The following is a 72,089-nucleotide window of genomic DNA, read 5'->3' as shown; positions in this document are numbered from 1 at the left end:
GTGGGAACGACACACTGTAACTTTGTTTTTACAACTTCCAAAACACTGGAAAAACGGATTGATCAAACCAAATTAAACTCTACCCCAATTTGGGAAAAGGAGATGTTATGAGGAAAAAGTTGGCCAAGCATCAATCGCTTGAAAATCTAATACGAAAAATGTTTATCTCATGGAATACTAATTTTATAAGCAAGTATTGGAAGGTAGAGGTATACTTCAAATCTACTAAGAAATAACACTTGTTTCCAGGACAAGTGCATGGCCTTGTCATGGAGCTAGCGAAAGAAAATCATGCTTTTCTTGTTAAATTTGGTCAAGCCATGGTTAAAGAACAATTGGAGTTCTCACTGATAAGGTAGGAGAGATTAGAAGGTCTTGTCGCATTTTCAATAAAAAAAGTTAGAAGATCTATTGACATTGTGAATTGTATGCATGGACACATGGTCTTCAATTACTTGGTTCATATAAGATTAAGCTTACCAGATTTTGATATGAGCGATCAATTAAAATCTACGTGCATGTTTGAAATCACAAAATCACTATGCAACATTTTATTTTTTCACTATACAGTAATGTAACTATTTTTAGGGAAAATTGTAACAATCTAACATCTAGCTACAAAAAAGTGGACTTGACCTAAATGAGACAAATTCCAAGACCTAATAAAAACAAATGTAGAGTTAACTTAAAATGTGCATTATGACAAGTTGATCCATGTTGGTTGTTTCTAGTCCTACTTGCGGCATTTTCCGTTGCTCGTGCATATGGCAACCTTCCTCCCTTTCCGCGGCCGTATCCTTTTCCACCATGCCCTCGCCCGTCACTGCTGGCGTAATATCCTCCTACTGCTCTTCCTCCTTTACCACCATGTCCACCAAGACCACCTCGCTTATTTATTGTTGTTAGCAATCGATGATTGTCTGTTAATTTCACATTATAATTTATAAATTCCTGCATTTCTGTTACCCACAATGTTAAGTAATTAATATGGTTCACATATTTTGACTATGAAATTTTATAGGAAATAAATTAGGATCTAATGTTCACTAGTGAGTAGTAAACGGATTAATATTTTGCATGTGATCTACTTTTAATGTGATTGATACCATGCAACACTAAGCAATAATATTATACAACTATAAATCTATGAATATGATCAATCAATTTTATTGCTCTAGTTCTGCAACATGGTTCGTTTTGCATCGCGGTACATGACAATTTGCGATGTCGTTGTCTCACACGACATCCGTAACACGTGTACAAAGGCTGGAATGCACGGTAGTTAATATAGTCGGGATATCGAATGTGTTATAATGCAATAGTTTGTTGTTTGTAACATACTCCGTATTACTACATAGGTGATTTGGACATGATCAATTGCATATGTTATCACAATACTAATGATGCCTTGACATACCGACTAAGATTGATGGTTTGTATACAATATGTCACAGGTTCGAATCCCCCTTCCTCCATTCATAATTTATATTATCTTTTTGGCTCATGGAATAAAAAAAACATATGTACATTATCATAATATTTTTCAAAACCGAGAAAATAAAATAATTAAAGATAAATAGAAAATATGAACAGAAGGAACAATCTATACCTAAACTGAAGCACTTGGGAGCAATGAAAGAAAACTGAAGTTGTAGAAGAATCACCAAAAGAATCACCAACAAACGCATTCTTCTTCCTTTTTTATTTTAGATTAAATAAGTGGTAACTTGATCCGATCTCGCCTTCTTCCATTTTTTCATTCTTTTCTCCAATTACTCTATATATTAGGCCTAATTACCCTTACACATAGAAAATTTGTTGGTGCAATTTCCTTGAAATTTCCTTTCTCATTTGAATCAAAAATAAAAAAATAAAAATTTTTGTCGGTGCAATTTCCTTGAAGCTTCCTTTCTCATTTGAGTAAATATCAAATAAATATTTTTGTTGGTGTTATTAAATTTATACACATACTATCTTAGGACTCGAATAACGTATGGATTGTATTAAATTTATTTATGCATGGAGATTATTAATTACTCGTAAACAGTCATTATAACTAAGAAATATTTTTAATGAAATAAAATTTATTTTGATTTGTTATGTTATGTATTAATTTGTGATTGAGAAAATATGAAATATAAATTAAAAGTATCGACGTAGTAAAATTTTAAATTATGTAAAACTTAATTACTTCAAATTGGCCGATTAAGAATCATATATGTTAGATTATGCACGTACAATAAAAATTTTGACTTTGTTATTTTAAATGTTTTTTCACTTTTTTCGGTGAAAAATTAAAGAGAAAATATGTTTAAGAAAAATTGTATGTTCCTTAGAAACGTAAGAGCGACCAGATATCTCTAAATTTAAACAATTTATTCGTAAAATATTATTCATACTTTAGGGATATAAACTTTCAGGCGGAGTCAGAAACATTGATGTAGCTTTAGAGCTTATATTGTATTTAAATATGATTTGTGTAACACCCTAATAATTCCTTCCTATAATAAAACCATTTTCCAACTCCAAATAAGAAATTACTAAAGTATTACAGCCACCGTGATAACGGCTAAGGCTATTACCAGAATTACGCAGCGGAATTACTTAACTTTTAAAACAATAAATAATACTTCCTCCATTTCTATATAGTTGTATCACTTCCCTAAAATGGAAATGTCACAATAGTTGCAGCACACCTAAAATGGAAACATTTTTTTAACCAAAAGTTACAATTTGCCTGATCTCCCCACTCTTAGGTCAGGCCCAAGATTGTCTAGAACTGCAGCTCTATCTCTTTGTGTTCCAGTTACCACTGATGAGATTGACTTGGCTCTCAAGTCTATTGATGACAGTAAAGCTCCAGGGTTGGATGGATACAATGCTGTGTTTTTTAAGAAAGCATGGCCTTGGATTAAAGAAGATGTGTATGAAGCTGTCAAGTTCTTCTTCCAGAAAGGGGAAATGTATCCTGGTATGAACTGCACATCTGTTACTTTAGTACCTAAGGTGCCTAATGCATCCTGTGTTAAAGATTTTCGTCCTATTGCATGCTGTTCCACTCTTTACAAAATCATCTCTAAGATTCTTACTGCAAGGTTGCAAAAAGTTATTACTGAAGTGGTTAGTGAATGCCAACCAGGGTTTATTCCTGGGAGGTTCATTGCTGACAACATTTTGATGGCAACTGAATTAATCAAGGGTTATGGCAGGGCTCATATATCCCCTAGATGTGTTCTAAAGGTTGACCTAAAAAAAGCTTATGAGTCAGTTGACTGGAGCTTTCTTCAGACTGTTCTGCAAGAGCTAGGGTTCCCTCAAGTGTTTGTGAAATGGATCATGACTTGTCTTACAACTGTTTCCTACTCTATTCTCATCAATGGCTTTCCTAGCAAACCATTTCAAGCAAAAAAGGGCTGAGACAGGGGGATCCCCTTTCCCCTTTCCTGTTTGCTATTGGAATGGAATACTTGACAAGATGTATGAACCAGCTGAAGCTAAATCCTGATTTTAACTTCCACCCTAGGTGTGAGAAGCTCAATATTACTCATCTGATGTTTGCAGATGAACTATTATTGTTTGCAAGAGCTGACAAGGTCTCTGTACAGTTACTTCTTGAAGCTTTTTCCAAGTTCTCTTCTGCTTCAGGCCTTGAAGCTAATATGGATAAAAGTAATATTTACTTTGCTGGTGTTTCAATGTGTGACAAAACAGATATTTTATCTCATCAGAAAATCTCAGAAGCTTGCCTTCCTTTCAGATATCTAGGGGTGCCACTTTCCTCCAAGAAATTATCCTATCCACAATGCAAGCCTTTAGTGGACAAGATTCTGGCTAGAACTAAGGTGTGGTCAGCTAAGTTTTTGTCTTATGCTGGCAGGTTGTTACTTATCAAAACCATCTTGTTTGGCATGCAGACCTTCTGGTGCCAAATCTTCATTTTACCTAAAAGAATCATTAAGGAGGTAGAAGCTTATTGCAGATGTTTCCTATGGACTGGTGACACTGCAGCATCAAAGAAAGCTTTAGTAGCATGGGATAAACTGTATCAACCTAGAAACTCTGGTGGTTGGAATGTGAAGAACATTGCTGCTTGGAACAAAGTAGCCATTGGGAAATTGCTGTGGGCTTTGGCTTTTAAAAAAGATAAACTGTGGGTGCAGTGGGTTGATAGCTTCTATATGAAAGGCCAAAATCCTCTTCATATGTCCACCCCTGGGTCTTGTTCTTGGGCTCTTAAAAAGATTTTTAATAGTAGAGAGGTTATTCTGCAAATTGATGGTTGGGACAAAGCTACTGCAAATGGAAAATATTGTATTAGCAAGGTATATAAATGCTTGCAGGGTGTTGCTCCTAAGGTTACTTGGTGGAGAGTAATGTGCTATAACAAAGCTAGTCCAAAAAGCTTGTTTATCACTTGGTTGGCTATCCTTAATAGGCTTTATACTACTGATAGACTTCAAGCTTGGGGGATTCAGTGTTCTGATCAATGTGTGTTGTGCACAGATGGGAAAGAGACAGTTGAACATCTGTTTTTTGAGTGCAAGTTTTCCTCTGCAGTCTGGTCTAAACTGTTGTTGCAGATTGGTGTTCATAGAGGAGCTACTGGTTTTGCTTCTGAGCTGCAGCAAGCTATGAAGAGAAGCAGGAAAGTTGGTGTGGCTGATCAGTTGTATGTTATGTGCTTCACTGAAGCCATTTATAGTGTGTGGCTTGCTAGAAATGTTGTAATCTTTAAAAGGCCTACTAAGAGCATAGACAATATTGTTAGGGAAATTTTGTTTAAAGTTTGTTGTAGAGGTTCTGAGGAACTTAGGAATAGATTACTACACATTTTATTTTGTGTAGAGTAGTTTTGGTGGCCTGGTTTCCCTGTTCCCTTGGGTGTTTTGCTCAAGGCTTTGGTTATTAATACAATTATTAATTGCCAAAAAAAAATAAAAAAATAAAAAATGGGAATAAAGTGGTTGTGGCCCCACTCAAGTACCACTTTCTTAAATACTGTATAGAGTGGTATGTTGCACCAATAAAGAATCGGAGGAAGTATTTAACGACCTCCATACAAGTTGGAACCATAACGACCCAAACCACATACTTTAAAACATAATCCATTAACTAATTGAAAACATTATAGTCTAGACTAAATAGTTAAATAGAGTTTAAAACCATGCAAGTGAAAATAAACTCGCTCAACTAATCCAATGTTAGATAATTTCTCTTGCAAGTCATCTCTACAAACATGTTATGAAGATTCTACTCCCCAACAATGCAAATGCAATTGATGTATCATCATAGGTCAATAAGACGAAAGCCATGACCAAAACACGAAGAAGGTAATCAGCGAAAGCTGAGTACAATCAAGCTAGAATGAAATCCTATATCTATTATGCTTCATTCCGATAATGAGTTAAATCACATGCAAAAGACAATTAGGTAAATAATTAATCATGAAGACAAGACTCGAATCTCGAAGCAACTCTTGACTCATAGATTAATCAGAATAAGCTCCGAACGGGCCTAAAAGAAATCTCCAACATTACGGAAGAGTGTTGGGAGCCCACCAAACACTACAATAATAATAATAACCCAGTTGCCAGACCATACAGACGGAATTCCAACGCATAAAAGAAATGAAATAACGTCTTGTATCATTCATAGGAGTACAAACCCCTTGGCAAGGACTCCCTCCATTGTTAATACTCAAGGTATATACGTTACAAGAGTTTTGAAGCTTGTTCTGGTTGCACTATACGTTCATTAATATTTTATTCACGAAGCTGACTCGAGACATAACCAAGCAAGGCAATTATTAAACGAACAACCTAACAATGCTCCTTTTTAAATATTTAGGACTTGTGATCAAATATTCAAGATTCAGTGGAATTACTCACATTGTTCCTTCTCAACATACCGTTGAGTCCACGACATGCCTGTTAACATGCGGGTTGTGCACCAGGCACGAATAATCCTTAGTTCTATTCACCTTCACTCATTCTACATATGCGGTGGATTACGTGAGCATACCCTTCATATGTACTTAATAAACATGACTCGAAAGTCTACCCTACATATGTTGTGGCTTACATGAGAATACCCTTCATATGTGGTAAATAAGAATAGTGCAAATAGGCACGATATACTTGGCTCATAACATGCTAGACATTACGTACAATAGCATAAATCATTTCTTGCATGCGAATAAACCATACATGTATAACCATACTTGGACAACATGATTGTTATTTAATTTCAACAAATATAACCAATCATAACATGCTTGTTCACTTCAATTCAATAAACATAAACCATATCCATAACGTGCTTGTTCACTTCAAACATAAACCATATCCATAACATGTTTTCTCACACGCTTAAACATGAATCCATAAATATTTCAATACATGAATCAAAATATAAAATCACCACATGAATTCCCATAAAAATAAGGTGGTCACCCTAGACTTGTACGTACCTTGAGTTCCTAAGTATGGGAGCCACTTTGTAATAAAATCCTCTAAATTAGAGATCTCCTCCTATCATTAAAATAATGAAACTTAATTATTATCCATGTTCCTTAAATTTCCAGCAACTTTATTTAGTTTCAAAACTCTTGAATTAATTAGAAATTAATCGTTAATCGTTAAAATAATAATTCCAATTAATCGCTTAAAACCCTAGCATGAATTTCAACTATTTTCATGCTAAAACCATTAAAAATTAACACTTCAGGTATTGAAACAAATCTCAAAATTATAATTGATTACCATAATTAAAATTGTCATCTAATTGTGTTTATCAATTAGCCATAAGGTTTAAGCCAAAACCCTAACCCTAAATCATCATTTAAATAATTAAAACCCTCAAAAATTGAAACTTTATTCAATAAACCAAATCTGAAAATTAATGTCCTTCAACCAACAATATTCCTCAACATTCTAATCATCAAAATCCTCAACTTTGGTGGTCATAACCAATCCCAAGTACAATAATAAATCAAAATCCAACATCAAACATAATAAAAATCCAAACTTTAAAATAGAGAAGGTTAGGAAGAAGAGAAATTATACCAAGCCGATCTATAGCACGACACTGTTACTTAGTTGATGTAACCGGGTGCAAAAATGGACACATTGGGGTGAGATGGTGCGCGGACAACAACGATGAGCAAGGTTGGGCGCCTGCTTTTGCGGGCAGAAGCATGCGCGAGGAGGGAAGGGTGATGGGCGTGATAACTAAAACTTGAAGCTCAAAACTTGAGACTTTATTGCTCATCTAATAAAATTTTAAGTTGTTGTACTCTTTAAATGATTAAAGATGATAAACTTGGAGTGAAAATTTAATATATCATTAAATTAAGCATAAAATAAGGGAAATAAGGTAAAAAACGCGAAATTCTACCGCACTCTACCCCCCTTAAAAGACAAGAGTTACGACCCCATAACTCAACTAACCTCGGGAAAAAGCTCAGGATATTTCTTTCTCATTTCGTCCTCGGCTTCCTATGTTTCTTCTTCTGATTCTTGATTAGACCATAACACTTTAATAATCTTAACATCCTTGGTTCGTGTACTACGCACTTTACTATCCAGGATTTTAACTGGTTTTTCCTCGAAAGATAAACTTTGGTCTAATTCAATGATTTCCGGTTGGAACACATGCGACTTATCCGGAACTTACTCTCTCAATTGAGAGATATGGAACACATTATGCACTATATGCAAGTCCATAGGTAAGGCTAGTCTATAAGCTACCTTTCGTATCCGTTCTAGGATCTCATAAGGACCTAAATACTTTGGGATTGACTTTCGCTTCTTGCCAAATCATATCACACCTTTCATTGGTGAAACTTTGAGTAATCCCCCTTTTCACCCACTTGGAATTCATCATCCCTACGATTCAAGTCCGAATAGATCTTTTGGGGATCTTAAGCTGCTTGAATTTTGGACTGAATAGTTATAATCTAGTTCATTGTGTCCTCTATCATTTGAGGTCCTAGCACAACTGCCTCACTAATGTCATTCCAACATAGTGGACTTCTACATTTCATTCCATACAAGGCCTCAAATGGTGTCATTCCTATACTGGCATGATAACTATTGTTATAGGAAAATTCAATCAAAACTAAGCTATCTTCCCAACTTCATTGGAAATCAATCACACACGCAGGAAGCATATCCTCAAGTGTCTGAATGGTTCTCTCAGTTTGTCCATCTATGGTTGGATGGAACGCAATACTCATTTTCAATGTCATACCAAAGTTCTTCTGCACACTTTTCCAGAAGTTTGAAAGAAACCTTGAATCCCTATCTGATACGATATCCTTAGGAACTCCACGTAGTCTCACAACATACTTAATGTAAACCTTAGCAAGTTGCTCCATCTTCCAGCTCTCCTTCATTGGTATACACACTGCTGACTTGGTCAGTCTATCTACCATAACCCATATGGTATCATTTCAATCCTTCGACTTGGGAAAATAAGTGACAAAGTCCATTGAAATGTAGTCCCACTTCCAGCTTGGAATTTCTAATGGTTGAACCTTTCCTTGAGGTCTCCTATGATGTATTTTGACTTTCTGACAAGTCAGGCATTTTGCTACAAACTCAACTACTTCATTCTTCATTCTTGGCCACCAATAGTCCTTCTTCAGATCCTTATACAACTTGTCACCACCTAGGTTAACAAAATATGGTGTATTGTGACCTTCTTTCATAAGATTTTCCTTTAACTCTTCACACTTTTGAGGCACACACCACCTTCCTTGGTACCTTAAAATTCCATCATCATAGATCTTAAAATCCGTATCCTTTCCTTGCGAAATCTTTTCCTTGATTTGCTCCAATCCAACTTTATGTCTTCGGCTAGATTTTCCTTAATCTCATCAAATATTGATGGTTGAATAGTTAACGCATTCATAATTCCCTCCAGACGTTGCATATCCTTGCACAACTCGTTAGAACTACTAACGCAATCACATTATTGCTTGATTTCATACTCAAGGCATCTGCAATTACATTAACCTTTTCCCTCGTGATACTGGATGTCTAGATCATAGTCTTTAATCAATTCCAACCATCTCCTTTGATGCATATTCAAATCCTTCTGTGTGAAAATGTACTTCAAACTCTTATGACCCGTGAATATCTTACATTTCACACCATATAGGTAATGTCTCCATATTTTCAATGCAAACACTTTGGCTGCTAGCTCTAAGTCATGGGTAGGGTAATTAGCTTCATACGGTTTCAACTGCCTTGATGCATACGCAATAACCTTTCCGTTCTGCATCAATACACACCCTAAACCCTTCTTCGATGCATCATTATACACATCATAGGTATCACCTCCATTTGGTAAAGTTAACACTGGCGCGGTTGTCAATCGCGTCTTCAGAGCTTGGAATGCTTCCTCACACGCTCATTCCACTCAAACTTTGCTTCCCTTTTCATCAAATTAGTCATTGGCTTGGCTATTCTAGATAAATCCTGAACAAAGCTCCTATAATATCCAGCTAAACCAAGAAAACTTCGAATATCGGTGACACTCTTAGGTGTAGGACATTCACTAACATCTCTAATCTTTCCAGGGTCCACTTCAACTCCTTCTTTTGACACAAAATGTCCTAAAATGCAACCTTCTCTAACCAAAATCCACACTTCGAGAATTTGGCATACAATTGGTTGTGTCTAAATGTATTCAACACAGACCTTAAGTGTTCATCATGATCTTCTTCGTTCCTCGAATATACTAAGATGTCATCTATGAAAACCACTACAAACTTGTCCAAAAATGCATAGAATACACGGTTCATCAAGTCCATAAATATCGCAGGTGCATTGGGCAACCCAAAAGGCATAAATGTGAACTCGTAATGACCGTATCTTTTCCTACATGCAGTCTTTGGTATATCGTTATCCGCGATTCTTAATTGATGATAACCCGAACGTAGATCGATTTTCGAGAAGATTCCTACTCCTTTCAACTAGTCAAACATGTCAACTATCCTAGGCAAAGTATATTTTTTTCTTCATTGTGATTTTACGGAGCTCCCTGTAGTCTACAGAGTCTCATACTTCCATCATTCTTCTTCACAAACAGAACTGGTGCTCCCCATGGAGATGCACTTGGTCTAACATAACCCTTTTCTCGCAATTCCTCCAATTGACCCTTCAACTCACTCATTTCTGCTGGAGCCATTCGATATGGAGCTTTCGAAATAGGTGCAGTTCTAGGTACTAAATTTATAGTAAAGTCAATAGGTCGACTGGTAGGCATTCTTGGGATCTCTTCCAGAAACACATATAAAAATTCATTCCCAACTGCAATGTCCTCAGGTTTATCCTTAATTCCACTAGGTCTCTCACATTGCATAAGAAAACTGGATTCCCTTTATTGACTAGCTTCACGAGTTCCATTGCCGTGATTATTCCTATGTTTCTAGGCTTACCAAAACGACGATAAGACACTACTTTACCTAAGCTAGATCTCAAATGAACCTTCTGCTTCTCAGTAGATAAAATTAACCTGGGTGTTCACTTTTAACTCTCACACACCAATTTGCTGGAATCATCTAAGCTAACAAACGGCTCTACTTCCAGGATGATGAAGTGACCTTTGAAAAGGTCAAGGAAATGCTCACGTCCACCCATTTTTTTTTGCTGGAAATTGGTCCGACCGCTGGCCTTTCAATGAACGACATTCTTGAATGGTGCTTGAAATCAGTTGCTTGGAACTGGAGGATGCCCTAGAAGAGAATTCTTAGGATGTAAGTGCTATGAGCAGGCTGAATAGGGACCGATTGCTAGATAGCTGCCTGCACAAGCAACAGTTACTAGACGGCAGCTTGAACAGGAAGTGCAACCTACACAGATAGTGTTTCCTAGAAAGAATCCTGAGCAGCCAGTGATAGCTGGACAGAAGTCTGAGCAGGGAATAATTGCTGGATAGAAGCCTAAGTAAGGAGTGATTGTTGGACATAAGCCTGATTAGGGAGTGATAGCTGGACTGCATGTTGAACAGGGAAACATTGCATGACAAGAAAATACAGAAGAGGATGAATCCTCTATTCAGTAATTCGAGTGAATAATTCCTCCTTCCTTTTGCTTAGGATGAAGAGGATGACTCCTCTGGTCAGTAATTCAAGTAAATCATTCATCCACCCTTTTGCTTAGCTAAACTTAATCGCTTGTAAAATAGTTAGTATTGTGGTTAGTCTACCTTGGGAACTTGTAAGATATAGGTAACCTTTTTCTTAACCTAGATCAAACCTCTTAGTATATTCACTTAATATGTTGATGGCCCCTACACTTTTTGCCAACAGAAATAGTTTCTGTTTCGACAATATAGAAGGTGGGAATGTAGGCTCATTACCTAGAGATTTTTGAAGGGCACAAGCACGTAGTACGGTGTTCATTACAAATACTCTTTAAATATTTTGTAACCTGAACATAACTACTCCTGTACATATTATGACTCGAGTACTATGCCGAGCTCCTTATTTTGTTGTAATTCGCACCAATTATTAAGGAATTGTAGTTATAGAGCAATCATATCATGTTGGCACACAGTTTGCTAAGAAGACATATAAACAGAAACATATCAGAATAGGACATTGACATTCCTATATCATGTGTAGGCAAAAACCATTAGCCCATTAGGAATTATCCATCAAATCCAAGTACAGTTTACAAGGAAGGAAGGAAAGATTGCATGCCATGACTCTTAAGGGGGGTATCCATCGCTTCTTGGATAACCGAACACTTCACTATTCTGCTGTAGAATTTCAGTTGGCACAAAAGATGTCAAGTTCTACTGGCCTCCTACGTAGCACATCTGTTGAAATGCATTTGTTGCGTCGTTCCTAGATGAGTTGAACTACAGGCTGCAGGAACTGATGACCCTTTGTACTCTTTGCAGATGTACGCAATGAAGTTTTGGTAGTCATGCAAACCCTGTAAAACAGGGTGTAGCAGCTCAATAAAGAAGAAAGAGAGCGAGTGACTTGTGGCACATTCGCCGAAATAGTTATTTATGTAGATTGGTTTAACCATAACATTTCTCGTACCTATTGATGCATCAAGTAATACTTGTCTAATTTTATATTTTTTGGGCTAACTTATTTTCTTCGGTTATTTTCCCCTAATCATTTTGCTTATTTGCAGATTTAATTTTACGGACTAATTTCAATATGTTGGCGGAACGCATGCGGTCCAACAACTAGTAATTAATAAATCTACAAACTCATTTACATATTTAACCATATAATATAGGGTGATGATAAAGGTCGCAAGTTGCGACAACTTTTACTTGTCGCAATCTTACGTGTTGGAATCTAATTGGTACATATAGGCGCCACGTAGGTTTGCGTCATCACAATATTTTTACTATCAATGCAATATTTTTACTATGAAAATATGCAAATAAGAAAATCGATATAAAGAAGGAAACAAATTATAATATTAAGATTTTCCTACTTTTTTTTGAAATATATATAATAGGTTATATAATTTAAATATTTTAGTTTCCAATTTAAATCACGACACATAAGCATAACATGTCATCATTGTGACACGGCTTAAAGGTCGCATGTTGCGACCTTTATCATTTTCGTATAATATAATGTGCTATTTCTTCTCTACTACTACCTCCGTTCAAAGTTCTTTACGTTTATTATTTACACGGACTCTAATGCATTATTTAACCACTAATATATCAAATTGCATGCGTATATGATAAAATTACTCCGTATAAAAAGTTGATACTCTGAAAATACATATTAAGACCAATCTAACAGGATATTTATAATGAGAATTTTCGATCAACATTTTCACGAATGGAGGTAATATGTATTACATAATGTATATTTTATATGCTTAATACGCTAATTTGACCAAAGTATTCAATAGGCCTAATATTTTAATTTGACCGAATATGAGTAATTATATTTTTCGTTAATAATATACTGATGAAATTAAGAAATTCTTTAATTTCAAAACTACTCCGATCCGTATCTTCGTGTTGAGTAACTGTATTTCAAACATCACATGTAGGATGGGTTTTAGACTATAGAAATGTATCGGGTGATCGGTTTATTCACTCGAATTTTTAGCTTAGAAGACTTGAACTGAAATAATAAGTCAAGGCGAATTCCTTGTTTATTGAAATGATAAAAAAAAACTTGTTATTGGCATCCAATGATTTGAATATGTACTTGGACCGTATAAATGTATAATCACACAGCAATTCTTAATTAACCGGGTACATAATGAAATATTCTGTTCAAATTCTATGGAAAATTAAACTAGAGAGCGCGAAAACGAAACTAAGGTAATTGCAATAACAGACACTCCAAGCCTCCGGAAATATGCTCGAGTTCTTCAGCCGTGTCTACTGTCTAGTGAGGCTAGTGGCAATTGTGGCATACTTAAAATTTATGCAACAAACGTACCCAGCCTATAAACTACTACTACTTGCTAGTTGTTGTAACACAAATTTTAGAGTCTGGTACAATCTCTAAATATTTGCTCATCTGATTCGATCTCCACTTTGAATTTGACTTGGCTCACGGACTTGTTTGCGGACTTGTTTGATTTGGTTGATTCTTGAATAAGGGCTTTAGGTTTTGCCGTCTGTTTCTCCCCCCTTTACAAATGAAGTAGATATCTCTATTTATAAGTTGGAGAGAGCTTTAGGGTTTTAATGTACACTGGGCCTTTTGTTTGGACTTGGTAGTCATGACCCATTTATAATAGTTTACCCGTTTTGTTGGGTTTTAACCACTAAAATAAAATGAGTTTAATCGAAATAACTAAAATGGGCCAAATTAACTTATGGACCAAAATTAATTAAATTTATCGACTGTCAATACTTTGACTTTTGACCCAAATAATATTCGATGTGGCACGTTAACAAATTTTTCGTGCCTACAAATTGCCCCTCAAGACTAAGTCACGTACACAATTTTTAAGTGTTTGTTGGTGATTAAGTCTTGACAACTCATTTTTTTGCTTGGAATTTCATACAACCCAAAATTTGTGGAGTTAAGCCATTTTCTTTTCCCCTTGTTTACTTATCATTTCAGTTAATAATAATATCCATGACTCGGATATTAGGCCAAAAGACTCTTGCAAGTACACCATATCTAAAACAATGCTCAATGCCTATCTTCTATTATGAAGATAACACTTATCTTTCTCTCTCTCTTTTTTTTTTTTTGTTTTTTTATTTCCTAACTGGCAGTAAACGAAAGAACTCTCAAATTCCCACGATATTATTGAATAATAAACTCTATCTTCTTAACTCTTAAGAGTTGTAATCCCCATAGAACTCTTATGAGACAATCATTACCTGCTATTATAAATACAACGTACCCCTCCATCATTTGAGATGATATTTTTTATTTTATTTGCATCATCAGATCGATACTCTAGGAGCTTGCTCAAAGAAGAAGCCCACATGTACAGGCCAAACCTTGATGCTGCGGAGAGCCGACCATGGAGGAACACATATCGCTGGCCGTCAACAATACACAAGGAAGAAGATGCCCTTTGTTTCCACCGATAGAGCCAACAATGTTTAATAACTTGACCCGATGCCGTAGTTGAAGATGTCACCAAACCGTGCACTTGACTCCATGAAGGAAATGATGCCATTCTCGTCGTTTTTGTGACTGCCGTGAAAGAGCTATCATGGATACTAGGAGGAGCGTAAACGATGGGGAGCTGTCTTCTTCACCAGCAAACTTGACTCGGGAGTTGTTCAGTTGGCGCCCAACTCGTGACATCTACAAACCATGAGGACTTCATGTCATGTGGGAGACGACGCGGTGATGTCGATTCCAATGAAGCCGATGCATAACGTAAATTTGGTGCCCCTAGTCAAGCACTTGAAGATCCTGCCATGAACTACATTATTGATTTTGCTGGCCAATTGCTTCGGTCACCTTGAGCCATGGAGGGAAAATTGTGCCATCTAATCGACCCATGTTGCAGTGTAGATGAAGGGCTATACTATCTTGATGCCATGCACTAAAGAGCCACGCAGGTTCTGTCTAGACACCATCCCCCGACGTCACAGAGCATATAATTATAAACACGATCATACCATACAAATTGAAGATATATGTGTCCCCAACACCCTGACAAATTAAATTTCAGAGAAACCGGGCCATGTTTCCCGCCCCGAGAGAGGAAAATGTCATCATAGTCGTTGTCATGACGCCGTGATCGCTTAGAACCCATGACGTGATAAAATACATCATATTTCATTATGCTTCCCTGAAGAAGATTGTAGATGTCCGTGCTCTATTCCCAGTTATCTTTGTCCGATTTTACTATCCATTTTTTTCATTTTGGACATTCCCCTTGAGTTTCCGTTGGAATATTTGACAATGGTGATTTGGTGCTTGAAGCTTTCTCCAAATCATAATGCATGTATATATGGTGTCTTCAGTTAGATCGCTTCCTCCAAATGTCCAAGTAATGAGTTGTGTTGGTGAAGTTTTGGTGATTTTGAGCTTTGATATATGATGGTGCTTAGAAGCTTTCTCCATCTTTCAATGTATCTCTTTTACAGATTTTGTTAGGTTATGATACATATGACAATTCATAAATCATGCGGAAAAACCATAAAGCCAGGAAAGCATATTATTTACACATAAAACCGAACAAGAACAAGTTTTTAGGACTCCAAATGTCGTCCCAGTCCACAGTACGTCCGGATCTGCCTCAAGTTAGACCAACTAGAATCGCCCTTAAGGTGCTTAGGAATTTCGGCTAGTGTTTGCAAGTGTATGGCTGATTTTTATTTCAAAAACTTACCCTTTGAATACTTCAATCGTTCCCATAAATTGTGACCCTAGGCACCTATTTATAGGAGTATGGAAAAAGAATTGTAATCCTACTAGGATGTGGATTTGCTAGTTAGAACTTTATTAGGACTCTAAATAACAAAACAAATCTAATAGGATTAGGATTTTAATCTTTGCACAAATCCTAATAGGATTAGGATTTCCCGCACAAGCATCGCACAAGCCATGCACCCGCGCAAGCCTTGCGGCCCACGTCAGGCGCACAGCCCACGCTGTTGTGCTGTCGCGCGCGCGCGCCCTTGGCTGGGCCTGGCCTTGCGCTGGGCCTGGTCGAGGCGTGCGTTGGTGCGTGCGGCTCGCTGGGCGATGGCCTGGCTTCGTGTTGGGCCTTCGTCTAACGGGCCTCGTCCGATGCTAATTCGTACGATACGCTTCCGATTAAATTCCCGATTCCGGAATTCATTTCCGATACGAACAATATTTAATATTTCCGATTCCGGAATTAATTTCCGTTTCGAACAAATATTTAATATTTCCGTTTCCGGAATTGTTTTCCGATTCCGATAATATTTCCGATTCTGACAATATTTCCGTTTCCGGCAATATTTCCATTTCCGATAATATTTTCCAATACGTACCATGTTTCCGTTTCCGGCAACATCTACGACTTGGATAATATTTATATTTCCGATACGATCCATATTTTCGTTTCCGGCAATATCATCGTTTCCGGAGTATTCATTTCTTGCTTGTGACGATCTCAGCTCCCACTGAAACCAAGATCCGTCGATTCCGAATATCCATAGATAGAGTATTTAATGCCATTAAATACTTGATCCGTTTACGTACTATTTGTGTGACCCTACGGGTTCAGTCAAGAGTAAGCTGTGGATTAATATCATTAATTCCACTTGAACTGAAGCGGCCTCTAGCTAGGCATTCAGCTCACTTGATCTCACTGAATTATTAACTTGTTAATTAATACTGAACCGCATTTATTAGACTTAACATAGAATGCATACTTGGACCAAGGGCATTATTTCCTTTAGTCTCCCACTTGTCCTTAGGGACAAGTGTGCATTTCCTAATTCCTTTGTCGCTCGATGCTTGCTCTTGAACATAAGGTAAGAGTTGTCATCCTTATTATGTCCAGAGGTGTTTCTCGGTTTGAGAGGTCAACTGATCAAATAAACAGATAATCATAGCCTATGATTTATCCGAGCACGGCCATGCATTTCACAGTTTCTAGCTCTCCGAGTGGCCTTGTACAACTTTTAAGCATCTCATCCCTATTTATGGGAGGACAATCCCAATCTTGCGATCTTGAGATTAGACTTCGTTTGATAGGTGATTACCTGAGCGTTGCCTTTATAGCCTCCTTTTACGGTGCGACGGTTGGTCAACGTCAAAGCAACCAGTTCTCAAACAAGTAATCTCAAATCACTCAGGTATTGAGGATTTAGTGTCTAATAATTTTAATGAAATTTACTTTTGACAGATTTTCATCTCTTACAGTAAAGTTTCATAGGTCTTGTCCGATACTAGTCTTCCCAAAGTAAGTATCTATGCAAATGATTATGAGAATGCCATGTCCACATAGTTCAAGAAACAGAACTACTAGTCATCTTGCATTCTAGTCGTCTAACGTTTTCTATTCGTCCAATTTTATAGAAAACTCCGACTAGGGACCATTTTCAACCTTTGACATTCAAGTTCACTTGATAGACATTTCTTAGTCACAGGACTGGTCCTGACAGTCTATCTTGAATATATCTTCAAATTGAAGGGACTCATCATTTAATAAACCACAAATTAAATGGAAAAATGAATTCTATTTATTTATTGTGAATGATTAACCAATAATGTTTTACAAAGATTTAAACTCTAAAACTTTAAAACATTAAATAAGGACATCAAAGCCATTCTCCAATATGCTTGATTCCCATAGCTGCAGTGTGCGAGTTGTGCTTCGCCTGCGGCAGAGGTTTAGTCAATGGATCTGATATGTTGTCATCAGTTCCAATCTTGCTTATCTCGACTTCTTTTCTTTCAACGAACTCTCGTAGAAGGTGAAATCTACGAAGTACATGCTTGACTCTCTGGTGGTGTCTAGGCTCCTTTGCCTGTGCAATAGCTCCGTTATTATCACAATACATGGCTATTGGTCCTTTAATGGAGGGGACTACACCAAGTTCGCCTATGAACTTCCTTAGCCATATAGCTTCCTTTGCTGCTTCATGTGCAGCAATGTACTCCGCTTCAGTTGTAGAATCCGCAATGGTGCTTTGCTTAGCACTTTTCCAGCTTACTGCACCTCCGTTGAGGCAGAAGACAAACCCAAACTGTGATCTGAAATCATCTTTGTCGGTTTGGAAACTTGCGTCCGTATAGCCTTTAACAATTAATTCATCATCTCCACCATAGACCAGGAAGTCATCTTTGTGCCTTTTCAGGTACTTCAGAATATTCTTGGCAACAGTCCAATGCGCCTCTCCTGGGTCTGACTGGTATCTGCTCGTAGCACTGAGTGCGTATGCAACATCCGGGCGTGTACATATCATAGCATACATTATTGAACCAATCAATGATGCATATGGAATCCCATTCATTCGTCTACGCTCGTCAAGTGTTTTTGGGCACTGAGTCTTGCTTAGAGTTATTCCATGAGACATGGGTAGGTAGCCTCGCTTGGAGTCTGCTATCTTGAACCTATCAAGCACCTTATTGATATAAGTGCTTTGACTAAGTCCAATTATCTTTTTAGATCTATCTCTGTAAATCTTGATGCCCAATATGTACTGTGCTTCTCCTAGATCCTTCATCGAAAAACATTTCCCAAGCCAAATCTTGACAGAGTTCATCATAGGAATGTCATTTCCGATAAGTAATATGTCGTCGACATATAATACTAGGAAAGCAATTTTGCTCCCACTGACCTTCTTGTATACACAAGATTCGTCTGCGTTCTTGATGAAACCAAAGTCACTGACTGCTTCATCAAAATGTATATTCCAGCTCCTTGATGCCTGCTTCAATCCATAGATTGATTTCTTTAGCTTGCATACCTTTTTAGCATTTTTTGGATCCTCAAAACCTTCAGGCTGTGTCATAAACACAGTTTCTGTAAAACGTCGTTTAAGAAAGAAGTTTTGACATCCATCTGCCATATTTCGTAATCGTAATATGCAGCGATTGCTAACATTATCTGAATAGACTTTAGCATTGCAACTGGTGAAAAGGTTTCATCGTAATCCACACCGTGGACTTGTCTGTAACCTTTTGCAACCAATCTAGCTTTGAAAACTTCAAGTTTCCCATCCTTGTCCTTTTTCAGTTTGAAAACCCATTTGCTTCCAATGGCTTGGTAGCCATCTGGAAAATCGACCAAATCCCATACTTGGTTTTCAGACATGGACTCTAATTCAGATTGCATGGCTTCTTGCCATTGCTTGGAGCTAGGGCTCGTCATAGCTTGTTTGTAAGTCGCAGGTTCATCACTTTCAAGTAATAGAACATCATAGCTCTCGTTCGTCAAAATACCTAAGTACCTTTCCGGTTGAGATCTATATCTTTGCGATCTACGTGGGGTAACATTTCTAGATTGACCATGATTCTCACCAGATACTTCTAAAGATCTCTGAGTTTCATCCTGAATGTCATCTTGAGCATTCTCTAGAGTTTGTTGTTCGACTCGAATTTCTTCGAGGTCTACTTTTCTCCCACTTGTCATTTTGGAAATGTGATCTTTCTCCAAAAAGACACCATCTCGAGCAACAAACACCTTGTTCTCAGATGTATTGTAGAAGTAATACCCCTTTGTTTCCTTTGGATAGCCCACAAGGATACATTTGTCAGATTTCGGATGAAGTTTGTCTAAAATTAATCGCTTGACGTATACTTCACATCCCCAAATCTTAAGAAAAGACATATTTGGAGGCTTTCCAAACCATAACTCATATGGAGTCTTTTCGACAGCTTTAGACGGAGCTCTATTTATAGTGAGTGCAGCTGTATTTAGTGCATGTCCCCAAAATTCTAATGGAAGTTCGGCCTGACCCATCATTGACCTGACCATGTCTAGCAAGGTTATGTTCCTCCGTTCCGACACACCGTTCCATTGTGGTGTTCCAGGAGGAGTCAATTCTGATAGAATTCCACATTCTTTCAGATGGTCATCAAATTCATAGCTCAGATATTCACCGCCTCTATCAGACCGCAGTGCCTTAATCTTCTTGCCTAATTGATTATCTACTTCACTCTGAATCCTTGAATTTTTCAAAGGATTCAGACGTACTTATGCTTCATTAGGTAGACATAACCATATCTACTGAAGTCATCAGTGAAAGTGATAAAGTAGCTGAAACCACCTCTAGCATTTGTACTCATTGGTCCACATACATCTGTATGGATTAAACCCAATAGTTCATTTGCTCTTTCTCCAACTTTAGAGAAAGGTTGCTTTGTCATTTTGCCAAGTAAACATGATTCGCATTTACCATAATCCTCTAAGTCAAATGGTTCTAGAATTCCTTCCCTTTGAAGTCTTTCTAAGCGTTTCAAGTTTATATGGCCTAATCGACAATGCCACAGATAGGTGAGATCTGAATCATCCTTTTTGGCCTTTTTGGTATTTATGTTATAAACTTGTTTGTCGTGATCTAATAAATAAAGTCCATTGACTAATCTAGCAGATCCATAAAACATCTCTTTAAAATAAAACGAACAACTATTGTCTTTTATTAAAAAGGAAAATCCCTTAGCATCTAAGCAAGAAACTGAAATGATGTTTTTAGTAAGACTTGGAACATGGAAACATTCTTCCAGTTCCAAAACTAGCCCGGAGGGCAACGACAAATAATAAGTTCCTACAGCTAATGCAGCAATCCGTGCTCCATTTCCCACTCGTAGGTTGACTTCACCCTTGCTTAACTTTCTACTTCTTCTTAGTCCCTGTGGATTGGAACATAAGTGTGAGCCACAACCTGTATCTAATACCCAAGAAGTTGAATTAGCAAGTATACAGTCTATAACGAAAATACCTGAAGATGGAACGACTGTTCCGTTCTTCTGATCTTCCTTTAGCTTTGAACGTTCTCTTTTGTAATGGCCTATTCCATCACAATAAAGACAGCTTGATGTGGACTTGACCTGCTTTGATTTAGCATTGCCCTTGGACTTTCCACCTTTCTTGAATGGTCTCCCTCTAGCCTTGAGTAAACCTTTGGCTTCACAGTCCAGTATTATCTCAGCCTTTCTGACAAGGTGAACAAATTCTGCAACTGTTTCTTCTCTTGGTTCACTTAGGTATAGTTGCTTGAAGCGACCAAACCCACTGTGTAGTGAATTGAGCAAGATAGAGACTGCCATCCTTTCGCTTATTGGTGTTCCTAGTAGACTTAGGCGATCAAAGTATGAACGCATAAGATCTACATGGAACCTCAGTGGGACGCCTACCCTCTGTTTAGTGCGAAGGAGCTGAACATGTGTTTCTTGGACTTCCATCCTATAACACCTGTTGGGAGAACTAACCTTTAGACCAGACATTGATTCAATCAACTCATGGACGTTCAGGTCCCTGTCCTTCGTGCCTCCACGACAGATATCCCTCAGATTTTTGATGAGCGTAAAAGGTTCATAAGCTACAAACCTTCTAGCCCATTCATCAGGGATATTGTTCAGCATGAGACTCATAACCTTTTTGAGATCCGCATCCCAGGCGAAAAATCTTTCAGGGGTCATGTCTCTGGCATAGTAGCTTGGCATGGGATGTAACAGTACATACTCAAGTCCATTGAGTCTGACTATTTCAACTAGCTTAGCTTCCCATTCAAGAAAATTTGCTAGGTTCAGCTTGACCATAAGCTCAGAACCCATGATGATGTTTTGATTGTTGTTTGCCATAGTTAAAACTACAATTGAAAAGAATAAACAAATAAATAACCATTCACAGTTTCTCTTAATAAACTTAAATTCTAGCATACATGCATAATTCAATGTTCATTAAGCATTTTATTCAAGTTATGTGTTCCGGCAGGTGTGAATAAAATGATTCCAAGATCCTAAAATCATTGAAGAATTAAGCATAGTTTGTCGACTTAATTCTAAAACATCTTAGGTAAGCAAAAGCCTTTTGCTAATAGTCTAGAAACTATTCTTGGTTGATAGGCACGTCTAAGAACTTATTAGGTAAACCTATCGATTTTGCCACGACATAAAAGGACTCCTTACTTATATCGTTGAGTTTCACCAAAACTAACATGTACTCACAATTATGTGTGTACCTTGCCCCTTTAGGACCAATAAGTAACACCTCGTTGAGCGAAAACTATTACTAGATTGATGTAAAGGATATCCAAGCAAGTGTATATTTTGGCATGGCACCTTTTAACTCAATTTTTAAGTTTGGAACTTAAGGCTCTTACTATGTTGGTTAGATTTTAAGTGAACTAAAATCCTTAATCATGCAACATAATCAAGCTTTGATCTCATGCATATTTAAGACATATTTAAAAGCAATAAATAACTTAAAACATGCATAAGATAATTGTGATCTAGTATGGCCCGACTTCATCTTGAAGCTTCAACTTCAAAGTCCGTCTTGAAAATCTCCGTGGGAGGCACCATTTTCTTCAAATAGGATAAGCTATAATTAAAACTAATTACAACTATTTGATGGTACGCAGACCATATTTGAATTGAAAAACAATTTTGGTACTTTAGACCAACTACATTCAAATTAATGGCACGCATACCATATTTTCTATCCTATTTGGGCCATACTTCACTTCATAACCTGCAAAACAGTACATATACAATATATACCATTCACCCATTCATTATCATGAATGGCCCACATAGCTGGTTAGTAAAACACATTATGCATCACATAAACATTTGCAGCAATTAATCAAGGGCACCATTAATCTACAAATTATTCAGTCCTTATTAATTCTAATCAAGTTGTTTTAACCTTAAGGATTTGTAGACCTAATCAAGAGTTTATGACTAAAAGGGCTCCCACTTAAACCAATAAATTCATATGCTTTACTAATTTTAAACATAAAAATGTATTTCTAGTCTAACCGGAAACATACAAATTTATTAATAATTTAAAGCTCATATAAATTTATAATTGAATCCGCTGATTTAATTTATTTTTCAGTCGTATTTAAATCAATTCATGATTTTAATTTTAGTAAAATAATTAGAATAAATAAAATTTATTATAATTACAATATTCAAAATTAAAATCCAAGAAAATAATTTAAATTATTAATTTTAAAATTAATTAAAATTACGAAAACTGAAAATTTCAAATTAAAATTTTAAAACGATCCAATCGTAACGCAACAACCCCACGCAACGCACAGCCATGGGCCACACGCACACAGCCATTGTTGGCCATGTGCGCGCAGCCCATGCGCTGCGTCACATTGCTGCTGCTCACCATCGCAAGGCGCGCGCCAGCGCTTGTCGCAACAAGCACGCTGCTCACCATCGCTGGGCGCAGCGCTCGTCGCACGCGCACGCTGCTCACCATCGCTGGGCGCAGCACTCGTCGCACGCGTTCGCTGCTCACCATCGTTGGGCGCAGCGCTAGTCGCACGCTTGCGCGAGGCAGTGCGCGCTGTGGCGCAGCTCGCTTGCTGCCCACACGCGACTGCTCATGCCTTGCTCTCGCCCTTGCCCATGCGCCCATTGCACACAGCCCACGACACAAGGCAGGGCTGCTGCCTTGTGCTGGTGCACCATGCCCTTGCTCGCTGCATTCGTACCGCATGGGCGACGAACTCCCTTGCTCGTCGTCGCATGCCCGCACTATACAACACCCCTTAAGGGTAACACGTAGCGTCCATTGCTTTGTGCGTGCAAGTTATATGAGCGAATCGCATAAAAATTAAAAATTTATTTTCAAAATTAATGACAAATTAATAAATCATATTAATCTCATAATTTTAGGGCGAAAAATCGAAAATTTATTAATTTATTGATTTCCGATTAACATGGATTCAAGTCTAGGTCATAAAAATTTAAAATTTAACATAAATTTACAAATTTTATGGTGGTTTTTAATCATAGGTATCTAATTAAATTATAACTAATTATGAAAATCAAATTCATTCTAAATTATTCCAATTTTCAACAAATTAATCATAATTACAAATTAGATTGCATAATTAACAAGGCTAGGCATTCAAACTTGTTAAACATATACAGTAGGTCAATCAAAAATTCAAGATTTATCAACAAGAATCGCAAATATTTAATTTAACATCTTAAATTTACGAAATTTTGCATTCGAAAAACTAAAACCTCCGAAAAGTCATAGTTAGGCTTCGAATTTGAGAATTCTGGGTTCGGCCGAAAAATACTAATTTTGTCAAAATTTTAGAATGCCTTTTACATGCGGAATTGACACAAAAATCACTCGATTTGGATGAGTAACGAAGAAACTGCCGAAAAACTGCGTACGTATAATTAAATAAACGAAATTTGCAATTAATTAACAATTACGAAAATTAATCACCCCTTTCAATTCTTGCAAATTTGTAATATTTAACCATGTTCATGCAATATAGATTATGAAAATAATAAGAGGCTCTGATACCACTGTTAGGTTATGATACATATGACAATTCATAAATCATGCGGAAAAACCATAAAGCCAGGAAAGCATATTATTTACACATAATCATTTAGCATAGAATAGATGCATACATGTTGTAGCGTGCCTTCCTTAGCTGCACCCGAACCGAACAAGAACAAGTCTTTAGGACTCCAAATGTCGTCCCTCCGTAGATAGTCCACAGTACGTCCGGATCCGCCTCAAGTTAGACCAACTAGAATCGCCCTTAAGGTGCTTAGGAATTTCGGCTAGTGTTTGCAAGTGTATGGCTGATTTTTATTTCAAAAACTTACCCTTTGAATACTTCAATCGTTCTCATAAATTGTGACCCTAGGCACCTATTTATAGGAGTATGGAAAAGGAATTGTAATCCTACTAGGATGTGGATTTGCTAGTTAGAACTTTATTAGGACTCTAAATAACAAAACAAATCTAATAGGATTAGGATTTTAATCTTTGCACAAATCTTAATAGGATTAGGATTTCCCGCACAAGCATCGCACAAGCCGTGCACCCGCGCAAGCCTTGCGGCCCACGTCAGGCGCACAGCCCACGCTGCTTTGCTGTCGCGCGCACGCGCCCTTGGCTGGGCCTGGCCTTGCGCTGGGCCTGGTCGAGGCGTGCGTTGGTGCGTGCGTCTCGCTGGGCGATGGCCTGGCTTCGTGCTGGGCCTTCGTCTAGCGGGCCTCGTCCGATGCTAATTCATACGATACGCTTCCGATTAAATTCCCGATTCCGGAATTCATTTCCGATACGAACAATATTTAATATTTCCGATTCCGGAATTAATTTCCGTTTCGAACAAATATTTAATATTTCCGTTTCCGGAATTATTTTCCGTTTCCGATAATATTTCTGATTCTGACAATATTTCCGTTTCCGGCAATATTTCCGATTCCGGCAATATTTCCATTTCCGATAATATTTTCCGATACGTACCATGTTTCCGTTTCCGGTAACATCTACGACTTGGATAATATTTATATTTCCGATACGATCCATATTTCCGTTTCCGGCAATATCATCGTTTCCGGAGTATTCATTTCTTGCTTGTGACGATCTCAGCTCCCACTGAAGCCAAGATCCGTCGATTCCGAATATCCATAGATAGAGTATTTAATGACATTAAATACTTGATCCGTTTACGTACTATTTGTGTGACCCTACGGGTTCAGTCAAGAGTAAGCTGTGGATTAATATCATTAATTCCACTTGAACTGAAGCGGCCTCTAGCTAGGCATTCAGCTCACTTGATCTCATTGAATTATTAACTTGTTAATTAATACTGAACCGCATTTATTAGACTTAATATAGAATGCATACTTGGACCAAGGGCATTATTTCCTTCAGATTTGTGGTGCTTGGAAGCTTTCTCCAGATCTCAATGTGGTTTTCGGGAACCCCTGGTACTTGGAAGCTTTCTCCAGGTCTCAATGTAGTGCCTGCGAACCCCTGGTGCTTGGAAGCTTTCTCCAGGTCTTTGGTTCGAGGTGTTTGGTGCTTTTGAGCTTTCTCCAAACTTTGAGTAAATAATGATGAACTTTCATAATCATCATTCGAAAAATAATTTTTGAAGACAAAGTAACAAAATTTAATTTTTGAAGACAAAGTAACAAAATAACTTTTGAAGACAAAGTAACAAAATTTAATTTTTTTTTACTAATGCCCCCAATGTTGTACTTCATTTTTAAAAACATTTTGTGTTTTTCAAAACATACGTACTCCTTTAATTTTTTTTATGGAATACAATTTCAAAATTCAAACTGTACTCCAAAAATGATTTTCATTTTTTTGATGTGGCTGCCCTTGAATTTTTTGATTAACCAAGATGCCTACGTACCAAATAAAATGATTACCTTTTCACTTTTTTGGATCAAGCCAAACGTAGTTCCAAATGTTTTTTTTTTGTTTTTTTTTTGTTATACAGTTTAGGCTCGTGCTTAGGAGCTTTGAGGACAATCTTTTTCACCTTTGCCCCCCAGGATCATTGTTGAAACTTTTTGCAGACCTGTAGCCCCAAATCGTCGAAGTCTCAACAAATGCCCGACTAATCGGACTTTTCTTCATGATTGGCTAACGAATTCTCCATTTCATGAGCTTGAGTTGCCAAATCCTGGAATGTTCTAGGCCTGATTCCTTGCAAGATGTAGACCAAGTCCCAATGCATGCCTTGGATGCACATGTCAATTGCAGAAGTTTCGTGCAAATGATCCTTGCATTGAAGACTTAGCGTCCGCCAGCGATCGATGTATTCCACGACCGGTTCACCTTCCATCTGGTTTGTTTGTGTCAACTCCAGCATGCTAACAATACGAAGAGTGTTGAAGAAGCGATTCAAGAATATTTTCTCCATTTGATCCCAACTATCGATTGATCCAGGAGCTAATTCGTCTATGTACCAATCGAAGGCAACTTCTTTTAGCGATCGAACAAACTGCTTCACCAGCAAGTCCCCTTCGGTGCCAGCATTGTTACACGTTTCAATGAAATGTGCAAGATGTTGTTTGGGATTTCCTTTGCCATCGAAGAACATGAATTTGGGAGGTTGATAAGCGTTAGGCATCTCCAGGGCATCAATCCTTTCCTTGTAAGGCTTGATGTAATGGCCACTTTCATCAGGATCTACGCCAAGTTGGTGTTTGATAGTTTTGGCTATCATATCTTGAATTTTTTCGAAGTTGAACGAATCACCATGGTGCTTTCTGCTCCTTCTTGGCTTGGACTTTAAAGTCGATTTAGATTCGTCGCTTTTTCCTTCACTTCCCGTTTCACCATTTTCATATGATTCACCAATTGGATGTTTTTCAAGCTTCTTCGTCAAATTGGAAATTTTTTCGTCTTGACGTTTGATTTGAGCTTTCTGTTCTACGTCGTCCTGGACAAGTTTTTCAAGGAGCTTCTTCATATTCGCCAATTCTTCCTCAATGGTGTTTGCTTCAATCGCCATGACATTTACAACGATGACGTCTATTGCTACATTGGTTGGCTCTTGTGACAGACCGTGGACCACCCTATTGATGGACTCCTTTGACGGATCTTGAACCTCTCCATTGATTAGCTCCTTTGACGGATCTTGGACCGCATCATTTCTAGCCTCTTGTGACGGACTTTGGACTGCTCCATTGCTTGACTTCATCATTATTTGATTTGCACCTTGACGGTCTTTAGTATTTTGATTTGTGGAGAAAGTGATGAGAGGTAGAAATCGTCCCACCGAGCGTGCCAAATTTTTAAACACAAATTTCAGAGTCTGCAAAAATAAGAAACTCGAAATAACGTGAACAAAATATATTTTATTGATTTATGTATTTTTGGTACAATCTCTAAATATTTGCTCCTCTGATTCGATCTCCACTTTGAATTTGACTTGGCTCATGGACTTGTTTGATTTGCCTCGCGAATTGATTTGGTTTGATTCTTGAATAAGGGCCTTCGGGCTTGATCTCGTTCAAGAATGTTGATGTAGAATAGAACGGCACGTCAGTTTTGTATGCTTGTTGTTCTTCTTCCACCGGGATAATTTGATGTCGATTTGATGTCACTCGCGAACGGGATTGATCTTCTTGAATAAGGGCCTTCGGGCTTGATCTCGTCCAAGGTTGATCTTCTAGAATGGAACGGTAAGTCGATTTGAAAATTTGTTGTCCTTCTTCTAGGGAGAGAGTTTGATACGACTGGACTGACAGGGAGAGATTTGAGAGCTTTAGGTTTTGCCGTCTGTTTCTCTCCCCTTTACAAATGAAGTAGATATCTCTATTTATAAGTTGGAGAGAGCTTTAGGGTTTTAATGTACACTGGGCCTTTTGTTTGGACTTGGTAGTCATGACCCATTTATAATAGTTTACCCGTTTTGTTGGGTTTTAACCACTAAAATAAAATGAGTTTAATCGAAATAACTAAAATGGGCCAAATTAACTTATGGACCAAAATTAATTAAATTTATCGACTGTCAATACTTTGACTTTTGACCCAAATAATATTCGACGTGGCACGTTAACAAATTTTTCGTGCCTACAGTTGCTAATAAGCTATTTTTTGTCAAAATTGATTAAGAAAGATTCCAAGCCCTAATAAAACTGTAGGTAGAGTTATCCCAAGCTGTGAAGTTGCACAGGCCGATCCGTGGTGATGGCGGTGGTGCCTTGTGCTATTTGTAACCTCATCTCCATAATATCCTCTTCTGTTGCGGCTACCCCATGGCCATCCAATACCCCGACCACCACTTCTGCTACTACTACCAGAACCACGACTTCTGCTGCTACTACCAGAACCACCACTTCTGCTGCTACCAGACCCACGACTGCTGCCGCTACTAGAGCCACGACTGCTGCCGCCGCTACTAGAGCCACGACTGCTGCCGCCGCTACTAGAACCACGACTACTGCCGCCGCTGCTGCTACGGGAATCACCTCCAAATATCTTACTCACGGTTGTAAAGTGCAATTGTTCCTCTTCTGACAATTCATCATTCTTCTTTATGTTATTATTACTAGGTTTTTTTGCCAAAAAGGACCTTTTATAAACGTTTTTTTGCGAGAAAGGACCTTTTATGACGAAATTGGTGAAATGGGACCTAATACATAATTTTTTTTGTTGATTGGGACCTTTTACCGGTTTCTTGGAGTTGACCCAAGATTCCGGCAACGACTTTGACACGTGGCAACCGGAGAAGGCCACGTGTCCATTTAATGATTAAAAAAAAAAATCCCCCCCAAAAAAAAAATTATCGATTTTTATTTTTTTGCCCCAAATCGATTTTTTTTTTTGCCCCAAATCGAAATTGATTTTTTTGCCCCAAATCGATTTTTTTTTTGCCCCAAATCGATTTTTTTTGCTCCAATTCTCCCTCCAAAATCCCAATTGCCTTAAAGTTCGTCACTGAAATTGTCTACCACGAATTGTTATTCATAGCCACACGAATGAGGTTTGCTAGTTTTCCCCCTCAATTGTTCTAATTTTGCGTCGAAAAAATTAGGGTTCTTCGCAAAATTGGGGCATAAAAAAAGAAATTCGATTTGGGGCCAAAAAAAAAAAAATAGATTTTTTTTTTTTAGGCATTTTTTTTTTGGCCAATTTTTTTTTAATCATTAAATGGACACGTGGCACTCTCCGGTTGCCACGTGTCAAAGTCGTTGCCTGAATCTTGGGTCAACTCCAAAAAACCGGTAAAAGATCCCAATCAACAAAAAAAATTTATGTTTTAGGTCCCATTTCGCCAATTTCGTCATAAAAGGTCCTTTCTCGCAAAAAACCGTTTATAAAAGGTCCTTTTTGGCAAAAAATCCTTATTACTAACTTCTTGCAAACCTGTGCAACAATAATTATTGGAAAAATTTGTCAAAAACTACCCTATAATATTATTCCCGCTAAAAATATACTTATAAAAAATATGTTGTAATTAATTACCTTAAAAAATATACTTCATCTTAAATTAGTTTTTCACAAAAAATCGATTTTAGTCTCTGAAAAATTTGCCTAATTATTCCTTAAAAAAAATAATGCCTAATTATTATTAACAACACCTCATAAATCATAATGAACAAAATCCAATGCACAACTAACTAATTACTCCTAAAATCTTTAACTAAAAATCTTGTTTATCACATTCGAGCCGCATATCTTTCATACATACGAACTATCAATCAAATTCAAATAATATCGTACCAATTCGTACCGTCTAAAATCACATGTACATGATCAATATACCACATCAATGTCACTTTCACTATAATTTGGAAAAAATCTTGTCCATATAAACATTTGCTACCAAAATACACTTAAAAAAAACCAAAGAAAATTATTTCAATCAAGTTTTTATTTAGGAAGAACTCGATAAAAATTATTTCATTTGCGAAAAACGAGTGAATGAAGTTGAAGGGAGAGAAACTATACCCAAATTGGAGGCATTGGAAGCGATAATGTGAAGTAAGAACAACAATAAAACCAGAAACATTCTCATGGTATCGATCTTCTTCTCTTTATTTACAAATTAGGGTTTTGCAGTTTGTCGCTCTTAAACACGGAATTCTAAAATTATAACGAAAAACGAATTATTCTTATAGCGAAACCATGCGTGGTAGTTTAATTCTACGAAGGTGATGAAATATTTGTATTTATAATTTTTTGGTTATTTCGAGATAAGAATAAACGCTAATTATGCTCCGTAATTGACTTAAGGTCTAGGTCATGCGTTTTGAAATTCCCAGTTTTCTTCTTTGGTTAGCAATTAGTTAAAGAAACAGAGATGGTCTCACAGCAAATTCAAATGGTTAAAAAAGGACTTGCATACACACAAAAAAAAAAAAAAAAAAAAAATATAACAAACATACATGTGAGCAGGTAGTCCACTATTGGTACAACAATTACAAAAACATTGCATGTGAGCAGGTAATCCGGCTAAAGGTAATATATTGCAACGTAAAAAATTTATAAGGTAATTAATTACAACTATTTTTATAAAGTAATTTTTCGTAAAAGTTCAATTTTATAAGGTAGTTTTTGACAAATTTGTCATTTGTTAATTAATGGGAGAAAAAATTATGTAAATTCATGAAAGAGAAGGAAGCAGGGAAAGAGAAGGGAGTTAAATACATGAAATCGTGGAATAAGAGAAAACATCAGAAATATTACCGTTATTATGGCCCCCACATAATGGTTTAATTTATTTTTCCATTTTCAGGTGGTAAATTACAAGTTTTAATTTCTTTTTCAGGTGGTAAAAAATAATTTTTTGATTTTTTTAGATGGTAAAAAAAGTCCAATCTTAAATCTTCTTTTGGTTTGGGTACGACTTATGATTCATTTATCGTGAAACTTGCATGATGTACCTTAATTGTAAGCATCAACACATAAGGTCAATTTAGTAATTGCACGTACTTTTGGTGTCCTTATGGAATAGACTTAAATGCCCATCTACTATTTTATTATTTAATTCAATTGCAAACCTAATTATTTATCGCATGCAGTAACAAATCAATAAACACGGAAAATAAACGCCTAAACTAGGTAACTGACAGTCAGAAAATCTTTGACTGAGAATAAAATAATTTTGATTGAGAATATTTAAATCGGGAAAGAAGTGAAAATTAGGGAAAGCCACCCGTAATCGTCTTACATTTTTTTTTGACACTAGCAAAACACAGATTAAATTATATTACTAAACATGATTCCCTCCTTTCCGACATTTGTTTGCAATGACGTGTGCTTGTTCCACTTTGATCCTGTCTGTTTTAAGTATTGTGCAAACATTGAAAGTCGCAGCTAACTTCCTGATTTCCTGAATGTTCCAAACAATTTGGATTGTGATTCCAGACTCCTTCAAATTGGTTACTAAATTCATCGAGTCTAAAGACCATGATGTCGATGATGTTCTGCTCTTTTGCCCATTTTAAATCATGCATGCAAGGCTTCGTTTTCCGCTTGAAGCGCTGTAGAGGTGTATCCATAGTTTCCTCCCCCATCTTGATAGTCATTGTTGCCAGTATTCCCTTCCTTGTAAGCCCACCCCCAACCTGCTTTCCTTGTTTTCTTTTCCCACGAGCCATCCACCTGCAAAACAGCGATAGCAAAAAAAATCCTTGTTGCTTCCAAGTTGAACCAGGTAAAAACCAGGAGGATCACTAGGATTCTATTTCCAAAAAATAAGGTCCATGCTTGTGGATTGAGGTGAAAGTTGAAACACACATAACAATTAATCGTCTTACATTACTGACAATCAAACTATTAAAAAGAAAATTCAATCATATAAAAAATCATTACAATTACCAAAATTATTCTACTGTAAAAAAAGATTACAAATTCAGTCAAGTAATTTCACACCAAAAACATTCCAATTCCAATTGCATAATTAATTACTTATTATCAGAGAAAGAAGGGGAAAAAAAGAAGTCAATTACATATCCAATAAAATATGGAATAACGGTAAAATCTCACTAACTAAGGAGATAACACAGAAAAAATCAAAAGAATATTAAAAATATATTCCAGTAATATTACAAAAATTTACCAAAATTCGGAAGAACTAATTATAGAATGACCCAAAATTTGCAGAATCAATCAAAAAAATTAACAAAATAAAAACGGAAAGTGCTAATGCATGAAAAAGGAAAGGAAGATTCTGCAATAGCTACAATAAAACGGTAGCCACCATAATAAAATAAATCTCAGCCTTCTATTTTTATTGACTCGTCAGAACCGTTGATTATGCTGACTTTTTAGTTTTTATTTTTTAATTAAAATTAGTTTTTTAATAAAAATAAAAGCATTAAAAATACCCCACTTTCATAATTATTCAATCATCCACGTTATGAGGAAGCAGTTTCTCTGTGAAAAAAAACGGATGAACAAAATTTCTGAAACTTCAATTCAAAATTAATGTTCTTGTTGATCTTCATAATCAGGGGGCTTGGTAAAATTTCTGAAACGTCAATCCGACTGCCTAAAATTCCACTCAGTTGAACTCTGCTACAATTTTAATCTTTAAATAATACGGAGTACATATTTACAAATTACAAGTAGCTTTTTGAGGGGAAGTTTTTGAATAATGTTTTCGTTGCTTGTTCATACTTGAAATTTATTGTTTTGGTTTGAAGATGGGGCAAATTAGTGATGTGGGCGAACCCATATTTTTCTTTATCTGTATATATAATCCCATTATTTATTTTATCTATTAAATGCTCTATCTCATACTACATAGTTAACATTCCAATCCAAATTAGCGACCTGCACACTGTATATTTTATTTCATTTGTATATATATTTCAATTATTTATTTATAAAACTGGGGAGGAATCCTAATTTTTTGTTTAAATTTTTTATTTTTTTATTAATAAAAAGTCAATGTAATCGACGGTTCTAATGAGTCAACAAAGATAAATGGCTGAGATTCATTTTATTATGGTGGCTACCATTTTATGGTAGCCATTGAAAAGGAAATTACGTAATTAGCTTTTTTATGGAAAATGTTAATGCATGAAGGAGGATAAGGAAAAGTATTATTTCCTTGAATTCAAGAGTTTGACCACCGTCAAATTATATAAAAAGCTAATTACGTAATTGTAGGTAATGTCTAATCTTCTATATAATTAATAAACAATTCACTAATTGACGGTATTGCTATATGTCACTTCTACGACCATATGATTGATTCCACATATGCAAAATTAAGGATTAAGGACATGATCATATAGTAGTGCAAAAATCAAGCCAGACACACTATTTTATATGTTTAATTATTTTCTTAACTTTGGCGGAGTATTACATTTTTGCAAAATTTAAAAGTTTTTTATAGAGAGATCAATGGTGGGAATTTTTTTTTAATTTTAGAGGAACTTTGTGAACAATTTTTCTCACCTTATTATTTAAAGTTATTAAATGTTATAACATAATTGACATTTTAATTTATTTTCGCACGCAATAATTCCAGTAATGCAATAACACGGAAGGTATATGCAAAAGGAAAATGGGAAGTAGATCGAAAGCCTAAACAGGTACAGATGGAAAATGGGAAGCTATATGTCACGTGTTGACATTTTTCCGATGCTAAGGCCCAGCGTGTCCCATATGAGGCAACTCCCATGAGCCTGTATGTCTTATTGATGCATGTATCTTGATGCAGGTTAGTATCATTACGTGTTGTTTCCTCTACTATTGTTGTGTTCGATGTTTGTTGCGCATATGTGGTAGGTTGGCCTGGATCAAGCCTCGGGGATTCAGGCGCCGCGCGGGCGGTCAAAAGGCCCGCTCGTGACATATAGCTTTGGTTTTTATAAAGAACATAAAATTTTTACCTTCAAAGAAAAAAAAAGAAAAAAGAAAAAAAGAACATAAAATATTTTATATAGAATATTCATCTATGTGAGCTCAAAGGTCTTTTTAACGTTAGAGGAAAGTGATACCTGTAAACTAGGTTATAGTGTTGAAAATTTTGAGGCTCAGTGAATTCAGAACAGGTAAAGCAACAAGATGAGGGTATTAAACTATACACGGTCTTTTCATGTCTGAATGTGTAAAGCCATTATCGAACGTGTTTCGGGTATTTATGGTTACTTCGATGGTGACGAGAGCGTCTCGGCCTTGCTCCGAGTCTGGGCTCCAGGTCGTGTACGGTCCTGCAAGATAAACTCCGGGCCCTCGGGGTTGAACCCGAGGCGGAGCCTCCGACGCCCAAGTTAGTGTATAAACAATGTGTATTTGAGAGTATTTTAGGGGAGAGAGTATCTATGAAGAATGGGTCTTTTGTTAGAGTTTTGATCTCCCTTTCTCTTACCTCCACGGAAGGTATTTATAGTAGTAGTATTTGCGCCCAAGAAATGTAAGTGGACTGTTTTGGGCATATGAGGCTCTTTTATGGTCTTATCATTATATTGAACCTATGTGGATGTGGTTACTTTGGGCCAAAATAGGTAGGTCTATTTTGGCACCCAACAGAACGTAAAATCTTTTGTTGTACATCCGTTGTACCAAAGAGCTAATATCAACAATTAAATTCGAATATAATAGCACTATAGCAGTGTAACATAAATTTGAACAGCACACAAAAAGTTGACGAAACGCCGTGAATTTTAATTCTAAGCTCAGAGCATCGTAGTACGGAGTAATAATCTGTACAAGTTATATGCAAAACCATAGAGTAGAGACCAAGACAAACGCAATACTTATCACGCTTCCAGAGTCCAGACATTCCTCTGGCAATATAACACACACACGCGCACACACACTCCATGACTCTAGTCAGAGTTCCTGTACGTAACCATTAAACACTAAAGTCTCACCCTAATATTCATCTTCTAGCAACCTCACAATTTAACAAGATAGATTCCAAGTCCTAATACAACTGCAGACAGAGTTAACCCAAGCTGTGGAGTTGCATAATTTGATCCATTCCGGTGGTGATGGCCCCTACTTCCAGCAGCAGCTGCTCCTGCAACTCCCGCTGCTCCAGCTGCACCATAAAATGGAACACCACCACGTCCACGTCCACCACCCCGCCCTCCACTACTACCACGTCCTGATCCTCCACGACCACCACCACCACTACCACCACCACGTCCCCCTCCACCTCCACCTCCACTTCCACCTTTCTTACTGACTACTGTAATATGCAATCGACTGTCATCTGACAAATCCTCAATCTCCTTAATGTTATCACGTTCTTGCAAACCTGGTGTGACAATAATATCGTTAACAAATTAAACAAGTAACCGTAAACAAAATAGTTAAATTTGCCCATTTCTATGCTCCCAACCAAAGAGCTCAAAAACCCAAATCACTTCAATTTATTATGATGAAGTAACACGGTTACACCAACATCAAAACATAAAATAACTAATAGGTAGCCTTAAGTACTAACAAAATGACAGAAAGAGATCTGCATTTTACAGTTAACTCTTTTATGCACTCTTCCATCACAAATTCACAATGATATTGCGCGCCTTTTCCACCCAGGTGGGAGAAGAGTGTATAAGATAGTGACCATAGAGGCATAAATAATTCCATAGTTGGCAAAGTGGCAAACAAAAGAACGTTACACCACTTTAATGTACTTTTTAGGATGATAAGATAGAGTTGGATAAAGTTTCATACTGGAGCCCAATGAAGGACATATGAAGTGTTTAACACTCTAAACTCAGAAAACAAACAATTTAAGTATGCTTGTGGGGCGTTCCTCGGCCTCCAGTGGAAGGGTGGAACCTACAATACCTATTACTTGATCAATATATTGTGTTTAACATTTTTAAATCAAAATCCAGTTTAGTTCAGATTTTAAGATAGTTAACTTAAGTACTCCGTACTTTTTACGATCTTGTGTAAGTCCGCCTCACACACTCTTCATGATCGAGAAATATGTCCTACTGAAAAACTGAATTGGGATACCATCTCATCACAATAGTCACAGAAATGACTAAACAGTGGTCCATAACATATATATGGTACCAAGTACCAACCACATTGGATAGCATCAAAGTTTTAAGTCCGCATGCCATAATAAATTCATGGCCTCACATTTTATCAATGAAATAGGGCCCTTCCTCTCATTGCCTGTAATGGAAGTACCATCAGTTTGTTTGGTGTATGGCATTTTATTGGCTTATTCAACTTTCAACTTTAACCAGGCAGGCAAAAGTATAAAATTCTTTCGAGCAATAAATACTTAGTTTGTTTGTCAAATATTTCAACTAGGCATGTGGATGTCTACAGTCTCCGTCTACCGTCTACCGACTACTATAACAACATGTGAGGACTGTGGATGTTCATCAGTTTGTTTGGTCTATGTATTTTATTGCCTTGTTCAAACTTTGAAGTTAAACTGGCAAACAAAAGTTTATCGTTCCTTGAATCTCCTAATGGGAATGCGTAGTCAATAAGTTTTACGGAGTATTAGATCAAAAGATTCAACTATGGATGTCTAGCCACTAGTACTATAACAATTTATAACGACTGTGGATGCCCTACATGGGCTACTTCCATTCAATCAAAAGGTACAAGAACGTAAACCTAATTAACCTACATTGTTCTTCAATCTCTTACATGGGTGGTTGAACTCGAATGCATGTGCAAGACAAAACATTTTCATGTTCTTAATCAGTTATTGCTTTTGATTGACATTTTGACAATAACTAAGGCCCTGTTCTTTTTGGCTTAATTTCAGTTTCAATACTTATTTCGCAGTTTAGTTCACTTCAATTCAATTCAATTCAATTCAGGAGCATTCAATTCAGTTCAGTTCAGTTAAGCTCTAAAAAATAGGGCCGGAATAAGGATGGTCGTTTTGTTCAACATAATAATTCATAGAAAAATTCCAACAATGCAATCTCAAACAAGTTCCATTTCTGTGCGAAAGAAATTGCATATACGGTTCAACTTTGTATAGTTTTGTCAACCAAATAACTTCACAATTTTCCACTTCCCCGAAATATGTATTTCGTACATTTTTGTTAACCAAAGAACCCGAGAATAACTTTTAAACATTCTATGCTAACTTTAACTCCGCCTTACAATATTGATTGTATACAAATGCTTAAATAAGAATGTGTGTTTCTACTTTCTCCAAATTTCTACCACCCGTGCGTTTCTTTGTTAACCAAATAAGCAACCAAATAAGCAAGAGTATGGCCGGACTACGGATCAAACACTTAATTGTTAAGAGCAACTCCAATGGTTAAAAAATGTATTTACTCACAAAATAAAAGAACATGTGAGTAGGTAGCCCACCATTGGTATAACAATGTTAAAATATTATAGCTATTTTGGGCAGGTAGCTAAAAAAAAAGTAGCTCAAATAAATAAGTTGTTTAAATTAAATATTGTAAGAGCTACAATGTATTGTAGCCCACCAATGTGAAAACTTGTAGCTTAAATCAATCATAGCTTAAATAAATCTTAGTTAGAAATTTATTGCGGCAAACTTAGCCACTAACACTCGTAGCTCACCATATTGAGTTTGGATACAATAATTTTAAATTAATTTCATCACACTACAGAAGCAAATGAATAGTACTACTACAATCCAAAACAAATTAATTATTTTAATCACATTATTGAACATCTTAATCAAGATTCAAGAACTACTCGTTTGTCGGTCTAATTAGATAAATATTATACCGCCAACGGTTCACATTTGTTCATGTTAAACTCACCAATTTCTTTAAAAAAATCCTTTGAAATTAAACAAACACTCTCTTAACTCGCAATCTTACCAAAATGAAAGAAAATTTCAATCAATTTCATCTTCAGTAGGTACAAATTTGCAAAATAAGTAACTAAAACGACGAAATACATCATAATAATGGCACTATAACAGAATAAACGACAAAAATCGTGAAAATAAAGAGAGAGAAAGACGTACAAAAAGGTTAGAATCATACCTAAAATGAAGGAATTCGTAGCAATTAGCAGGAGATTAATTTGCAGAAAAAGCAGCAGGAAAACCCAAAACAATTTCATCCTTTTTCTTTAGTCGCTTCGTACAGCTTTGGAAGATTTTCTCACTCCTAAACACGGGATTCTGAGGTTCTCTTGTACAACAAGCTATATTTATGGCGGAAGTTATTAAAGCGCGGTTTCGTGGAAGTGTCAGAGAATATCGAGTTTGCTTAATTGCTTTACAAATGGAAGGATTTGGGGGAAAGAGAGAAGATTAAGTTTGGAATTGTCCTTTCCTTTGGAGTTTGGATACTTTTTTTCGCACGTTTTGGGCTCTGGGTTTACTATTGGGCTTCTTTATGGGATTAGCTTATCCACTAAACCTTTTAAACTCTCAAACTCTTGCGTTTTTTTTCTGTTTGGATGTGAATGAGTTAATAATTAATGGCTGCATAGCTATGCATCTATCTCTAGATGCATATGAGCTAAGACACACTACATTATACATACCCATTATTCTCTCTCCTCTAACCTTTTCCCATTTTTTCTCTCATCAAACCCCATTTTATTTTTCTCTCACCATTTTCTCTTTCATCAAAACCTCCACATTCTCTCTCATCAAACTACTATTTTCTCTCATCAAATTACATATTTATCTCTCTTTACACCTCAAATTTGACTCCGATGGATTCCACAGTGACGGTTACTCATGCGATTCCGACGAATTTCTAGTCGGGTTCGTCGAATCTATGGTCAGATCTATCGAATTTTTGGTCGGATATGTCAAATTTTAGTCAGATCTGTCAATTTTCTGGTCGAATATGTCGAATTTCTGATCGATTCCGGCGAATTTTTGATCAGATCCGTCGCATATCTCTCTCCTCTCTTTACACCAATCCATGTTTGTATGAAATTCGTGAGTTTTCTTTGTAAATTGATCTTTAATTTGCGTTTATTCAAGGTTTTTGCTGCGAATTCGTGTTTAATAATTTGTTAGTTTCGTCCCCAAATTTGATTGTGATTTTAATTTACATATTGTCGTTAATTGATTTCGTGGTTGGAGATGTTCAAATAAATATATGTAGATGTTCAAAATAACATATGTAGGTGTTCATTTTTTTTAAACAACAATTTTATGCTGCGATTTTAGATCTATCACCGTTCATGTTTGATTTATAAAGTTCGATGTTCAGAATTGTAGAATGAACTACATTTGGTAACTTCATATTGTGTTGTTGTTGTTGTTGTTGGGATTGTTGTTCGTGGTGGTTGTGGTAGTTATTGCTGAATATTAATTCTGAATTTGTTATGTTCAGTTTATAATTTATCATGTTTAACTTATAAAAGATGATGTTCACAAAAAATAACACTTTTGTGTGATGTTCAGTTTTTCAACTCTCGTGTTAAACTTATAAAGAATCATGTTCAACTAAATTCAACTTATAAAACTGATATGTTCAACACTTTATTGTGATGTTGTTCAACAAAATTTAACTTATAAAACTAATATATGTTTAATACTTTTGTGTGATGTTCACTTTCTCAAATCTCATGTTCAACTTATAAAGAATTATGTACAACTAAATTTAACCTATAAAACTATGACATCTTCAACACTTTGTGTGATGTCCAGTTTCTCTAGTCTTATGTTCAACTTATACAGAATCATGTTCAACTAAAAGGCAAGCATCAACATTAATAAATAAAAAAAATCAGTATACCATCAAACAACGAGCCAAAAGCATTCTTAATTTAAAACTAATTAATGTTCATTATTCTTTACTAAAAGATCATGTTCAGATTTTATAAGTAGGTGTTCATTATTCTTTACTAAAATATCAAAATTGACACCTTCTAAATATTGTCATGTTCAGTTTATAACTCATTATGTTCAACTTATAAAAGATGATGTTTAATTTATAAAAGATGATGTTCACAAATAAAAACACTTTTGGGTGATATTCAAATTTTCAAATCTTATGTTCAACTTATACAAAATCATGTTCAACTACATTCAACTTAAAAAACTAATATATGTTCAATATTTTTGTGTGATGTTCAATTTCTCAGTATCATGTTCAACTTATAAAGAATTATGTACAAAATCATGTTCAACTAAAAAGGCAAGTAGCAACAGTAATAAGCAGTTGTTCATTATTCTTTACTAAAATATCAAAATTGGCACTTTCTAAATATTGTCATGTTCAGTTTATAACTCATCATGTTCAACTTATAAAAGATGATGTTCAATTTATAAAAGATGATGTTCACAAATAAGAACAATTTTTGTGAAGTTCAGTTTCTCAAGTCTCCTGTTCAACTTATAACGAATCATATTCAACTAAATTCAACTTATAAACTATCATATGTTCATGAATAAGAACAAGCTGTGGGATGTTCAGTTTCTCAAGTCTTATGTTCAATTTATACAGAACAATGTTCAACTAACAACATTATGATTTTCATGCAGGAAGGAAAAGGTTAATATGAATGCGCCAACAAAAGAAAAAAAGCCGATTCAGAAATGAAAGATGTGGTGTTAAGATAGGCTGCAAGAATTGAACGCAAAAACAACAAGAAAAGAATCTGCAAATAAGGAAGCAGATTGAAAGAGAAAAACGACCGGTCTAGCGAAAAAGTGGAAGCCGGAAGGAAAGAAGCAGAAAATTTAGAAGCATATAGAAATAGAACTAAAATAGAAGAAGCATATAGAAAAATAGATGATATGTTCAATTTTTTGAACATGAATGTTCATTAAGTTACTTTAAATGTCCATTTGTTTGTTCCGTATGTGTGCTTGCATCTTACTCAAATAATGAGATTTTTTGGGGGAAAAAAAGCGTTATAAAATTTTTAGAAAAAAAAAATTAAAATTAAAAATTTGAAAAAAAAGAAAGAAAAGGAAACAGAATAATACACTAAAAAAGGAAGGCTGAAACTGCTAAAACGAAGCAGTTGAAGCTCATATGCATGCAAAATTGCATGCATAGCTATGCAGCCAAAAATTTGGGGCGAATGAGTCATACGGACTATGTAAATGACGGAGGAAGATTTGAAAATATAACCTATCTTAATTAGAACATCTTAGGTGCATCCATGTGTACAGTGTACCCTCTCATATTTTTCCTTTACATGGTGATGAGAAAATGTTAGAGGGATTACCCATGGGTATACCTAATAATTTGCAGGTATTCGAGGCAGATCATCTAGGATCAACCTATTTTCACAACTTATAAGAAGTTTGGTTTGAATCTGCTAGATTGTGTGAAACTCCTTTAATTAGAGTGTATTACATTGATCAAATATATAGGGATTACAATATTAGTCCTAATAGAATTAGGAATACTAATATGACTAGAAGTCTAATATACATCGAATATCCTAAGAGATTAAATCCTAGTATATCTCTATCTCTATCACACCCCCGCAGTCATAGTGCGAGGAGGTCGTACGCTAAGACTGGATCTGAAATCCAAAAACAATTGTCGAGGAAGGCCTTTAGTGAAAATGTCTGCAAACTGAAACCGCGAAGGAACGAGTAACACCCATACCTGACCCGCTACTTTCTCGCGAACAAAATGGATGTCCATCTCCACATGTTTGGTGCGCTAATGTTGGATGGGGTTGCTGGATAAATAAATAGCACTGACATTATCGCAATAAACAATGGTGGCCTGACGTAGAGGGCAATGTAACTCCAGAAGAAGGTTACGCAGCCAACACACCTCTGCAACGACGTTTTCTACGCCTCTATATTCTGCCTCTGCACTTGATCTAGAAAGAGTAGGCTGAGACTTAAAAAACCAAGAAATAATATTGTCACCTAAGAAACAACAATATCCTGAAGTCGAACAGCGAGTGTCAGGACACCCACCCCAATCTGCATCATTATATGTAATCAAGCGCAAAGTAGATGTAGGATATAAATGTAATCTGTGATCAATGGTGCCCTGAATATAGCGTAGGATGCGCTTTAATGCATACAACTGAGGCTCCCGTGGATCATGCATAAAAATACACACATGTTGAACCGCATAGGCAATGTCAGGGCGAGTAAATGTAAGGTGCTGTAGAGCACCTGCCAGACTACAGTACTGAGTTGGGTCAGCCACATGAGGACCTGAATCTGCACTAAGCTTTGCATTAGTGTCAACAGGAGTGGGGGAAGGCTTACAAGTCCCCATGCCTGCACGTTCCAAAATTTCCTGTGCATATTTTTGCTGAGAAAGAATCATATAAGTGGGAGTACGGAAGACAGAAATTCCCAAGAAATAAGAGGTCCCAAATCAGACATCGGGAATTCTGTTTTCAAATGGGAAATCAATCGGTCACGCAAAGCATCAGATGAAGTGCATAAAATAATATCATCAACATAAAATAATTGGTAAGCCATATCATTACCATGCTTAAAAGTGAACAAAGATGTGTCACTTTTTGCAATGACGAAACCCATTAGCAATAGAAAATTTGTAAATAGTTGGTACCATGCACGGGGAGCCTGTTTCAGACCATAAAGTTCCTTACGGAGCAAGAAAACATAATTCGGAGCCCGTCTGTCAACAAAACCTGGTGGTTGATGCATATAAACTGTCTCCTGGAGATCACCGTGTAAGAAAGCATTTTTAACATCAAGTTGGTGAATAGACCAACGCCTTTCCATAACAAGGCCCAAAACGGTACGAATAGTTTCCGGTTTGACCACCGAGCTAAATATTTCATCACAATCTCTCCCTTTTCTTGGGACCTGTCATTACAAACAAGTTTAGCTTTGTGCCTTAGAAGGTAACCTTTATCGTTTTCTTTATGAGAAAAAATCCACATGCAATTAACAATATTCACCCCCATAGTTTTAGGTACCAATTCCCATATCCCAATATTAATTAAAGCATCATATTCATCTTGCATTGCCGCATTCCAATTTTGGTCACTTAAAGCTAGTTTGTGATTTTTTGGAATTGGTGAACGAGTTAGGGTTGGGCCTATGTATGGGTTGAACGGTGAGACCATATTTTGGATTTGGTTTAACAATCCCATGTTGGCTTCTCGTGATGCGTGGGGATGGGGGGGGGGGAGCAGTCCTAGTTGGGCAAATTGGTTGCATTCCTCGTAAAGGGGGAGGTGTATACCTTAGCTAGGCTTAATTGGGGGAGTAATTGGTGAGTTGGAAAGGTATTGGGTTGCTATTTATTTGGTGAGCCATGCGAGAAGGGGTGGGGGTTTGGTTTTGGTGTGAATGTATAAGGAGCACGTGAGTTTCGGTGGGCTCTAGGATGTAACGAAATTAAAGGAGGAGTAATAAGGGGTGGCTGCAAAAAATTAGGCCGCTGTGTGTGTGTCGCGGATTTCCCAGTCCCACAGTCCACCCGCGGAGCTGACTTCCCAGATCTTATGAGAGGTCTGTGGGCCGTTACGGTGGATTGGGACAGAATAGGCATGCTGCAGCCAGGGAAGTGAGAGTAAGGGGCTTGGCTCCGTAGACTCAAGAAAATTATAATCATCTGCTCGAAAATGTCCTAAATTCCGGAACGAAAATGTAATTTCAACAAAAGTGACATGACGGGAGATAATAATTTTCATTGACGATATATCTAAATACTTGTAACCTCTATGGTTTAACCCAAGAAAACACACGAGTGGAATGCGGAGCTAATTTATGCAGGGTCGTAGCTGTTAGATTAAGAAAACATAGACACCCAAAAACTCGAATATGGTCATATGACGAGATTCTTCGAAACAACACCTCTGTCGGAGTAGTGTTATTAAGGGTTTTTGTAGGTAATATATTTATAAAATAAGTGGCCGTTTCAAGAGAGTCAACCCAATAAGATGGTGGAAGGGATGCATGAAAAAGTAATGTGCGTGACATATTATTCATAGTTTTAATCATGTGTTCCGCTTTACCATTTTGGGATGATGTGTGGGGACATGAAAAACGAAAAATCACACCATTCTTGACACAAAATAATTTAAACGGATCGTCCAAATTCCCTCACATGGTCACATTGGAAAGATTTAACAGGTCGTTCAAACTGAGCTAGGACATATTGTCTAAAATGTAGGAAAGACTGAATGGCTTTTGACTTATATTGTAATGGTATAGTCCACACAAAATGAGTATAATCATCCAACAAGACTAAATAATATTTGTGACCCTAGGTGCTAGGAATAGGCGAGGTCCACAAATCATCATGAATTATATCAAAAGCATAAGAGGTAGTACTTGTTGAATTATGAAACGGTAATCTAGAGTGTTTTCCTAATTGACAAGAATGGAAAAATTTGGAATTATGTTCCGTATTACAAGAAATAAAAATTTTAGACCTAAGAAAGCTTAAAATTTGCGATCCCGGGTGTCCTAGTCTACTATGCCATGTGGTTGGGGACAAGGTGGTGAGTGCGGTCGCCAAACATGTGGATGGAGTGTTGGTGGTGATAGGATACAGGTCCCCCGAACTATTACAACTCATTATTATATTCCCCATACGAAGATCCTTCACAGAAAAACCAATAGGGTCAAATTCTATTGAAACTTTACTGTCTGTGGTGAATTTACGTACTGAAATTAAATTTTTAATAATTTGGGGATAAAGAAGGACATCACGGAGGTTTAAGGGTGGTTTGAGATGGGGAAGGGTTGTATGACGACCATAGCCTGTAACCGGAATGCGATGACCATTACCAACTAATGATTATTAGTGCTTAAATTAAAAAGGGGCATGAGTGTACCTCCATTATTGGTCATATGAGATGAAGCTCCGGAATCCATGTACCATGACTGGTCTTGTGGTAACGTCATAGTTGCAAAGGAGTTAGCTAATTCCTTTGGGATAACGTGCTCGGACAAATAAGCTTGTTGTGGCAGTGGGTCCTGCTGCTGGGCGTAGAACATTGGGCATGGAGTTGGGCCTGTGAATTGAAGGTGGCCTCTTGTTGTGGCCTGTTTGCATGCTGATGTGCCCCCTGGAATGGGCCATAATATTGTGGCATTGCCCGCACTTGTGGGAGGGCATAATTAAAGGAGCAGTGGCCCATGTTTGTGGATTTGGGCCGGCCCACACTTGTTGGGGATGATGATTTGTGGGATTGGAGGATGGGCTAGTATTGTTGCCATTGCCCCTCCCACACCCTCTTTGTTAGGTTATTTTTCATATGACAAAACATAAATCATGCGGAAAAACCATAAAGCCAGGAAAGCATATTATTTACACATAATCATTTAGCATAGTTTAGATGCATACACTTTGTTGCGTGCCCTCCCTAGCTGCGCCCGAACCGAACAAGAACAAGTCTTTAGGACTCCAAGTGTCGTCCCTCCGTAGATAGTCCACAGCACGTCCGGATCCGCCTTAAGCTTGACCAACTAGAATCGCCCTTAAGGTTGCTTAGGAATTTTGGCTATTTAGGTGCAAGTGTATGGCTGATTTTTCTTCAAAATCTTAACTTTAGAATACTTCAATTGTGTCTATAAATTATGACCCTAGGCACCTATTTATAGAGGTATGGAAAAGGAACTGGAATCCTACTAGGATACGAATTAATTAAACTAGAATCACAGTAGAACTCTTATTTAATTAATTTATCCTTTTAGGATTAGGAATTTAATCATATATCGAATCCTGATAGCTTTAGGATTCGTATAGAACGTACACGAGCATCGCACGAGCACCGCACACTCGCGCAGGCCTTGCGGCCCACGCTGAGCGCACAGCGCTCGGCCCATGCTGCTGCCTGTGTCCGCGCGCGCCCCCTAGGCCTTGGCTGGGCCTGGCCTTGCACTGGGCCTGGTCGAGGCTTGGCGTGTGCTAGTGATGCGTGTGGCTTGCTGGGCGATGGCCTGGCTTCGTGCTGGGCCTTCGTCTAGCGAGCCTCGTCCGATGCTAATTCGTACGATACGCTTCCGATTCCGGAAATCATTTCCGATACGAACAATATTTAATATTTTCGATTCCGGAATTAATTTCCGTTTCGAACAAATATTTAATATTTCCGTTTCCGGAATTATTTTCCGATTCCGATAATATTTCCGATTCTGACAATATTTCCGTTTCCGGCAATATTTCCGATTCCGGCAATATTTCCATTTCCATTAATATTTTCCGATACGTACCATGTTTCCGTTTCCGGCAACATTTACGACTTGGATAATATTTATATTTCCGATACGATCCATATTTCCGTTTCCGGTAATATCATCGTTTCCGGAGTATTCATTTCTTGCTTATGACAGATCTCGGCTCCCACTGAAACCAAGATCCGTCGATTCCGAATATCCAAAGATGGAGTATTTAATGCCATTAAATACTTGATCCGTTTACGTACTATTTGTGTGACCCTACGGGTTCAGTCAAAAGTAAGTTGTGGATTAATATAATTAATTCCACTTGAACTGAAGCGGCCTCTAGCTAGGCATTCAGCTCACTTGATCTTACTAAATTATTAACTTGTTAATTAATACTGAAACGCATTTATTAGACTTAATATTATATGCATACTTGGACCAAGGGCACTATTTCCTTCAGTCTCCCACTTGTCCTTAGGGACAAGTGTGCATTACCTAATTCCTTTATCGCTCGATGCTTGGTCTTGAACATAAGGTAAGAGTTGTCATCCTTATTATGTCCAGAGGTGTTTCTCGGTTTCAGAGTTCAACTGATCAAATAAACAGATAATCATAGCCTATGATTCATCCGAGCACGGCCATGCATTTTACAGTTTCTAGCTCTCCGAGTGGCCTTGTACAACTTTTAAGCATCTCATCCCGATTTATGGGAGGACAATCCCAATCTTGCGATCTTGAGATTAGACTTCGTTTGATGGGTGATTACCTGAGCGTTGCCTTTATAGCCTCCTTTTACGGTGCGACGGTTGGTCAACGTCAAAGCAACCAGTTCTCAAACAAGTAATCTCAAATCACTCAGGTATTGAGGATTTAGTGTCTAATAATTTTAATGAAATTTACTTATGACAGATTTTCATCTCTTACAGTAAAGTTTCATAGGTCTGTCCGATACTAGTCTTCCCAAAGTAAGTATCTATGCAAATGATTATGATATTGCCATGTCCACATAGTTCAAGAAACAGAACTACTAGTCATCTTGCATTCTAGTCGTCTAACGTTTTCTATGCGTCCCATTTTTTTTATAGAAAACTCCGACCAGGGACCATTTTCAACTTTTGACATTCAAGTTCACTTGATAGACATTTCTTAGTCACAGGACTGGTCCTGACAGTCTATCTTGAATATTTCGTCAAATTGAAGGGACTCATCATTTAATACTAAATCAAGATTAAATGGAATATGAAAATACATTTCATATATGATAAATGTTCAACCCCAATGTTTTACAACCATGGGCCTCAAACCCATCTTTGAAAAAGTTCATGGAATTCAAAGCTATGCTTGATTTCCAGTGCCACAATGTGAGTGTTGTTTCTCACTTGTTGCATAGGTTTAGTTATCATGCTTTGCCAATCTTAATATCCTTTTCATCGAATGTTCTTCGAGATAGATGATAAGATCTTTTGAGTATGTTTATTTTGTGATCTAGTCTTTTCTTGCTTCAAGAGTGGTTCTACGCATTTTTCAATGAAGAACCATCAAGGCAGCAGACATGTGATCTACCCAAGTTCAGTGAAGAACTCTTTAACATAAACAACCCTGTTTTATTGCTTCTTAGGCAATAAGTACTTTTACTTCAACTTTATAGGTTGCTAGTGATGCTTTGTTTGGAATTACTTATCCAAGCAGTTCACAGATATGTGGAATACTTTCCAGCTGTATCTTAGAACATTAATATTTTAATATCCCACGCAACAACTCATGGTCTCCAATCCATGTTGCCATTTCAAAACACGATGCTCTATAGCTCGTCCTTATCAATGGTTAACTCCAAAGGGTCTTGCTTGATCCTTTGCCAGTGTTTATACGTGTAGCATCAATATTTAGCATATCTTTATTTCCTTGAATCAAGAACTAATCTTATGTACCTTTTCAAGTACCATAAGTTTTTCTTGATCTCAATCTAGTTGATCTTTACTTAGACCAATAGAGATTGGTATATGTTCGTCATGCCTAAAGTCATACGATACGTTTTTGGCGATCCTCATATTATATTATACATGATAAATTCTTTTGCAGAATAATTCCCAATTGAATTCTATTCATGTAACTTTAGCTCATTCAATTTCAGTAGATACTGAATCCAGCTAAATTCTTTGACATATAATATAGGTTTAAGAATCTCACTTGGATCCTTTGATGTTTAACTTAGTAAATGCTTATACATAGTTCAAACACTCATTACTTAGATTTATTCATATGGGTCGAATATCTCCAATGGAGTCTTTCGTGTTTGATTTAGTAAATGCCATTACTTAATCTAAAACAATATCATAAGATCTTTGTGAATGGATCTTAATACCCAGTATGCACTAAGTTTCGCCTTGGTCCGTCGTCATTGATGAATAATTTTTAAATCTAAGTCATTTTAGCATTTGAATGTTATTTCATAATAGAGAGATATGTGTATGACACACATAGGACCAATTAAGTTTTATCTACTCCCACTAAACTTATTATATATCTATAAGAATCATGTATATTTTATGAAACTAAAATACTTATTAGCTTCACTAAAATACAATTCCAATTCCCAATTGCTTGCTTAAATCTGTACTTAGATTTCATAAGCTAGCATTCATTTCAAGCATTATTTGGATCCACAAATCCTATGACATGCCATGTACATAGTTTTCTTCCAACATTTGATTGAGGAATACGTTTTGTCATCCAATTGCCATATGTACCAATATGCAATCATTGCTTGAATTATAGACTTAAGCATTACGATTTTGCATGAGGTTTCAACACAATCCACACCGTGAATTTGCTTGTAACCTTTAGCAACTAATCTAGCTTTGTGTGTGAACACAATTCCATGTTTGATGGTTTTTATCCTTAAAATAAACTTGCAACCAATAGGTGTGAAACTATTCTTGCAAATCAACAAAATTTCAATTTTGTCATCAAAATATTGAGTATGTTTTATGGCCTCTAACCATTTAAAACATTTGAGTCTATATATGGCCTCTAACCATTTTAGGGAATCTGGGTTTCGTCATAGCTTTCTTACAGGTCACAAACTCATTAATCTACATGATAATAGTTTGACTGCAAGTTGTAGGTTTCTTTACTATCTACAACTTGGACATATCCTGAAATTACTTTTCAATAGCTTTAACGAATTTGGTTTAGTTTGGTGTTAGTTGAGCATTTTGTTTTAGAAATTATAGGAAAAGTCTTTATGATTCATCATTGATCGAATCAAGTACCAATTGACTTCGATCATTCAACTTAGATATGCCATATCTTATGGAGCTAGATTGTGAATTTACTACACACAATCATTGATGATCATTTTTGGTCTTCAAGTAATCATCAACATGATCTAACCTAGATCTTTGTGATTTCTTGCTAAGTGGGATTTATACTTCTGAATCTTTGAACTAGCCAAAAAGATTCAAACTTATATCACATTGAGTATATAAACCTATATTCACTCAAATCTGTGTGAAATAATAAAGTCATAAAACCTTTCTTTAGCTTTGAACTCTATCGTCTAGGCGTTCTAACAATAGTTCATATTTTTTGTTACTTTCAACAAGTAAGACTAGCTAGTTGTCTTAAATTGATCTAGAAATCAATGAACTTTCAAAAGTCCATCAAAATAGAGATTTTGAATGTTAACTTGTTGATATGGTCTAAGCAACAATGCCAAAGATTAGTGGAACTCAAATCAAGGGGTTGATTTGAACATAGTAAAGTTCTTATTGTTAAAGAGTTGTTTGTTTTAATCAAGCATATTGACTCAACTCATAAATGACCATTTCATTCAAATAACAAACAAACATTGTTTTTGTCTTCCTTGAATGTGAGTCTTTCTGTGTTTGAAAATAGAAATATAGGTATGCTGATTGTGGAACAAAATAGCCATTAAGTTCCAGCCTCTGAAAGAACTTAAAACAAACCAGATGACCCTACAATTAATGTAGCATTGCCATGCTTCATTCCTAGCTTGTAGGTCATTAGTGTATCCTAGCTTCCATTGTTTGAGTTATTACTGAAGTAAGAACCTCAAGCAGTATATGATACCAAGGAAGTTTGATTGCTAGGTCACTGCTCTTTAAACATAAACTTATAGGTAGAAACAGAATTGTAAATTCCTTTCATTTGTTCCTTTGTTTTCCTATTTCTTGTACCCTTTCTAATAGCCTTAAGAATTGAATTCTCTAGTGTTGACTTTTGTACTTTGTTTAGACATGTCCAATGTCACTCCAACAAAGTTCTTACCATTTATGTTGAATATTCTGTTTCAACTTAGATGATCTTACCAGAAGCTTCTAAAGTTCTCTAAGCATCGATCTATTCGAATGTCTAGGGACTAGACTCATTTGATAATTAAATGGAAAAAGGATTTTAGGTTGTTAACCATTGGTAAAGCTGAGCGTTTAAACTCAATGCTTTATGATCTCAAAACTACATTGTATTTTGAATTCACAAGCACCAATCGGTTCGCCATTCGACTTTGATACTCGAAAACAACCATAAAAGTCGCTAAAAGAAACGTACATTTTAAATTGCTCATTTTCTCTCATTTCCGTGAATCGTTCTTGGATTCACTACCAATCGAGGAAATTTATTGTTACCTTTATAAAAGGATTTACTGCAGTGCAAGATATTTAATTATAAACAATAATTAAAACATACATTGAAGCATGCAAAGTCTAAACATTTATCATGAGTAATAACTTGAAAATTAAAGCAATCATGCAATTTAAACAAGTCATTAGCATTTTATTCGAGTTATGTGTTCCGGCAGGTGTGAATAAAATGATTCCAAGATCCTAAAATCCATTGAGGAAATTAAGCACATTATGTATTTTGACTCAATTCTAAAATATTTTAGGTAAGCGAAAGTCTTTTGCTAATAGTCTAGAAACTACTCTTGGTTGATAGGTACGTCTAAGAACTTAGTAGGTAAACCTATCGATTTTGCCACGACATAAAGGACTCCTTACTTATATCGTTGAGTTTCACCAAAACTAACATGTACTCACAATTATTTGTGTACCTTACCCCTTTAGTATCGATAAGTAACACCTCGCTATGGCGGAAAACTATTACTAAGATCGATGAAAAAAGGATATCCAAGTAAGTGTTATTTTGGCATGGCACCTTTTAACTCAATTTTTAAGTTTGGAACTTAAGGCTCTTACTATGTTGGTTAGATTTTAAGTGAACTAAAAACCTTAATCATGCAACATAATCAAGCCACAATCTCATGCCACTAGTAGAAAAAACCCTTATTGCAGCGGGCTTTTAGACCCCTGTTGCAGCGTACATCGTATGCTGCAACTGGGGGGCCTGCAACAAGTCTGAACTTGTTGCAGCGTACAATGTTCGCTGCTAAAAGGTGTTTTTTGCAGCGTACATATGTATGTACGCTGCAACAAGTGCCAAAAAATTGGCAAAAATTTGGACTTGTTGCAGCGTACATATATATGTACGCTGCAAAAGACTCAACTTTTTGCAGCGTACATTTATTTGTACGCTGCAACAAGTCTGAATTTTTGCGAAATTTTTTTCCCTTGTTGCAGCGTACAATATATATGTACGCTGCAACAAAGCACTTTTGGCGGGAAAATTCTAATTTTGTTTAGGGATACCTAGAGTGCCTTGCACCAAATATAGAAACCTGTCAAAACAATAATAGAATAACGCAACCTGTATAACAAATATAAAAACAACAACTGGAGTTTTGTATACTATATATCCCAAAACCAAATTAAGTGCACATATTACATTTAAATATACGTTCCAATTTCAACATAAACATACATTTTAATATAAAATTTATTCTATAACAACTAAACCAACTCGATCAAGCGCGCTAAAGCCAATAATAAATACTTGCTGGTAAAAAACTTAGCCCATTGCTCACGAACCACATCAAATTCCTCGCATAAGGCGCAATCCTCGGAGTGTAGACCTTTACAAAAACAGAAATTTAAATTAAACATTAGATTAAATACAAATTAAATATCACATTTTAACATTCAAGAAACTAATGACAATGTCCTAATAGTCTAAAATGAGTCCTTAGGTTCTTTAGTTCAAAGTTAGGAGCGAAAATGTCATTTTAGCCTAAATATGACCTATAATGACCCAATGAGCCTATAGGTACATAAATAGATTGGAACGAGTCTTAGATCGTTAAAATTATGCATATTAAACATGTAATAAGTTTTAAATGAGTCCTTAGGTTCTTTATTTTAAAGTTGGGAGCGAAAATGCCTTATTTTAGCCTAGATATGACCTATAACGATCAAACAAGCATTAAATGGGTATAAGTAGATTAGAATAAGTCCTAGAAACTCAAAACTAAGCTTATTAATCATATAATAATTAAAAAATGAGTCCTTAGGTTCTTAAGTTCAAAGTTGGGAGCGAAAATGTCATTTTAGCCTAAATATGACCTAAAACGACACAATGAGCCTTAAATGGGCATAAATGGATTGGAATGAGTCCTAGAAAGTTAAAACTAGAATATAAAACATTTAGTAGGTTTAAAATGAGTCCTTAGGTTCTTTAGTTCATAGTTGGGAGCGAAAATGTCATTTTAGCCTAAATATGACCTACAACGACCTAATGAGCCTTAAAGGTGCATAAATAGATTGGAACGAGTCTTATAAAGTTAAAATTATGCATATTAAACATGTATTAAGTTTAAAATGAGTGCTTAGGTTCTTTATTTTAAAGTTGGGAGCGAAAATGACTTATTTTAGCCTAGATATGACCTATAACGATCAAACAAGCATTAAATGGGTATAAGTAGATTAATCATGTAATAAGTTTAAAATGAGTCCTTAGGTTCTTTATTTCAAAGTTTAAAATGAGTCCTTAGGTTCTTTAGTTCAAAGTTAGGAGCGCAAATGCCTCATTTTAGCCTAAACCAAATAGATTGGATTAAGTCTTGGAAAGTTGAAACTAATCATATGAATCATGTATTTAAGTTTGACATGAGTTTTTAGGTTCGTTAGTTCAAAGTTGGGAACAAAAGTGACATTTTAGCCTATATATGACCTATAACGGCAAAAGAAGTCTCGAATGTGCAGAGATAGATTGGAACGAGTGTTGGAAATTTAAAACTAATCATATTAATCATGTAATAAGTTTGAAATGAATCCTTAGGTTATCTAGTTATGAATTGGGAGCGAAAATGACTTATTTTAGCCTAACTATGACCTATAACGACCAAAGTCTCAAATGTGCATACATAGATTAGAATGAGTTTTATAAAGTTAATACTATGCATATTAATCATGTAATAAGAATAAAATGAGTCATTAGGTTCGTTAGTTCAAAGTTGGGAGCGAAAATTGTCATTTTAGCCTAATTATGACCTATAATGGCCAAACAAGTCTCAAATGTGCATAAATAGATTGGATTGAGTCTTGGAAAGTTAAAGCTAATCATATAAATCATGTAGTAAGTTTGAAATGAGTTCTTAGGTTCATTAGTTCAAAGTTGGGAGCGAAAATGTCATTTTAGCCTAAATATGACCTATATAGCCAAACAAGTCTCAAATGTACATAAATAGATTGGATTGAGTCTTGGAAAGTTACAACTAATCATATGCCTATTTCCACCCAAATCCAAGAACAACCTATGCCTATTTTCAAAAAAGAAAAAGGGAGGGAAAGAAAAAGAAAGATAATACAAGAGCATGTTAAAGACCAAAAAATAAAAACAAGTAGAAACTTAGCCGATTTTCATATTAGCTTTATGACTTATTTTTTCCCCACATGGAATCCTTCTTCAGCTAATTCCATTAATTAATTAAATGAGAAAACAAATTAAATAATTAACCAACACCAAAGTACATGCAAGAAACAAAATTAGATGTCTTACTTTTTTCCTCAACCGACTTTTCCTTGCTGCCTCACGGTTCTGAGCAAGCCTTCGTAGAGTCTATAATAATAAATCTTTAAAGATGTTACAAAAATGAAGCTACAAGATGTCAAATAGCATGAAAAGAGAAGAGTGAACAACTTCTAACCTTATGATCAGTCTCCTTCGATCTGTCACTCGAATGATAATGACATTGCTTCTACCCCCACCGTCTCTGAGCTTCCATCGTCACGAAATACAACCAGGCCTTTATTGAGTTTGTCGTCCCAAGATTCAAGTTCAGCCTCTCTCCAAATGCTAGCTCCATTCCCTGAAACTGCCAAAATGCTAGCTCCTACCAATGGCTGCCCCCAACTAGGTGACACATACTTCTTCAGGGAAGACAGGGACATTAGTGTTCCTGTAGCAGATAACAATACAATATTTAGGTAAGATAACAGCTGGAATTACCAAAATGGCCTGCAATATATATATATGGGGATTTTGAACTACATATTGGAAATCTACAAGTAAAGAATCTGGAAACAGATGCAGAGATTGTACTTTTATATCACAAAAGAAGATTAGTACGTAAACCTGGAAAATCTAGATTGGTCAAATAGACAGAACAAATTAGGCTACCATTCTTTGCTTAGAGTGATTAAATATTAAACTCTGCCCTTACAAATTAGACCACCTACACTAGGCCCATTTAAATTCCTACTACCCAACACAGCAACTGTCTCCAAACTCCAAAGTCTAACTGTTCTGCATAGCAGAATTATACACAATTCACAAACATACCATGCGATAACCGGCAGTTAGCACCATATCGACGTCGTTGTTGAAGGAAGAACTTGCATATCTGCACTTTGTGGTCTACCATCAGTACATAAAGATAAAGAAAATAAAAGGCAGTTAATTTTCTTCCTCTACATCTCAAAACATCTAGGATTTTCAAGAGAGTAGAGTAATACAGAGATACATGAGCACTCGTGCAGTCATGCTTAGTGATTGCAGTTATATTCTAATACTTGTATATATCAGATACGTCAGTGTTAAAATTATCATTTGCCTTTAGTTTTATGGTTACTCCAATCTAGATTGCAAGCAAGAAATATGAAGTATTTAGGTTTAATTCTAAACCCACTGGTTAAAAGTATTTCAGCTTTGTTAGGAGTCCAGCTTGTGAAGCACATATAAAATCAGACTAAACTCCCATCTGTATCCAGCATTCCAGCCAGAAAAACTGGGAATCCTAAGACTCCTAAGGACACTTCCCTCCCTAAGGCCAAAGAAACAGAACCAAAACTTCCCGAAACCCTATAGGATCTTGCCATTAACTTCAAAAGAAACCACCTTTGAACATTGGGGAGACACAATATAGAATAGCTATACAACTTTTAAAACGGTGCTTCTAGTGCCATGCCGCCAACTCCATTATACCACCTATCCCCACTAGCTTGAACTTAGGGGTCTACATTTTGCTAAAGCAGAACAATAATACTACTTTAAGTTTCAAACCACTGATAGGGTTTCCTTCCACTTCGAGGAAGAACAAACAGATACAAACCATCCTGCCAAAGAATGACAGCACCTCCTACAAGGCATCTTATTTAAATACTCTGCCATTACCTATATATAGCTATAATAAGACAAGCAAGTACAAAACAACAAATACAGACCTACAAAGTATTGAGTAACTATAATGTTGTGGTGGTGGGGAGTATAACAACAGGGGCCAGCTTTAGATTACAAGGAACTCACCATCATCTTCTCTGACGTTGGATTGAGGAAAGAAACTCTGGCGGAAGAAGAACCATCCAACTGAACAATTTGACCATTATACCAACGCCCATCGATGTGGCGGAATCTACATTTTGATCCAATAAAATAACTTGGGTCTCCCAATATTTCTGCCTCAACATTAGTAGAATCTAATGGTTCTACCTCTAAGTCTTCGCACGGAAGTTGGGAACCACCCAAATTTGCTGGATTTATAAGCTCGACCGCAGCGTCTTTATGGGAATATATAGAGTCCTGCACAGCTGAATCAACTTCACGTAACAGCCGGGCACGTTTTAGGTGAAAAAGTCCTTCCTCTGCATCTTTAATGGAAGAAACAAGCTCGTCTTGGACCTGCATCAACATACAGCAATGTGTTGATTCAAGAAACCAGCCAAATGAGCATGCATATACAATTTCACTTCTGCTATCCCTTTTTGTATAAACAAGAAAAAAAAGTTGGAGAGGAAGCTGATATGCTGAATAAAGCAAGAAACTGGACACTCGCATCTTTATCAGTATTTATCACTCTATGAGAACAACTGCTATCACGAAGAACATTACAGAAAAACACAGATATCCTACGAAGAACATTACAAAAAGGTAACAAGTACGGAGTAAAATACATTGATCACCGACATATCAAAATGTTCCTTAAGGCCTGAGATTAGACCTGAACTCCTGGTGGTTTATTTCCTGAAAACAAAGGCTAGAAGAATAAAATAACACATGGCACCTGCCTCCTTTCACCCTATTATTCACCACAGAACCGTGCTAGAAGGGTGATTGTTGTTTTCTTAATCTCTCATAAATTATTCTCCAAATATCCATTCCCAAGCTCAAACCTCTCAAAAACCTGAGCCTTTGGAACCTAAAAACGTCAAATCAATTGTAGAACAAGTACAAAAAACCCACAAGAAATCAACCAACCAACACCGTAAAATTACACAATGACATTCCTTAGGTTTTCTGCTAAAAAATCACTTCATAAGCTTGAAGCTTGACACCAATTAATCTACAGAGTAACGGAATGCAATTGAAAACACAACGAAAGCTAATGTGAGCTAATTGGTATTTACAAAACCCATTTGTCTCCAGATTAATGTTGCATAATGAGCATAGTTTATGACAAAACAAACAAAATTCTAGGTTAATCCCAAAAAAAAAACAAGAAAAAGGGTCATCTAACATCTATTGCAAACAAATGTTCAAGGGTAATCCCCAAATAACCAATATAGTCATATTTACAGACCATAAATTATTAGCAAGATGGATTTTAGCTTAATTAGAGCGTCAAACATGCGATTCAACATGATGAATTGAAGCAAATTTATAAAAATAGAAGCAGAAATCGATCATATTAGGAATACCCTAAATTAAACCTAATAATAAAACATAATGGTAATTAAATTGAAGGATAGAGAAAAGGATTACACTAAGAAGCTCAGAGCTTTTTCCCTTAAACGAAAATCAAAACGAAAATCAAAACGAAAATCAAAACGAAAATCAAAAACGAAAATCAAAACGAAAATCAAAACGAAAATCAAAAACGAAAATAAAAAACAATAATCAAAACGAAAATCAAAAACTAAAATTGAACCCTAATCTGAAAACGAAAATAAAAAACGAAAATAAAAATTGAACACACCATAGCAAAACCACCGGAACCACGACGCCGAGCAACCACCGGAACCACGACGCGACGGGGAGATGCTGAACCCCCGGCCGACCAACACTAGTAGAAAAAACCCTTATTGCAGCTGGCTTTTAGACCCCTGTTGCAGCGTACATCGTATGCTGCAACTGGGGGGCCTGCAACAAGTCTGAACTTGTTGCAGCGTTCAATGTTCGCTGCAAAAAGTGATTTGTTGCAGCGGGCTTTTAGATGTACGCTGCAACAAGTGCCAAAAAATTGGCAAAATTTTGGACTTGTTGCAGCGTACATATATATGTACGCTGCAAAAGACTCAACTTTTTGCAGCGTACATTTATTTGTACGCTGCAACAAGTCTGAATTACTCAATTTTTTGCAGCGTACATTTATTTGTACGCTGCAACAAGTCTGAATTTTTGCGAAATTTTTTTCCCTTGTTGCAGCGTACAACATATATGTACGCTGCAAAAAAGCACTTTTGGCGGGAAAATTCTAATTTTGTTTAGGGATACCTAGAGTGCCTTGCACCAAATATAGAAACCTGTCAAAACAATAATATAATAACGCAACCTGTATAACAAATATAAAAACAACAACTGGAGTTTTGTATACTATATATCCCAAAACCAAAGTGCACATATTACATTTAAATATATGTTCCAATTTCAACATAAACATAGATTTTAATATAAAATTTATTCTATAACAACTAAACCAACTCGATCAAGCGCGCTAAAGCCAATAATAAATACTTGTTTTGTAAAAAACTTAGCCCATTGCTCACGAACCACATCAAATTCCTCGCATAAGGCGCAATCCTCGGAGTGTAGACCTTTACAAAAACAGAAATTTAAATTAAACATTAGATTAAATACAAATTAAATATCACATTTTAACATTCAAGAAACTAATGACAATGTCCTAATAGTCTAAAATGAGTCCTTAGGTTCTTTAGTTCAAAGTTGGGATCGAAAATGTCATTTTAGCCTAAATATGACCTATAACGACCCAATGAGCCTATAGGTGCATAAATAGATTGGAACGAGTCTTAGATCGTTGAAATTATGCATATTAAACATGTAATAAGTTTTAAATGAGTCCTTAGGTTCTTTATTTTAAAGTTGGGAGCGAAAATGCCTTATTTTAGCCTAGATATGACCTATAACGATCAAACAAGCATTAAATGGGTATAAGTAGATTAGAATAAGTCCTAGAAACTCAAAACTAAGCTTATTAATCATATAATAATTTAAAAATGAGTCCTTAGGTTCTTAAGTTCAAAGTTGGGAGCGAAAATGTCATTTTAGCCTAAATATGACCTAAAACGACACAATGAGACTTAAATATGCATAAATGGATTGGAACGAGTCTTATAAAGTTAAAATTATGCATATTAAACATGTATTAAGTTTAAAATGCGTGCTTAGGTTCTTTATTTTAAAGTTAGGAGCGAAAATGCCTCATTTTAGCCTAAATATGACCTATAACTATCAAACAAGCATTAAATGTGCATAAACAGATTAGAATAAGTCTTAGAAACTTAAACTAAGCATATTTATCATATAATAAGTTTAAAATGAGTCATTAGGTTCTTAAGTTCAAAGTTGGGAGCGAAAATGTCATTTTAGCCTAAATATGACCTATAACGACACAATGAGCCTTAAATGTGCATAAATGGATTGGAATAAGTCCTAGAAAGTTAAAACTAGAATATAAAACATTTAGTAGGTTTAAAATGAGTCCTTAGGTTCTTTAGTTCATAGTTGGGAGCGAAAATGTCATTTTAGCCTAAATATGACCTACAACGACCTAATGAGCCTTAAAGGTGCATAAATAGATTGGAACGAGTCTTATAAAGTTAAAATTATGCATATTAAACATGTATTAAGTTTAAAATGAGTGCTTAGGTTCTTTATTTTAAAGTTAGGAGCGAAAATGCCTCATTTTAGCCTAAATATGACCTATAACTATCAAACAAGCATTAAATGGGTATAAGTAGATTAGAATAAGTCTTAGAAACTTAAAACTAAGCATATTTATCATATAATAAGTTTAAAATGAGTCATTAGGTTCTTAAGTTCAAAGTTGGGAGCGAAAATGTCATTTTAGCCTAAATATGACCTATAACGACACAATGAGCCTTAAATGTGCATAAATGGATTGGAATGAGTCCTAGAAAGTTAAAAATAAGCATATAAAACATTTAGTAAGTTTAAAATGAGTCCTTAGGTTCTTTGGTTCATAGTTGGGAGCGAAAATGTCATTTTAGCCTAAATATGACCTATAACGACACAATGAGCCTTAAATGTGCATAAATGGATTGGAATGAGTCCTAGAAAGTTAAAAATAAGCATATAAAACATTTAGTAAGTTTTAAATGAGTCCTTAGGTTCTTTGGTTCATAGTTGGGAGCGAAAATGTCATTTTAGCCTAAATATGTCCTATAACGACCAAACAAGCCTTAAATGTGTATAAGTAGTTAGATTAAGTCTTAGAAACTTAAAACTAAGCATATTAATCATGTAATAAGTTTAAAATAAGTCCTTAGGTTCTTTATTTTAAAGTTGGGATCGAAAATGCCTTATTTTATCCTAAATATGACCTATAACGATAAAACAAGCATTAAATGTGCATAAATAGATTAGAATAAGTCTTAGAAACTTAAAACTAAGCATATTTATCATATAATAAGTTTAAAATGAGTCATTAGGTTCTTAAGTTCAAAGTTGGGAGCGAAAATGTCATTTTAGCCTAAATATGACCTATAACGACACAATGAGCCTTAAATGTGCATAAATGGATTGGAATGAGTCCTAGAAAGTTAAAAATAATCATATGAATCATGTAATAAGTTTGAAATTAGTTTTTAAGTTCGTTAGATCAAAGTTGGGAGCGAAAATGTCATTTTAGCCTAAATATGACCTATAACGGCCAAAGAAGTCATAAATGTGCATAAATAGATTGGATTAAGTCTTGTAAAGGTAAAACTAATCATATAAAACATTTAATATGTTTAAAATGAGTCCTAAGGTTCTTTATTTCATATTTGGGAGCAAAAAAGCCTCATTTTAGCCTAATATGACCTATAACGACCAAACAAGCCTTAAATTTGCATAAGTAGATTGGAATGAGTGTTAGAAAGTTAAAACTATTCATATTAAACATGTAATAAGTATAAAATGAGTCCTTAGGTTCTTTAGTTCAAAGTTGGGAGGGAAAATGCTTCATTTTAGCCTTAATATGACCTATAACGACCCAATAAGCCTTAAATGTGAATAAATAGATTGAAATGAGTCTTAGAAAGTTAAAACTAAGCATATTAATCATGTAAAGGGTTTAAAACGAGTCTTTAGGTTCTTTAGTTCAAGGTTAGGAGCGAAAATGTCTCATTTTAGCTTAAATATGACCTATAACGACCAAACAAGTCTCAAATGTGCATAATAGATAGGATTGAGTCTTGAAAAGTTAAAAATAATCATATGAATCATGTAATAAGTTTGAAATTAGTTTTTAAGTTCGTTAGATCAAAGTTGGGAGCGAAAATGTCATTTTAGCCTAAATATGACCTATAACGGCCAAAGAAGTCATGAATGTGCATAAATAGATTGGATTAAGTCTTGTAAAGTTAAAACTAATCATATAAAACATTTAATATGTTTAAAATGAGTCCTAAGGTTCTTTATTTCATTTTTGGGAGCAAAAAAGCCTCATTTTAGCCTAATATGACCTATAACGAATTAACGACCAAACAAGCCTTAAATTTGCATAAGTAGATTGGAATGAGTCTTAGAAAGTTAAAACTATTCATATTAAACATGTAATAAGTGTAATACTCTGAGAAAATATGTAGCTTTTCCTATTTGGTTTATTGTTCACAAATCAGGATCTTTGGACAACAACAAATGCTTATTAATCCAAGAAGCTTTTCCTTTTTGGTTAAAACCCACACATTATTCACAATCTTCAACTTTTGTGATAATCATAAATCATAATGGACAAGCACTGTAGAATAGAGGTAGTCTAGATGCCTGAAAAATCTATAGCCTGGATATCGAACCTCCTAGTTAGATGAAAGCTCATACCTGACCAGATGCGGCCAATCCATCAGTTAAAAGAGAGACAGCCAACCACACTTGCATACAGATTTGATGAGCAGCCATAGCTAGAGGACCTTGACGAGCAACCATCGAGGTCCCAATCGTCATAGTTATCAAAACAGCCACAGTTCTTCCAATCAGAAATCCACCTGGAAAAAAGGTAAACATAAGGAAACAGACGGCAATCCAAACATGTACGAGTAACACTTTAAGTAGGTACAAACAATGGCCACTTAAGCAGACTAATTTAAGAAGTTTGTAATGGTGATTATTAAGTAGAAGGTTATTAAAATCAATGTGTTGGATAAAGAATCAAAAACAGAAAATAACCATAAACATTTCTCTAACACTCACCAGATTTTAAATAGACCCCAAACTTCAGATCTCCAAATTTTGGAGGTAATAATATTACTCTCTTGCTAAGAAACCAAATCATCAAGAAGCTACCTATGTATCTGGAGCACAAACAAGCAGCATGATTACCAATATAGTTAAAAGAAAGCCGACTAACAGACTTCAGGAAGAAAGTGCATACTGAGACACAACAGTGGCAGTGGCTGCTCCAGTGACACCCATCTGAAAATAATTTATGAAAAGCGGGAACAGAAAAACAGCTGCAAGATTGGCAACACCTGCATGCAGATCATCAATGTACAGACATAAAAAGTCAAAAAGAAGGAAATTAAGAAATAGAGACTAAAAATAAACAGAAATAAATTATAACAATTAAAATAGAGTAACCAGGGGATAAAAAAAAAAGTACAAATGCAATGTTGAGGCTTGAAAACATGCCTAGACAGAATACAGGGGTTTTTGTGTCCTTAAATCCCCTCAGCACACCCTGAAGAGCCAGAGAAAGTACAACAACGGGGGCACTAAGAGCTCTAAGTGACAGAAACTTCTCTGCTTGTACTCGCATAGGAGAATCCTGCAAGGCAATTGCAGTTGAACATTAAATAACGCCAGTATGCAATACGTAATCAATGTACTAAGAATAAATTTGATCATGACCAGCAGGGATAACAAAGGGCTCGTTGGTCAACTTCACGAGTTTCACTACTGAATTCGTCATGGAAACAAAATCTCAATAACCATTTAACTATTTAGAACTTACTGCTGAGACACCCATTAACCTGAGGAATGATCCAGCTCCCAAAAGTAAAGCTAGCGCCTCAATGATGCCAATGCCTAGAGCGAGAAATAACGCTGTCGAAACTGATGATAACTGTTTTCTTTCATTTTTTTCATCGCCATCTAGAAGGTGCAAACAAAATACATGATAATCAAGTAATACAATAGTTCAATGGCAAAGATTATGACCAGAATGACAACATTCAGAATATTTTACCTGAAGAAGACTTTGCTAAATCTTCAGCTACGAAAGAAGTAGCAACACTAAGAAGTGGTATGTTGAATAGCTTTGAAATGATATTAAAGATAGACATAGAAACACCAGCGGATGCCAGCTGTACAGGACCTGCACACATAATGAAAACAAAGTGAGATCATTGACACACACAAAATAAGAGAAAACAAAGTTTTTTTTAAATTCAAAATAAAGAATAAGATTTCAACCTAAACTGCCAATATAAGCTGTCTCCATCAGCTGAGCCATAGGATCAATGGCCTGGCTAGCTATTGCCGGTAAAGAAAGCATTATAAGCTCCCGTTTGACATTTGGAGGAGGCAACTGGTTGAGGGGCTGAAGTACAGACTCACTGCGAAGTCATTAAAAATAAACTAACATAAAAGGGACATGCTTAAAACTTAAAGATTCAAATCAACAGTAGTTTCAACATAATCATTATCGCAGAGAAGTATTTTTACCAACGTATATTTTTGAGATGCGTGGCTCAAATAGTTGTAATGTGGTATCACCAAAAGATCAAGTAACACAAAAAATAAGAATAAGAATAATTTATATTATCAAACCCTAAAAATACGAAATTAGGGGAAAAATCAAGAATTGACTGAAAGAAAACCCTAAAAATACGAAATTAGGGAAAAACAAATACAAAAAGTTAGAAAACTATACCTCCTCAATTTCGAAGGCGGCTGAGTTCGAAGGCTGAGGTCGAAGGCCAGATGCTTGGAGAGAAAGAGTCGAGCACATTTTCACAAAAACCAAGACGAATTGTCACCCAATTTCAACAATTACTTGCAAAAAACCCAAAAAAACCACGAATTAGAGAAAACTTAGAACAAAAAAGGGGGGATTCAGAAAAAAGCGTCGAAATGGGAGTTACCTGGGGAAGAAACCGCGGCGAGAAAACGGGGGAGAATTCACGAAAACGACCTCAGAATTGGGGGAATATGGCGGAGAAAAAAGGGATTTAGGAGAGAGAAAGAGAGCAGATGAAGAAGAAGAAGAATGAGGAGGTGAGAGAGTACGCAGGGAAAGCTGAGGGAAGAAGAGGGAGTATGAGCGTCCTTAGGTTTGAGATCCGAAATGTTTTTCTTAATTAGCTTTGCAGCGAAATTTTTTTATTGCAGCGGGCTTTTATCTGTACGCTGCAAAATAAATGGGCTATTGCAGGGGGCTTTTACTTTGTACGCTGCAAAAAACTCTCTTGCTGCGGGCAATTAATTTGTACGCTGCAACAACCCTTTATAAAGTTTGACCCGCGTTGACCTACTGGTTGTTGAAGCGTATTATTACATGTACGCTGCAACAAGGGGGTTGCAACATGGGTTTTTTCTACTAGTGCAAGAATATAACCTTTCAGTGACAGGCCGCGCGAGAATTGAACGGGATGGGGGAGATGAGGCGAGAACACCACACACCGGCGAAGACAGCGACGCAGGGCTGAGCAACGCTTGGGTTCGACGGCGACGTAGGGCTGAGTTCGACGGCGACGCAGGGCTGAGTTCGACGGCTGAGTTCGACGGTTTGTTTGGATATTTGTTTAAGGGAAAAATCTTGGAGCAGAGAAAGAACAACGTACGTTTGAGACCGCTCGTTTGAGCGCGGTTTGTTGCATAGGAAAGTAAAAAATTTTGAAACGCGGACTTGTTGCAGCGGGCAATAACATGTACGCTGCAATAAAGTCGGGTTGTTGCTGCGGGCTTTTATTTTGTACGCTGCAACAAACACATTTGCTGCGAACAACTAAAATGTACGCTGCGATAACCCTTTAAAGGGTTTGACCCGCGTTGACCGACTGGTTGTTGAAGCGTATTTATACATGTACGCTGCAACAAGGGGGCTGCAACAGGGGTTTTTTCTACTAGTGTGCATATTTAAGACATATTTAAAAGCAATAAATAACTTAAAGAATGCATAAGATAATTGTGATCTAGTATGGCCCGACTTCATCTTGAAGCTTCAACTTCAAAGTCCGTCTTGAAAATGGATTAGAAACTTCGTCTTGAATTTCACCGTGGGAGGCGCCATTTTCTTCAAATAGGATAAGCTATAATTAAACTAATTACAACTATTTGATGGTACGCAGACCATATTTGAATTGAAAAACAAATTTGGTGCTTTAGACCAATTACATTCAAATTAATGGTACGTAGACCATATTTTCTATCCTATTTGGGCCATACTAGTCACTTCATAACCTGCAAAACAGTACATATACAATATATACCATTCATTATCATGAATGGCCCACATAATTGGTTAGTTAAAACACATTGTATGCATCACATAAATATTTGCAGCAATTAATTAAGGGCACCAATAATCTACCAATTATTCAGTCCTTATTAATTCTAATCAAGTTGTTTAACCTTAAAGGATTTGTAGACCTAATCAAGAGTTTATGACTAAAATGCTCCCACTTAAACCAATAACTTTATATGCTTTACTAATTTTAAACATAAAAATGTATTTCTAGTCTAACCGGAAACATACAAGTTTAATTAAAATTTAAAGCTCATATAAAATTATAATCGAATCCATTGATTTAATTTATTTCAGTTGAATTAAACGAATTTAAATTAATTCAAGGTTTAATTTTAGTAAAATAATTAGTATAAATTAAAATTTATAATAATTATAATAATCAAAATTAAATCCCGAGAAAACAATTTAAATTATTAATTTTAACGTTAATTAAAATCATTTCCGAACTGAAAAATTCAAATTAAAATTTAAAACGAACCAATCGGGTCAAGACAAGGCCATGGGCTTGCGCCCCTACCTCGTCAAGTCCAACAAGCAACAAACCCCTTGTCACTCGATTGATCGTACCGCAAAGCCCAAGCAACAACGCACCAATGCGTCAGGCCCAGCGAGCCACGCTTGCGCGCAGCCCACTCGCCCATCGCCTTGGCGCGCTGCTGGGCAACACTCGCTGGACAGGCCAGCCAACGCTGCCCGCATGCACGTTGTGCTGCGCTTGTCGCTGCCTTGGCTACTGCCTTGGCGTGCTGCTGAGCGAGGCAACGCATGTGTGGCGCAGCTTCCATCGCTGCCCACGCGTGCTTGCCTTGCTCGCTGCACTTGCTCGCCCGTTGCCCCATCGCCCACACGCGTAGCACACGCCCCTTAGGCGCACAGCCTTGCGCATGCCACGCTCGTTGCTCGCTGCATTCGTACCGCACGGGCGACGAGCTCCCTTGCTCGTCGTCTCGTGCCCGCACTATACAACACCCCTTAAGTGTAACACGTAGCTTCCATTGCTTTGTGCGTGCAACATTTATGGGCATATTCATAAAAATTTAAAATTTTTAATTTAAAATGAATGACAAATTAATAAAACATATTAATTTCATAATTTTAGGGCGAAAAATCGAAAATTTATTAATCAATTAATTTCCGATTAACATGGATTCAAATCTAGGTCATAAAAATTAAAATTTTAACATAAATTAACAATTTTTATGGTGGATTTTAATCATGGATACGTAATTAAATTATTAATTAATTATGAAAAACAAATCAATTCTAAATTATTCGAATTTCAACAAATTAATCATAATTACAAATTAGGTTGTATAATTAACAAGTCTATGCATTCATAATTGTTAAACATATACAGTAGGTCAATCAAAAACTTAAGATTTATCAACAAGAATCGCAAATACTTAATTTTACATCTTAAATTTACAAACTTTTGCGTTCGAAAAACTAAAACCTCCGAAAAGTCATAGTTAGGCTTCGAATTTGGGAATTATGGGTTCGGCCGAAAAAGACTATTTTTGTCAAAATTTTATAATGGCTTTTACATGCGGAATTGACACAAAAATCACTCGATTTGGATGAGTAACGAAGAAACTGCCGAAAAACTGCGTACATATAATTAAATAAACGCAATTTGCAATTAATTACGAAAATTAATCACCCCTTTAATTCTTTGCAAATTTGTAAAATTTAACCATGTTCATGCAATTTAGATTATGAAAATAATAAGAGGCTCTGATACCACTGTTAGGTTATGATTCATATGACAAAACATAAATCATGCGGAAAAACCATAAAGCCAGGAAAGCATATTATTTACACATAATCCTTTAGCATAGTTTAGATGCATACACTTTGTTGCGTGCCCTCCCTAGCTGCGCCCGAACCGAACAAGAACAAGTCTTTAGGACTCCAAGTGTCGTCCCTCCGTAGATAGTCCACAGCACGTCCGGATCCGCCTTAAGCTTAACCAACTAGAATCGCCCTTAAGGTTGCTTAGGAATTTCGGCTATTTAGGTGCAAGTGTATGGCTGATTTTTCTTCAAAATCTTACCTTTAGAATACTTCAATTGTGTCTATAAATTATGACCCTAGGCACCTATTTATAGAGGTTTGGAAAAGGAACTGGAATCCTACTAAGATACGAATTAATTAAACTAGAATCCTAGTAGAACTCTTATTTAATTAATTTATCCTTTTAGGATTAGGAATTTAATCATATACCGAATCCTGATAGCTTTAGGATTCGTATAGCACGTACACGAGCATCGCACGAGCACCGCACACTCGTGCAGGCCTTGCGGCCCACGTTGAGCGCACAGCGCTCGGCCCATGCTGCTACCTGTGTCCGCGCGCGCGCCCAAGGCCTTGGCTGGGCCTGGCCTTGCGCTGGGCCTGGTCGAGGCTTGGCGTGTGTTGGTGATGCGTATGGCTTGTTGGGCGATGGCCTGGCTTCGTGCTGGGCCTTCGTCTAGCGAGCCTCGTCCGATGCTAATTCGTACGATACGCTTCCGATTAAATTTCCGATTCCGGAAATCATTTCCGATACGAACAATATTTAATATTTCCGATTCCGGAATTAATTTGCGTTTCGAACAAATATTTAATATTTCCGTTTCCGGAATTATTTTCCGATTCCGATAATATTTCCGATTCTGACAATATTTCCGTTTCCGGCAATATTTCCGATTCCGGCAATATTTCCATTTCCATTAATATTTTCCGATACGTACCATGTTTCCGTTTCCGGCAACATTTACGACTTGGATAATATTTATATTTCCGATACGATCCATATTTCCGTTTCCGGTAATATCATCGTTTCCGGAGTATTCATTTCTTGCTTGTGACGATCTCAGCTTCCACTGAAACCAAGATCCGTCGATTCCGAATATCCAAAGATGGAGTATTTAATGCCATCAAATACTTGATCCGTTTACGTACTATTTGTGTGACCCTACGGGTTCAGTCAAGAGTAAGTTGTGGATTAATATAATTAATTCCACTTGAACTGAAGCGGCCTCTAGCTAGGCATTCAGCTCACTTGATCTTACTGAATTATTAACTTGTTAATTAATACTGAACCGCATTTATTAGACTTAATATTATATGCATACTTGGACCAAGGGCACTATTTCCTTCACTCTTCCCCTTCCTCTGCCACGGCCACGGCCCCGCCCACCACCACCCTTGCCGCCACCGCCCAAGTTGCGAGGTGGCTGGGCAAGCTGGTGGTTGGGTTGGGCAGCCACCGGTTGTGGTGGTTGAGCAAAAAAAGCGGCGTTTGAGCCTCTAGTGTCATGGGAACGCCTTTCTTCTCTGGCAAGGAGACGATTTCGATCTGTTTGTTGAATCATGGTTGCCACAGTGTCAAAATTAGTGTTCAAGACCTGCAACAAGACGTAAGACTAATTTTTGTTTCGTTATCGGTTGATCAACATTAGCCAATTGATCTGCCAAAACATTCAAGTGATTACAATAAGAATTAACATCAGAAAAATTATTCAAATGTAAAGCAGTGAATTGATTCTCAAGATACACTGCCCGGGTGTTTTTGTTATCTTGAAAAATTCCCTTAAGTTTGTTCTAGATTTGTTGTGTCGTATCCCCGCGGCGGAGGATTGTTTGTAATAAGTCATTAGATATTGTCCCATAAATCCATTGTTTCACAATCAAATATAAACGCTTCCACAAGGGTTCTGATATATCTGTAAATTTAGGAGTATTTTGATCTATGTGATCTAGAACATTAAAAGTATGAGCACGACATTCAAATAATTTAACCCAATTGGAATATCATACCTTTTCACGATCAAGAATAGGAGGGATAGTGTTCTCGATATTGTTAACTCCTAATGCCGGGTGAAATTATGAAATCGGGGGAGGATGAATCTCGCCGTCCTTGCTCATAATGTGTGTTGGGATATAATACTACTTTTCCTAAGAACAAAAAATAAATAAAAGAACTAATTGTGAGACCAAGGTGGCGCAAGAACTAGAAAACCAATAAATGCACTAATGTTTAATTTGTGAGACTAAGGTAGGCGGAAGCTATGTGGGGCTTAACACTAGGATGACCAAGATCAGACAAATTAAAAATTAAGAAATTTGTGGAAGCTAACTTTTACAACCTAAGCTCTGATACCGTGCTAGATTGTGTGAGAATTAGAGTGTATTCTATTAATCAAATATATAGGGATTACAATATTAGTCCTAATAGAATTAGGAACACTAATATGATTTAAAGTCTAATATACATCAAATATCTTAAAAGATTAAATCCTAGTAGATTTCTATCTATCAGAATCAAGTCAAGTAGTCTATAATCTCTGATATATATCAGTATCCGTTTTTGTGAAATTTGTGTCAGACTAAATTTTGGATTTGGGTTGTGTCGAATCAGGTTAGAACAAGTATGTGTTGATTGATTATGGGTTCTGTTCAAAATAATCATCGTCTTGAAGGAACTTCAATTCGTGATATTCTTAAGCCCATGTATGGTTTAGGTCGAAGTAAATCACAGGTAGAAGTTAGTTAAAATTTCGATAAAAAATTTCAACCAAAATTAGGTCACAAATTAGTGTGTGGCCCGGGCGATGCCCCGATTGCTATTGAATAGTTAAAATTTTAAATTTTTCTTGAGCTCGATATTTGATAAAATACATGTATACTATATAGTGAAAAACATCTATCAAGTTCGTCTATTACACAAACACACTATGTCGTTTATCATGGGAAATAATTTTTCAATTATACCATATATCTTACAATTTGTGTAATTTGTTTTCTAGTGGAACTAAATGATTTAAATTACTAAACACCAAATTAGATATATGCAGCCATGAAAGACATTTATTTAGTTGATGCTTATGATAGTTATGATATCATGTTTATTCATGTTTCTCCTAATTATTTAATAATTTTATTTTTCCAAAATAGTCAATAGAAAATAAAAAGTCACATAATAATTTAGGTTGTTAGATTTCATGTTAACATTCATTTATAAATTGATGTGAATAGATAAACCACAATTGGTGGTTGGTTTAGATAGTAATGAGAACTATCTTCCACACTTGAGGTCTGGATCGAACATATAATTTGGTGAGTCACTAATGTGGTGAATGGGAAGAGTACTACGTGGCACATAGACTTTTTCTCAACGTCTTTTAATATATTAGTATAGATTCATTGATTTTCATTTATATCCCAAAACCCTCCTATAAGGCCATAAACCCATATATGAGTCTATAAAGTATCACACAATCTTAGGAATATCTAATGTACTGAAATAGTTTTTTTAAGCGTTCATAGAAAGAACCACCAAGAAAAATTATGTACGTAGAACGGGATCTTGGCCTTTTGGATACCATCCCAAGAGTTTAATCAACTATTATTTTTTTAAATACAAAACATAGTAAGCTACCTGAAAAATATTACCCCTTTAATTATATATTTCGTATGTAGTATTAATTAAATTTCCTAGAGCGCCCGCGGGAACTTTTAAGGAACCGTCGATGAAAGTATGGTTCTTTTAAAATATGTTTTTTATTTTGCATTGGAATGAAACTTAAATACCGTCCATGTAGGATCAAATAAGTTTATTGAACATTTTTTTTAAAACAAAAACTTCCAGAGGAAACCATCATCCGAAACATCGGTTTTGCTAACATCAGTTTTGCCTAGCAAAACCGATGTTTCAGATACTGGTTTGGCTACAGAACCAGTATCGTAGAATGCGTTTTCACAGTAGTAAATTTTTTATCTGGGATGCCAGCTTTATTCTTTTTAATAAAGAATTATACTTCCACCGTTCCTTAAATATTGCACCATGTTGACTTCCCGCTCCCTAACATATGACTGTGACTCCTTATATCTCGAATTAGGCATAAGTAAAAATGACAAAAAATTGATATTTAGAAAGTATTTATATCGATATGAATCTAATAAGATCCTACATGCATGATTACATATTTTTTTTTACGTATATATTACAAAAGATAGGCAAAGACACAACGTAAATAGTGTAAAAGTCAACATGGTGTGATATTTGTGGAACGGAGGAAATATACGTCATATATATAGTAAAAACCTATTTGAGGTAAGCACGTACTTATAACCAGATGATTTTTCTCTTGATTTTTTTTGAATAAGCTTTTTCGATGCTACGTGAACGATAGTTTGGTAATTAAGTTTTACTCGGATGAAAAATACGAGTAGAAAACACCCCCTCTGTATTCTTTTAGGAGTTGCAATTACTACTTCCGGCCGTACCTTTTTAAGAATTACAATTCCATTTTTGGTACTCCCTCTGTATTTTTTAGGGACTAAATATTGACCGACACAAGTACGTATTAACAAAAATAATTGAATTAGCTATAGTAATGATGCAAGTGTGGTAGTTGATAATAAAGAAATAGAAAAAGAAGCAAGTGAGTGTAAAAGTTATGTACCAAAGTGGAATTATTTATGATTTATGTAAGTCCATATAAAATTATAAAATAATAAACAATTGTAGAGTGAGTATAAAAGTTACTCATTACGTTTTTTTAAAGAAATATTAGGCAATGATTTATTTCAAATATAGCTAGTGTTGGGGTGTTAAAATGGGCACACCATTTTAACCCAAAGGCCAATAAAATCCACTCAAGCCCAATATCACTTACAAGGCCTCAAAGGACCA

At 36.2% G+C, this 72,089-nt stretch overlaps 4 protein-coding genes and 2 long non-coding RNA genes across 7 annotated transcripts; 1 reads left to right on the top strand and 5 right to left on the bottom strand.

The window, feature by feature from the left end:
- Nucleotides 1–444: 444 nt before the first annotated feature.
- Nucleotides 445–1,902, bottom strand: LOC130464304 (uncharacterized). Its single transcript, XR_008924686.1, has 2 exons — nt 1,610–1,902; nt 445–959 (listed from the first exon to the last, which is right to left on the bottom strand). It is a non-coding gene; the product is annotated as an uncharacterized lncRNA (long non-coding RNA).
- Nucleotides 1,903–34,973: 33,071 nt separating this feature from the next.
- On the bottom strand, nt 34,974–38,596 carry LOC110796083 (glycine-rich protein DOT1). Its single transcript, XM_022001112.2, has 2 exons — nt 38,297–38,596; nt 34,974–35,592 (listed from the first exon to the last, which is right to left on the bottom strand). Exons 1-2 carry the CDS (start codon nt 38,373–38,375, stop codon nt 35,228–35,230), a joined length of 444 nt encoding a protein of 147 aa, XP_021856804.1. The 5' UTR covers nt 38,376–38,596; the 3' UTR covers nt 34,974–35,227.
- Nucleotides 38,597–38,656: 60 nt separating this feature from the next.
- On the top strand, nt 38,657–41,069 carry LOC130463781 (uncharacterized). The gene is made up of 2 exons (XR_008923919.1): nt 38,657–39,210; nt 40,765–41,069. It is a non-coding gene; the product is annotated as an uncharacterized lncRNA (long non-coding RNA).
- Nucleotides 41,070–41,902: 833 nt separating this feature from the next.
- LOC110796062 (uncharacterized mitochondrial protein AtMg00810-like) lies at nt 41,903–42,478 on the bottom strand. Its single transcript, XM_022001094.2, has one exon. The coding sequence runs from the start codon at nt 42,476–42,478 to the stop codon at nt 41,903–41,905; it is 576 nt and encodes a 191-aa protein (XP_021856786.2).
- An 11,994-nt stretch (nt 42,479–54,472) lies between these two features.
- LOC130462828 (zinc finger CCCH domain-containing protein 18-like) lies at nt 54,473–57,477 on the bottom strand. 2 transcript variants are annotated; one of them, XR_008923639.1, is made up of 3 exons: nt 57,463–57,477; nt 56,011–56,382; nt 54,473–54,664 (listed from the first exon to the last, which is right to left on the bottom strand). XR_008923639.1 is itself a non-coding variant. In XM_056831754.1 (2 exons), the coding sequence occupies exons 1-2, from the start codon at nt 56,536–56,538 to the stop codon at nt 54,656–54,658; spliced, it is 537 nt and encodes a 178-aa protein (XP_056687732.1). In that variant the 5' UTR covers nt 56,539–57,425; the 3' UTR covers nt 54,473–54,655. The 2 variants fall into 2 exon arrangements, 1 of the variants encoding a protein (XP_056687732.1); XM_056831754.1 differs by lacking the exon at nt 57,463–57,477 and having other exon boundaries at nt 56,011–57,425.
- Nucleotides 57,478–58,376: 899 nt separating this feature from the next.
- On the bottom strand, nt 58,377–68,766 carry LOC110783209 (protein DETOXIFICATION 45, chloroplastic-like). The gene is made up of 9 exons (XM_056832670.1): nt 68,554–68,766; nt 63,355–63,505; nt 63,128–63,256; nt 62,894–63,033; nt 62,572–62,707; nt 62,315–62,411; nt 62,134–62,234; nt 61,765–61,928; nt 58,377–58,514 (listed from the first exon to the last, which is right to left on the bottom strand). Exons 1-9 carry the CDS (start codon nt 68,764–68,766, stop codon nt 58,392–58,394), a joined length of 1,254 nt encoding a protein of 417 aa, XP_056688648.1. The 3' UTR covers nt 58,377–58,391.
- Nucleotides 68,767–72,089: the final 3,323 nt, after the last annotated feature.

Source organism: Spinacia oleracea, chromosome 6 (genome assembly GCF_020520425.1).
Source record: "Spinacia oleracea cultivar Varoflay chromosome 6, BTI_SOV_V1, whole genome shotgun sequence".
NCBI classification, from domain to species: domain Eukaryota; kingdom Viridiplantae; phylum Streptophyta; class Magnoliopsida; order Caryophyllales; family Amaranthaceae; genus Spinacia; species Spinacia oleracea.
Note: the sequence above shows the minus strand (reverse complement) of the source record. Positions and strands in the feature narration are given on the sequence as shown.

Excerpts from the sequence above, each read along its gene's own strand:
- LOC110796062 (XM_022001094.2), bottom strand. The coding sequence starts at position 42,478 with ATGGGGACTTGTAAGCCTTCCCCCACTCCTGTTGACACTAATGCAAAG.
- LOC110796083 (XM_022001112.2), bottom strand. The coding sequence starts at position 38,375 with ATGAAATTGTTTTGGGTTTTCCTGCTGCTTTTTCTGCAAATTAATCTC. Across the intron at positions 35,593-38,296 it reads TACGAATTCCTTCATTTTAG|GTTTGCAAGAACGTGATAAC; the intron begins GTATGATTCTAA and ends TTGTCACACCAG.
- LOC130462828 (XM_056831754.1), bottom strand. The coding sequence starts at position 56,538 with ATGCGAGTGTCCAGTTTCTTGCTTTATTCAGCATATCAGCTTCCTCTC.
- LOC110783209 (XM_056832670.1), bottom strand. The coding sequence starts at position 68,766 with ATGATTCAACAAACAGATCGAAATCGTCTCCTTGCCAGAGAAGAAAGG. Across the intron at positions 63,506-68,553 it reads GTGGCAGAGGAAGGGGAAGA|CTTCGCAGTGAGTCTGTACT; the intron begins GTGAAGGAAATA and ends TATTTTTAATGA. Across the intron at positions 63,034-63,127 it reads TTTAGCAAAGTCTTCTTCAG|ATGGCGATGAAAAAAATGAA; the intron begins GTAAAATATTCT and ends TGCACCTTCTAG.